General features: G+C 45.3%; 2 protein-coding genes and 1 long non-coding RNA gene across 9 annotated transcripts; 2 read left to right on the forward strand and 1 right to left on the reverse strand.

The window, feature by feature from the left end:
- Positions 1-1,784: 1,784 nt before the first annotated feature.
- Positions 1,785-2,258, reverse strand: LOC141631697 (uncharacterized). The gene has a single exon (XM_074444334.1). It carries the CDS (start codon positions 2,256-2,258, stop codon positions 1,785-1,787), a length of 474 nt encoding a protein of 157 aa, XP_074300435.1.
- A 15,516-nt stretch (positions 2,259-17,774) lies between these two features.
- On the forward strand, positions 17,775-21,452 carry LOC141627024 (uncharacterized). 7 transcript variants are annotated; one of them, XM_074440540.1, is made up of 7 exons: positions 17,775-18,040; positions 19,000-19,070; positions 19,580-19,623; positions 19,936-20,001; positions 20,175-20,239; positions 20,729-20,943; positions 21,137-21,452. In XM_074440540.1, exons 2-6 carry the CDS (start codon positions 19,018-19,020, stop codon positions 20,759-20,761), a joined length of 261 nt encoding a protein of 86 aa, XP_074296641.1. In that variant the 5' UTR covers positions 17,775-18,040; positions 19,000-19,017; the 3' UTR covers positions 20,762-20,943; positions 21,137-21,452. The 7 variants fall into 7 exon arrangements, 6 of the variants coding, with proteins under 6 accessions (XP_074296641.1, XP_074296640.1, XP_074296639.1 ...); XM_074440539.1 differs by having other exon boundaries at positions 17,781-18,040; positions 18,994-19,070; XM_074440542.1 differs by having other exon boundaries at positions 17,969-18,080.
- Positions 21,453-40,175: 18,723 nt separating this feature from the next.
- LOC141627026 (uncharacterized) lies at positions 40,176-43,489 on the forward strand. Its single transcript, XR_012536589.1, has 2 exons — positions 40,176-41,303; positions 42,996-43,489. It is a non-coding gene; the product is annotated as an uncharacterized LOC141627026 (long non-coding RNA).
- Positions 43,490-71,465: the final 27,976 nt, after the last annotated feature.

Raw genomic sequence — 71,465 nt, forward strand, 5'->3', positions numbered from 1 at the left:
CGGTCAAAGTGTCCCTTTACGGGTGTCTCCTCTTACTTCTTCGTTTTGGTCCGGGTGTCCCTGCGGCCTGCCTACTCCGGTATTTTGGTCAGAGTGTTCCTTTACGGCTATCTCTGCCTACTTCTTCGTTTCGGTTCGGGTGTCCCTTTACGGGCGTCCTTGCTTATTTCGTTATTTTGGTCAGAGTGTTCCTTTATGGACGTCTCCGCCTACTTCTTCGTTTCGGTCCGGGTGACTCTTTACGGGTGTCCCTGCCTACTCCGGTATCTTTGGGTCGTTTCGGTCTGAGTGTCCCTTCACGGATGTCCCTGCCTACTCCGATGTCTTCGGCTATTGTTTTATTTTACGGCAACCTCTTTGCCCCCTGCCTATTAGTTATAAATGTGTGTGGTACTGATAGGCATAACCGAACATTTCTTATTTTGATTACTTTAAGGGGTCTGGTTATAACTTTCCACGGAGCCGTAGACATGATTGATCGTCCTCCAACTTGCTCGCGTCAATAGCAGGGATTCTAGCTATGTTTGCCTTGTTTCGGGCTCGCCTTCCCTTTCCTAGAAGTAATATTTCTTGATAATGTCGGTGTTCCTGTGTGCCACCAATTCAACTTTGCCCATGTTTGCCAGGGTGTAGGTACCACGCCTTAGTATCTTGGTGCTTTGGTACGGGCCTTCTCAGTTGGCGGATAGCTTGCCATGTAAGTTACCCTGTCAGACCGCTGCGCTTTTCGTAAGGACATAATCTCCGGCCTGGAACTGTCGCTGCTGCACTCTTCGATTACACTATTTTCTCATCCGATTTTGGTACATTGCGACGTTCAACCGGGCTTCTACCCTGGTTTCTTCCACTAGGTCGAGGGCGTTCCTCATAAATTCTTCTTCATTGCTCTCGGGGTTGAAATACATGTTGCGTGCTGTGGGTATTTGTATTTCCACTGGCAGCATGGCTTCTGCTCCGTAGACTAGGTTAAAGAGAGTGTGGCTTGTTAACTCTTTTACTGTGGTTCTGAGTGACCATAATACGCTTTCGAGCTCATCTTCCCATCCTCCTTTCAAATCGTCCATGCATTTTCTTAGGCCGGCCAATATTTGCTTGTTAGCCAGCCTCTATCTGGCCATTGCTTTGTGGGTGGAAAACGGCGGAGTAAGCGTGTTTGAGGTCGTATGTCTCTAGCTATTCCCTTAACTTGTCATTGTCGAACTGTCTTCCGTGGTTGAAGACCATTACTTTGGGTATGTCGAATCTGGTGATGATATTCTGCCAGATAACTTTCCTAACTGCTGCTTCGGTGATTCTGGCTACAACCTCTGCCTCCACCCATTTTGAGAAGTAGTTGATGGCAACGACCAGGAACCTCCTTCCTCCACTCGCGGTGGTAAAGGTGCCTAGTATGTCCTTTCCCCCATTGGGCGAAGGGTATTGGGCTTAGCATTGGCTGCAGGTCCCTAGATGGTTCATGTATGACGGGTGTGTGGATTTGGCAATTCCTACATTTCCTCGTCAGTTCCTTGGCGTCTGCTTTCATGGTGACCAAAAGTATCCTGCTCTCACTGCCCTGTGGGCCATATTTCTACCTCCGATTTGATCCCCGCAAACGCCAGAATGAATATCGAAAAGTGCTTGCGCGGCCTCCCCCGGGTTCAAGCATCTAAGGAGTGGGCTCGAGAATCCTATCTTGTAAAGTGTTCCCTCAATGAGTATAAAGCGACTGCCGATTGTACGGATCTTTCTTTCCATCATCCCCTCTGGTATCTTGCCTTCGGCCTTGAAGTTGATTATGTCCTTCAGCCAAGTCGGACCTTCGGCTCGACAACTCCAATTGGTGTCGGGCCCGGCTCGATGCTTTTCGTGGTTAGTACATCAACCCACACCGACTGGCAGACGTCTTGTAAGCTAGAGCTGGCGAGTTTGGACAGGGCATCTGCCCTATTGTTCTTTGACCTGGGTATCTGCACTTTCTCGTAGGATCTCAGCTCGGCTAATATCTTCTTAACCTGTTCCAGATATTTGACCATCGAGGGCTCCCTGACTTCGTATTCCCCCTTGATTTGGTTAGTGATGAGTAGGGAGTCTGTGAATAGTCGTAATACTCTGGCTCTGTCGTCGGCGGCGGCGAGTTCGATACCAGCTATCATTGCTTCATATTCGGCTTCGTTATTTGATGCCTCGAAGGTGAATCTCTGGGCGTGTTCGAACTCCGCCCCCTCTAGGCTCATGATAACTACTCCTGCTACGGATCCGGCTGTTGTGGATGACATGTCGGTGTAGACTTCCTAGACCTCTTCGGGCTCCTCACTCTCGCTGGAGTGGGAACACTCGACCAGGAAATCCGCTATGGTTTGGGTTTTTGTGGCGGTTCGGGATTGATGTTTGATCCGTGTCCCGACAGCTCGACTACCTATTTTAGCAACCGACCGGACTTCTCAAACTTTTCCAGGGCCTTTTCGAGTGGTTGATCTGTCATTAACGTCACAAGATGTGCGTCAAAGTACGGGCGCAACTTTCTGGATGCAATCACTACGGCGAATGTGACTTTCTCGATTAGCGGGTAGTTTTTCTCAGCTAAGCCTAATGCGTGGCTGATGAAGTATATGGGATATTGGTTCTTGGTTTCTTCTCTTAATATCACGGTGCTGACGATGACGTTTGTAACGGTTACGTACTAAAGGAGCGTTTCGCCAGTTAGCGGATGTGTTAGGGTTGGAAGTTCTTTGAGGTGGTTACTAAGATCGTCAAAGGCTTGCTTTTGCTCCTCCTCCCACCAGAACTACTTATTACCCTTCAGGACGTTGAAGAAGGCTTATGACTTGTCAGCTGACCTTGATATGAATCGGGATAGCGCTGCCATCCGTCATGTAAGCCTCTGGATATCTCTGATCGTTCGTGGCTCAGGGAGGTCTATGACAACCTGCACCTTCTCAGGGTTGGCGTCTATTCCCCTTGCGCTGACTAGGAATTCAAGGAACTTTCTGGACCGCACCTTAAAAGTGCACTTCTTGGGATTTAGTTTCATCTGGTACTATCAAAGGGGCATGAAGGTTTCCTCGATGTCGTTCAGATGTTCCTCTTCGTTTTCACTTTTGATGAGGACATCGTAGACATATACTTCCACATTCCTTCCTTTTTGGTTGGAGAAAATTCGGTCAACGAGTCTCTAGTACGTGGCTCATGCGTTCTTTAGGCCAAAGGGAATCATTTTGTACATGAAGGTACCATGGCCAGTGATGAACGCGCACTTGACTTTGTCGGGCTCCCATAAGTTTACCTGATGTTATCCTGAGAAGGCATCTAGGAAGCTTAATATGGAATGGCCGCTTGTGGAGTCGACCAACTAGTCGATTCTCGGTAGCGGGTAACAATCTTTGGGGCATGCTTTATTGAGGTTGGTAAAGTCCACACACATCCTCCTTGCTCTGGAGGCTTTCTTTACCATGACAACGTTAGCAAGCCACTCTGGATAGTCACATTTCTCAATAAATCCCGCGGATAGTAGTTTGTCCACCTCCTCTTTTATGGCAACATCCTTTTCGGTCAACATGTTCCTTTTCTTTTGTTTGACCGGTTTACATGTGGGGTCTACGTTCAACTTGTGAAAGATTACTTCCTTACTCACTCCCGGCATCTCGTAAGCGGAGTATGCGAAGATGTCCTTGTTTCTCTCAAATACCTTGATCATTTGGCCTTTGGAGGTAGGCGTCATGTCTTCTCCTATGATCACTAAGCGTCCAGGGCGAAGCTTGACTGTGGTAGTCCCTGCCCCCGGTACTGGTCGTTTGTGATCATTATGCTTTCCTTTCTTCATACTTGCCTCTGCCTTTGATGTAACAACCCGGATTATAAAACAAAGGGAAAACGTATAATAAATGATTTATTAGAGTATAACTATGATAATAGGGTCAAGGTGGCGGAAACACCTGACCAAATCCGGATCGATACTAAAACCAAAACAAAAACTAAAATATTATTCAAGGGTTATCAAGCATAAAGCAAACTCCTAGTTAAATTATTCGTCTCGCCCCTCGATGCATCCCGAACAACAACATCCAAATAGCGACGAGCGTTCAACCTGAACAACCTGAGAATGTGGGGGTTGACAATCAATCGGGAATAACTAGATGCTCTCCTATTCATGTTTACAACAATTGAATATAACCAACAGTTAATAAAAATTGAAATGCAAAATCAATAAGCATGTGAAACCATCGATACTCATGAAAAACCAACACCAACTTACCATCCGACAATGACATAATAAGACAGCCATTTAAATGGTAATTCCAAGTTAAACAACATGAGACGACACATGTCAACAAACCATGTTACGACACCATGTAGAATCTTAGGACAATCAAACTCAATGCGAATGTGACCAAACCAAACTGTTCCGAGTGTAATTCCGAAGCAGAGTTGTGACCACGCAAGCTTGTTGGATGGTGTCTTTGACTTGTCACTTCCTTTCGCTCTTTCATGTTTAAGATGAACAAACTGAGGGCTCGGCTTGGTACCGAGCGTACTCACTCCGACGCTCAAGTCAGTAAACTTAAAGAGGTTAAGTTGTGTGTTACTTGGCAAAGTATATTGTAGAGAGATAAGGGAGTTTATACCAGATTAATAGTGAGTTTTAGGATGAATTGTGGATTATTGGATTGTTTTCTCAATGAGGATTGAGGAGTATTTATAGACTTTCACCTTTTGTCACGTAGTGGCCAAGTGGCAGAGCAGGTGGAAAGACTGTTCTACCCTCGGCCGAGGGACCCATGGCAGGCCGGCTGGCCTGGTTGACTCCATGCCGAGGGGACTTGGATGTGAGTACGTGGATATGCCTCTCGGCCAGCTAGTTGCCGAGCCGAGACCCAAGTGACAGGCCGACAGGCTTTGTCGGTTAGGCTGTCTAATACGTTGACTTGCTGCTGTGGATATCTTTGACCTTACTCAATATGTTGACTCGGTCAGCGGGTGCAGAATATGCCCCATCAATTTGCCCCCAGCGTAGTCTATGCCGTGGTATGGACCTTCGATGAGTGTTGAGCGTATTCTGCGCAAGTTGAACTTCTTCTTCCTCGGCTTGGTTCTGTTCAGGCCGTACCATATCCCCCCTCCACATGGATGTGTAATGGATATCCTATGTGGAAAAGAAAATGGCGCTGGCCGAGACCAAGGTTGAGAGTGCCGTTTGTGCTTTTGATTGCCCCCGGCCGGTGCTGTCTTTGCTTTGTTTATTAGCTGGCCATTAGCAAGTAATACCAAGGAGCGTGTTGAAGAAGATTTGTAACTGTATGTCGATTGACATTCCGTAGCTGCATGCTTGACACGTGGCTTGGCATTGATTGGTTGACGTTTCATGGGCTTTGCCCTGATTGGTCCGTTTCATGGGCTTTGCTCTATAAATAGAGCATTGTGCCCCGTTTTTTGGCCATCAAACTTCATTTTCTCAAAAAATTTTCCCTCTCTTAGTTTTTTTGAAGAAACTTCTCTCTAGTCTTCAAAGCGTTTACTCGGCGTAGCACTTTTTTCAAGGTAAACAAACAAATTTTTCCAACTTTTAATTTTTAAGTTTTTGTTGTCACTATGTCTTCTGGATGCTCGACCCGAGATCTACTGCGGCCGGGGCGAACCGTCGCATCCTGATGAAGAGGAGGCGCTGGTTGTCACCCCGATAGGGTTTGGGGGTCCCAAGTCTCCTTCTATTGATGAGAGATTTTTGGAGGGTATTGATGATGATGATGATGATGATGATGATGATGATGAGGCGACCCCTTCTGTCGTAAAGAGGCCGCTTATTTCGTGGCACGGTGATGCCTGCTCGATCAGTCCTGATCGTGCCTGGACGAACAAGTTCGCTAGTTGTTCCGGTTCTGAACTTTTTGAAGATCATTACTCCTTCGGCGAGGGGTATAAAATTGTTATCCCTGAGGAGGGTCAGGCCGTCTGTTGCCCTCCCGAGGGTTGTATCGGCGTATACATCAGACACCTGGAGTATGGGCTCCAGTTTCCTCTGAATGAATACGTCGTGGCCATAATTAAAGCCATGAATGTCGCCGTGGCTCAACTGCATCCGTTGGCCATCAGGACGATTATTGGCTTTGTATGGTTATGTCGCTTTAAAGGGGAGGCCCCAACGGTGAACCTCTTCCGCCGCTCCACCACCTTAAGCGACTACCCTAGGCGGCCCGGTGGTACAAAGATATAGACCGAGCCGGGCTTCGTCACCGTTTCAAGCCGACGTCTTGCAAGGACTGGAAGGGGCGGTGGGTATACGTTGAGGTTCCGGAGGACTACTCGTTGACCGGTCCTTTGAGAGCCGCGTCGATTTGCGGTGTGAGAACCAAGGGGAGCATGACAAATATGTCTCCGGGAGTAAGCTTAAGATGGACGCCAGGCAGGTCTATCTCTTAATGAGGACGAAAAGCGGGCAATGAGGCTATTTGAGGCTGAGAAGGATGGCACGCCAAAGGGATGGATGCCTCCGACGCAGATCGTTCTTCAGGATGAGCTGCTCTGCCACGTCGGCCTCATACCGGCCCTCGAACAGGGTGAGTGGGGTCAGTGTGAGGCCCACCCTTGCTTTTTATGCTTCGTGTTTGAACCTTGTTTTATTTCTTTTGCTTGACTCCCGCTTCGTTTCTTTTGCGGACCGATTTGGCCCGGAATCGCCGCCTCCGTCCTCCGCAGGTTGGGACTTGACGAGAACGGAGAGTTGTTGAGCCGCATCCTAAGGCCCCGCCACGTGATCGCAGAACACTGCTCCTCACGAACTTATGGAGCGGCAGATTGAAGGCACTGGATGTGACGGCGGCTCAGCAGATTGGATTAGCCGGTAACGTGCGCGCACGAAACCAAAGACAACGTCTACGGCGAACAGCGTCAACCCCACTCAACCTTCAATCCCCGTAACCCAAAAGGAGCGGTGGTCATCGTTGATGTTGAAGAGGAGGTCAGCATTTGCGGAGGGTCCTCCTTCTTCAAACAAGAGAAAAGAGGCAACGCCTTTCGCCGCCGCCTTTATTCGATGCCGGGGAAAGAAAAGGGGTCGGTAGGCCCTCCAACCAAGAAGGCCAAGGTCGGGTACGGATCTAACCTACGGCTCGGATTTAGCGGGCTCTTTAGGCATTCCCGATGACAGGCTCTCGACATGTCAATGAATGTTGACATGGATGCTTTGTCCGAATTTTTGTAGATCAACCGCTGCCGGCACGGCCCCACCGAACGGAATTGGAGAAGCGGCATGTGCGACGGCAATCAAAATGTAACCGTCGACTCCTCATCCTCAAGGTTTCCCCGCTCGGTTGCGGCGGAGGGTGCAAGGTTGTCCAAGAGGTCCGGCGAAGTGGACCGAAATAGCCGCGCTCACATTATGGAGCAAGAAAAGCTCATGGTGAGGCGCTCCTGCGCTCGAACGGCTTAGGCTTGAGTTTGCTGCTTCTAAGGAAGAGGCCGAGAAGGCGAAGAAGGACTTCGTCGCCACCATGGAGAACCTCCTCACTCGGCGAAAGCTTAAGGAGGAAGCCGAGAAGCGGGTCCCTGCCGAGAGAGCCAAGGTTGAGGCTGCGTTGGCCGACGCCGCTAAGGCTGCGGAGGAGAGAGAGCTTTGGGCGGTTATGATGCTATGGTTGAGCGGAGGGAAAATGGAAGTCCCCGCATCCGACCGAGGCGAAGGAGCACAGAACACAAAGGCCATCCTTGCTCAGAGGGAGAAGGACATTGAGACGCTCCAAACCGTCATCATCCCTAACAAGTGTGCCCGATCGGGACCAGTGAAGATGCTACCAGGGGATGTAATTAAAGAGTTCTTTCCCCAAGGCCCCTTCCCGTGGAAAGATTTTGACCGCTTCTTGATGAGAAGGCGGCTGCTATGAGGCAAAGGCGGCGGAGAAGGCAAAGGCGGCGAAGGCCGCCGAGGAGGCCGAGGCCAAGGCGGCCCATGCTTTGAAAAGGTGAAGGCGGCCAGGAGGAAGGCGAGAGGGCAAAGGCGGTGAAGCCGCCAAGTCGGCTCGGGTCGCCCACCGATGGTGATGTCCTGCGGATGCCGTGGTGAGCGAAATGAGCATAGGGAGACGGGCGGTCGTCACCAGATTCACCCGCCCTTCGACGCCTTCACTGCTCGGGGCCAACTATTGAGCCTTTCCTCCCTGCCATCCTTTTGGCACTTCAAGTCTTATGTCTGTAACCTTTTGTTGTACTTTTTGTTCTTGTTAAACTTTAGGTAGGTTGTGTTTAGGCTATCCCTATGGGGACGGCCGTCGACTTTGTTTTGCCTCATCCTGTAAACATTTTTAATAAAGTTCGTTTATTTTGCCTCCATTAAGTTGTCTTCTTACGTTTCAACATATTGAGTGCTTTTTCGTTTTACTTAGGCTTGGCGAGGCGGTTAGAAGGCGCATCTCAATTGTACTTAAACGTTTAAACATGTTGGCATGTCGGTCGCTTCCTCCACCACCCCCGGTCTTAGCCGGGGCGGTCAGATTTGCGCTTCCCAACCACCGTTGTGAACATGTTAGCGTATCGATCGTTGTGTCCCCGTCGCCCCCGGCTTTGGCCGAGGTAAAATGAGGTTACGGCTCGACAAATTCAGTATCAGAGACATATTGATCGCTTCCTCTGTCGGGCCTTCGGTTGGCCGAGGCGGCTAGATTTGCGTCTCAACTGTACTTATACGTTCCTATTAGCGTATCGGTCGTTGTGTCCCCGTTACTCCCGGTTTGGCCAAGGCAATCGAGGTTACGGCTCGACAGCGTTCGTATCTATAGACATATTGATCGCTTCCTCTGCCGGGCCTTCGGTTGGCCGAGGCGGCTAGAATTGCGTCTCAACTGTACTTATACGTTCCTAAGCATGTTGGTCGCTTTCGCGAGTATCAATCGCATTTGGCGTGATTTGCCGCTTTGGCCGTGGCGTCTATTCTGGCATGACTATGGAGGGGACAAGTATTTTGATGGAAAACTTGGATCATTCTTCATAAGGTGTAATCATGCGTTGGGGCGTCCACAACGGTCTCGGACACCTCCGCCGCTATACAAAATATTTCCTTAAGTTGTCCGTGTTCCAGTGGCTCATCAAAGGAACACCCTCCATGTCCGTCACCGCATGTCCCCGCCTCATTTCTTCAACCACCTTGTAGGGTCCTTCCCAGTTGGCCGTCATTTTTCCATGGACGTTTCCTTTGTTTGTGGCGGCCGACTTTCTTAGGACTAGATCTCCTACTCTTAAGTCCCTTTTGTGGACCCTACGGTTGTATGCTCTTCTTATCCGGTTTTGATACACTGCCAAGTTGAGCCGTGCCGTGTCTCGACTTTCTTCGACCAGGTCTAGGGAGGCTCTCAGGCCTTCCTCATTTTCGATTGGGTCAAAGGTTTGCGTTCGAATGTCGGCACCGCCGCTTTCAATTAGCGGACGGCCTCGGACCCATAGACTAGGTGGAATGGACTGTATCCCGTTGCTTCTTTCTCCGTGGTTCGAAGTGACCACAGGGCGCCGGTAGTTCATCACCCATCTTCCCTTTAGATCTTCGACCTTCTTTTTCACCCGTTCGGATTGTTTTATTAGTTGCTTCCGCCGCCCGTTGCTCGAGGGTGGCAGACGGAGGAGTATGCAAATTTGATTCCGAGCTCCTCCAACCAATTCATCACCATGTCGCTCCAAAACTCTCGGCCGTGGTCAAATACCATGACTTGGGGTAGCCCAAAACGAGTTATGACGTTCTCCCAAATCACTTTTCTTACGGCCATCGTGGTCTTGGCAGTACCGCCGATGCCTCGACCCATTTGGTGAAGTAATCAACGGCGACAATTAGGTACTTTCTTCCTCCGGAGGCCGTCGGAAATGGCCCTAGTAAATCCATCCCCCACTGTGAAAATGGAAGGGGATTAAGCATCGGTTGCAGGTCTCGGGAAGGAGCATGTATCACCGGAGCATGCATCTGACAATTCTTGCACTTCTTGGTCTTTGCTCTAGAATCCTCAAGCATGGTGGGCCGTATAGCCGGCTCGGAGAGCTTTGTGGGCTAGCGTTCTTGCCCCCATGTGATGTCCACAGATGCCTTCGTGAATCTCTGTCAGTATTAGCTCCGCGTCGGCTGGGCCGACACATTTCAAGAGTGGCCTTATTACAGACCTTCTGTATAACTCTCCTTCAAACACTGAGTATCTTGCGGCCATCCTTCTTGTCTTCTGCGAGAGACTGCGGTCCTCCGGCAACTCATTTGTCAGTTTGTATTTCATTATCGGAGTCATCCACGTCGTCTCGGCTTTGATGTCGCCCACCATGCCGACGGTCTCAGTGATGCTTTTAGCATTCCTGATATCCACCAAAGACGTTCGATGACATTCTTGATGCTTGAACCGGCAAGTTTTGAGAGAGCGTCGGCTCGGTTGTTCTCGGACACAGGGACACATTGTATTTGGAAAGATTTCAATTTTGCAGTGTCAGCTTTGACCCTTTCCAGGTATCTCACCATCCCGTCGTCTCGAGCCTCATACTCTCCTCTGATTTGATTGGTCACTAGGAGTGAATCTGTCTTCAACACAATATGCTCCGCCCCGGCAGCTCTAGCTAACTCGACTCCAGTTATCACCGCCTCATACTCGGATTCGTTGTTTGAGGCCGAGAAGGTAAACTTTAAGGCGTACTCAAACTCGTCCCCGTTAGGGGTCCGGTGATAAGGATGCCGGCTCCTGAGCTGTTTGCCGTGGAGGACCCGTCGGTGTATACTTCCCACACACCGGGATGTGATTCTTCTTGGTATGTGCACTCGGCTAGGAAGTCTGCAAGCGCTTGCCCTTTTATCGAGGGCCTCGGTTTTGTATTGAATGCCGGGCCGGATAGCTCCACCGCCCATTTGATAAGTCTCGCTGATTTTTCGAATTTTTCTAAGGCTTTCTCCAATGGCTGGTCGGTTAAGACCGTCACGGGATGTGCGTCAAAGTAGGGTTTTAACTTCCTTGCGGCAACGACGACGGCGAAGGCCGCTTTTTCAATCGATGGGTAATTCCTTTCGGGGGCAACAACATGTATGGTGATAAAGTAGATTGGGTGTTGCTTTGCTTGTTTTCTTCTCTCGACGATTACGACCGACGACGTGGCCGAGGTAATCGCTAAGTATAGGTATAGCGTCTCCCCAGCGTCGGCTGGGGACGGGGTCGGGAGAGTTAGTAGGTGGGCTTTCGCTGTTTGAAAGCCGCACTCTGCTCCTCCCCAAAGAAAAGTCTTTATTCCCCTTCAACACTTTGAAGAATGGGGTGCTCTTGTCGGCCGACCGAGAGATGAAGCGGGCGAGAGCCGCCATCCTCCCGTCGAAGATCATAACCTCTTTTCGATTCCTCGGCTCCTGGCAGTCTAGTATTGCTTGGACTTTCTCTCGGATTGGCATCAATTCCCCCGGCGCCGACAAGCACGCCGAGGAACTTGCCGGCCCGACACCGTTGCATTTCATTGGGTTAAGCTTCATCTTATATTTCCTTAGTGAACAAAATGTTTCGCTCAAGTCGGCCAAGTGCTCGCCGTCGGACTTGCTTTTTACAATAGCATCGTCGACGTAAGCCTCGATGTTTCGCCCTTTTTATCTTGAAACACTTTGTCCACCAGCCTAGTGTAAGTTGCGCCAGTGTTTTTCAAACCGAACGGCATCATTTTATACATGTATGTGCCGTGTATGGTGATGAATGCGCACTTAGGCATGTCTTCCTCGGCCATGAATACCGATGGTATCCCGAGAAGGCGTCTAGCGAGCTCGGATAGTGTAGCCTGCCGTTGCGTCAATTAAACTATCTATTCGAGGCAAGGGATAGCAATCTTTGGGGCATGCTTTATTAAGATTTGTAAAATCAACACACATCCTCCACCCCCCCGATGACTTCTTTACCATTACAACATTTGCTAGCCACTCGGGGTAAGTACAAGGCATGATAAAGCCCGCCTCTAATAGTTTGTCTACCTCGGCCTTGATGGCCTCGTCCTTTTCGGCCGAGGAGTTCCTCATCTTACGCTTGACGGGCGGCGGTGGAGAATACGTTCGACTTGTGAACGATCACCTCTCGGCTCACGCCTGGCATCTCGGCGGCCGAGTACGCGAAGACGTCTTTGTTCTTCCTCGGCAGTCTAGGAGATCGGCTCGAATTTTGCTCCAGTGCCGACACCGATAGTTACGGTGCGCCCGGGTCAATTTCCACTTCCTCGGTCTCGGCTCCTTCGACCATGCCGACGTTGGTGTGCATTGGATCACCCTCCCGCCGTAAGGATGGGCTCTTCCCCTTCTCGATTTCTTCGCCACTTTGAGGGATTGCATGTTGCACCCTCCTCCGGCGGATACTTGATATTGACAATTTCGTCTCTCTCGTCCTTTGAGACGAGCTTTTGTGCTTCCCCCCGGTCCGAGACGTACATCAATGTCAGGGCCCGGATGGACATCACAGCATCGGCCTCGCTCAAAGTGACCCGGCCTATGAGGACATTGTAGGCGGACGAACCATCAATAACCACGAACTCTGACCAAACATTTTTGGCCGCGTCTGCTTGGCCGAACATCACCTATCGATTGATTGACCCCAGTGGTACCAGGCCGGCCCCGGAGAAGCTGTACAAAGGGTTGGTGCAGGGGCTGAGGTCTTCAATCTTCAGACCGAGATTGAGAAAGCACTCCCTGAACATGATGTTCGTGTAGGCGCCTGTGTCAATCAGGCACCTCTTCACCAAGTGGTTGGCTATGTCTAGGTGGACTACGAGCGGGTCGCTGTGCGGGGCGATGACTCCTTCGTAATCCTTCTTTCCGATGGTTATATCGGGGACGGTGGAAGCGGGGGTCGCTATTTTGGGCACAAAGTTGATGGCTTGGTATAGCTCATTCAGGTGTCGTTTGTGCCCATTAGCTGACCCACCGTTCTCGTTTCCTCCGATGACAACCTGGATCACTCCCATGCGCTGGAATACTGATTTTCTATTCGCCCCGTCGGAGCTTGTTTCCTAGCCTCCAGCTACATACTTGCTGAGGGCCCCTTTTCGGATCGGCTCCTCGATGGCGTTCCTCGATGCCGACGATTGTCGGTCTTATGGCCGGTTGGCCGTGGTAGTTGCGAATCCGCTAAGGTCGCCGTCCCCTCGCCTTGGGGGGCCTTGCCCATTTCGCCCTTCGTTCTTGCTTAGGGCAAAGACTTGGCCGGTGATTTAACCAGGGGGTGAGACCGCCGTACCGCTTCGGGTGTATGGTCCCGAACTCCCCGCGCCCGCCGAGTTCTCGTTTCCTATTAAATCTCTCGGCCGTGACCTATTCATGTCACGGCGTCCTTCGTCTACGTTGTCCCGCGGCTCCTCCTTTCTCGGGTGCCCACTTCACCGTGGCCTACCCAGGTCTTGTGATAGTCCTCCACCTTTATGGCTCGGTCGGCCATCTTTCGGCGTGAGTCTAGGTTGAGGTCCTCGCACTTGATGAGCTCATTTTTTAACTCGCCTTTCGGCGAGCCTTTCATCGGTCGAAGGCGCCGGTTCGGTGTTCGGCTCACGAATCTGCTGAACCTTAGCGTCGAATCTCTTGACGTAGCTCCGGAGGGACTCGTCCTCCCCGTGTCGGATAGTCGGGAGATCTGATGTCTCCACGGCCCTTCGCTTATTGCAAGCGTATTAGGCTATGAAATTGTCCCTTAGATCGGCATAACAGTACACCGAGCCATTAGGTAGCCCCTTGTACCAACTCTGAGACATGCCATGGAGGGTCGTTGGGAAGACTCGGCACCACACCTCATCAGGCTGCTCCCATACCGACATGTACGACTCGAAAGCCTCGGCGTGGTCGGTTGGGTCGCTATCCCCATTGTATGATAGGGGCGCGACTTCGGTTTGGTCGGCACCGGGACTTCGAGGACAAAGGCATTGAGGGGTCGTCGACCACGTCTTGAATGACACGCGGCGATCGGCTCCTCGCAATCCTAGTCCAAACTTCTCTCCCCGTGGCGGGAAGGGCTTCTTGTTGTCCGACTTTGGAGAGTCGGACTTCTTTCTTCGTTTCTTCGGGGTGGCCTCGTTGTTGCCGCGCGACACCGTCCTCCCGCGAGTGGGGAAGGACTTTGGTGCGCCACCGCGCACGGCTCCGCCGCGTCCTAGTATGCATGGCTCCTTGTACGCCCCCGACAAGTTGTTCGGGGTCACTTTATGGGCCCTGGTCACTGTGGGTGCGCTGCCGTCACCGTCGTTGCGGCGGGGTGATCGGCGTACTTCCCATCGGGTCCGGAATAAGCTTCGTTTGGCGCATCGACCACATGTCCCATGACGGTGACTTGGCCGGTGGGCGCGGTGTTTCGCTCTCTTGGCATCCCGTACTTCACCGCTCGGTGACTCGGCCGGTGGGGGGATCGCCCGATCTCAGAATTAGGGAACGTGTCGTCCTGGTAGAATTCAGTTTCTACACTCACAAGTTCTGGCTGTTTTGACATCTTCTTAGCTTGCTGAGTGGGTTTTGTTTTGTTTTTTTTTTTTTTTTTTTGCAAGGGAGGTGACTAGCTTTTAGTATCTCTCCCCACGGACGGCGCCAATTGTTCCGGGTGTAATTCCGAAGCAGAGTTGTGACCACGCAAGCTTGTTGGATGGTGTCTTTGACTTGTCTCTTCCTTTCGCTCTTTCCTGTTTAAGATGAACAAACTGAGGGCTCGGCTTGGTACCGAGCGTACTCACTCCGACGCTCAAGTCAGTAAACTTAAAGAGGTTAAGTTGTGTGTTACTTAGCAAAGTATATTGTAGAGAGATAAGGGAGTTTATACCAGATTAATAGTGAGTTTTAGGATGAATTATGGATTATTGGATTGTTTTCTCAATGAGGATTGAGGAGTATTTATAGACTTTCACTTTTTGTCACGTAGTGGCCAAGTTGCCGAGGGACCCATGGCAGGCCGGCTGGCCTGGTTGACTCCATGTCGAGGGGACTTGGATGTGAGTACGCGGATATGCCTCTCGGCCGGCTAGTTGCCGAGCCGAGACCCAAGTGACAGGCCGACAGGCTTTGTCGGTTAGGCTGTCTAATACGTTGACTTGCTGTGGATATCTTTGACCTTGCTCAATATGTTGACTCGGTCAGCGGGTGCAGAATATGCCCCATCACAAACAACCCTCATAGCGTATAACGAACTGCCTTTGACTAACGGAGCGTATAACGAACGTCCTCCAACTACTAGAGCGTATAACGAACTGCCTCTAGCTACAAGCACAGTGTATAGAATGAACGTCGTTAGAGTGTATAACCAACTGCCTCTAACCGCTAGAGTGTATAACGAACTGCCTCTAGCTAATGGAGCGTATAACGAACTGCCTCCATTATCAGTATGGACCGTATAACGAACTGCATCCACTGACCGTATAACGAACTGCAACCACACTATGTATAGCGTATAAGCACTGCCTATATGCCTAAGACCTGGCCAGACCTCTTGGTACAAAAACTGTACACCAAACCACACTCGGGGAACAGAGCATATAACAAACTACTTCTGCTGCCCCCCGGACCATAGACCATATGAATCCCCGAAGGGTAGAGTTTGTTCATTCCAATAGTATATAACTGATATTACTGTCATCTATACAACCAGTCAACCAGCCAACCACAAGTGCACAGTATAACCGACTGTACCAACAATGCACGAACAACATCACGACTCAACTCATAGAACACTGTAACCAACTCTGGTACTTATCATATGAATAGAGTAACCAAATGACATAAGCAAACATCGTGCTATACTATAACTGAATACAACACAACATATGAAACAAATATAAACAACCAAGGTTGTAGTAACTTTGGTCATAACATAAACTCTGGGTGCGAGGTTACATTTACCTCGACTATAACTTTAACATATATACTGAGGTTATACTAACTTCAACCACAACCTTGACATGAAAGCTCAAGATTATACTAGCTCCAACCATAACCTTGAGTCATAATCTCAGAGTTACGTTAGTTTTAGCTATAACCTTAACTCGTACTCCAAAGTTATACTAGTTCCAGCTATAACCTTGATCCATATTTTCAAGGTTATACCTCATTCAGCTATAACTTGAGTCATAGCTCAAGGTTGTACTAGCTTCATTCATAACCTTGAATCATATTTTCAAAGTTATACATACTTCAGCTATAACCTTGAGAAACGCTCATGGCCGTGAATCACGCCGCCTCTAAGGTTTCACTCGTGAACCTTAGTTGCGCACACGACACCATAACGACGCATAAACAACATACGCTTCACAATTAGGTCAATAAACCATGTACAAACATAAGAAACATATTATTCATGAAAATAAATCGCCAAACATGTACTAATCGTACAAAGCAATCATTAAATCATATTGATCACATCAATTGGCATAAACACAATTAAAAGAGAAACACCTAGTTACCTTTTTAGCGAAAAACTCCTAAAGATCGTCCTCAATGATGTAGATGTCTTCTCCATGTGAAACCTCAACGCCTTTATTGAATAATCATATGAGCCACAATAGAACCACTAGTAGAAAAAAAACCTATATTGCGTCAACTGAATTACGTCGGTTCTAAAAAACCCGACGCAAAAAGTAGTCACTTTTGGCGGGAATGCAATTTCGCCCTATAGGTCAGCTTAATGCGTCGGTTCCTGGAAGAAACTAACGTAAATAATGCGTCGGTTCTAGGACAAACTGATGTATTTGATCAAATACATCAGTTATATTACTAATCCGATTTATTTGGTATTATGTTTTGCATCAATTATACGTGAAACTGATGCAAATAATGTTTAATTTAAAAAAAACCGATTAAACACTCATATACACTCCTACATCCTTTCATCACCAAATCCATATCACAACTCTTCAACAAAATTAAACCCACCCCAATAGGAAAGGTCTCTAGAAACCAAATCCCCCCCCCCCCCCCCCCCAAATTATATCCTACTTCCAAGAGTAGGGAGTAGGATACTCCTCTTAGGTAGTTATTGAAGAAAAAAATAATAAAAATAAATAAATAAAGAATAACAAAAATAACTACCCACTATATTAGTATGTTACCAACTTACCACTTCAATTAAACTTCAACCCCTTTAAAATACATAAGAAAAACTCTGTCGTTAGTTTATTACTACACAAATTCATAAATTGCATATTTTTTTGGCAAAATTAAATTGGATTATGTACTTTGTTATGGTCTCAATTGATTTGAGCAAGTCTGCAAATGGAGATACCGACATTCACAAAGTATAAATAAGATAATCAAATGTTATATATTTTGAATATGGGGTTTATATTTTATGTATATGTAATTTATAAGTACCGTATACGTAAATAATATTTGTGAATATACATAATTTATTAGTGTGAATATATAGTTATACTTTGTGAATAGTAGTTATGTTCTATTTGGGTATTGATGATCAACTCTGTGAATATATTTGTTATTGTTATGTATGTGTATCTGTGAATATGTTCATTATATTGCGTGAATATCGTTATTAATTCGGTGAAGTGAGTTTTATTTTGACAACATGATGTTTAATTTACATGACTTTGTCAATTATATGATATGAATATCTACGTGAATATGTCGACTATGTAATATGAATATCTCATTGTTATGAATACGCCAATTATATGATGTGAATATGCGAGTAAAATTAAAATAAATGCCAAAATATATCAAATGCGGTCTCTAATTATAGAGGAATAAAAATTATGAATAATGATGCAAATTTTATTATTTTTCAATTTATCAAATTTAAGTTATAGAGTTTTTAAAAATTAAAATAAAAGAGGAGTATGATGTACCATACACGTGGGTGTATGGTATAAGAATTGAAAAAAAAACACCGCATCCTTACCTTTCTCGTCGGCGGCCTCTCAGCTCTCCTATAGGTGGCCTGCGAGAACCTCCTTCTCCCATATCCTCTTCGATTGGAGTCCTTTTCATCTCCTGTCGAATTTTTGCTCTTCTCAGGAGGCCGTCTCTTTGGATGTGGTTTGGATGATGCGATGGGTTGTTCTTCGTTTCTGAAATCAATTGCTAACTCCTAAATGGCAACTTTCCTGTTTCCCAGTAGGGTCATGTTCTTCATTTCAGTCTTGTTTCGTTTGAGGTTTATTAGATTGAAGTTTTTTTCTACTTTATTTTCTTTGTTTGCTTCTCCGTGATCTATTATCTCCATTATTTGGCTTGTTGTTTGCTGAGTCTACCCTTATTGTCAATGTTCGGGGAAAAGGAAAACCTAACTTTTGGTATCTTCTTATTTTTCTTTTGCATCCCTTATTTCAGTCTATTGAATGTATAATAGCGCTTCGGTTCAAGTTTTCGATTTTTTTTGGGTTAATTGAGTGTTTGGACAATTGTTTTGTGAAATAAAATTGTAGATTAAATCAACTGGTTGTCCTTGTTCGTCTTACTGATAAGTTGCTTACTTAACACTTTATCAGCTTGAGTTGTGATTGGGCCACTTATGCATTTCTTAATGACGATTAAGGGGATTTGGCTGTGTTGTTTAGTTGTTACCTGTGTTAAATACTCGAAAACGCTGACTGAAATGTTAAAGGCAAGGGGACTCATGAGAGGAATCAATGTTTATTTTGGTTTTCATAGTGAATAAGTTTTTCTTTTTCCACCAATAATTTCTATTCTTTGTCGTGGGTATAATCCAGGATTCCAGACCCTTATCTCTATAATTGATGGCCATTTACTTTGTCTTTCGTCGTTTTCATGTCAATTTTCTTCTACTTCGTTCTAATATGTTTAACATCTAGAATGGTTATCTATAACTGTTTTTTAGCTCACTTTGGTGACCTATCAAATGTCTTAATCAGACAATTTTTCGATGGTTATATTGTGAATATGGTTAAAGTTGCCCAGTAGCTCATATAACATTGTACATTTTCTTCCAGCTGTCACAGTTTAACGTTTGTGAAAAGATGAAATATTTTTCATCAAGTAAATTCGGTGTTATGTCCTTGGCTCTGTCATTAGGATTGTTCATTTATTTTTCTATACTCATTCTAAAGTTGCAGATTGTGGAGAAAGGACTAATGACTAAAGCTGATTATGATGAAGTTAGCAGTAAAGCCTTGAGTCTGTTTGAGTATGGACAGTTTCATCTACTTTCATACTTTTCTTGACAACCTGGTTGCTGATAGTTATCTAACTACTAGACTCAACAAAAACTAATCCTCTCAAATGATCTAGACCAAACCCAGCCTAGAAAGAGCATCCCAGAGTAGACATGTTAATTGTGTCTTAGTGGTGACCAGTAGAGTGTAAAGTCTGTAAACCAATTTGTCTATTTATGCAAGTTTAACATGTTAACTGTGTTGATTACTAACTAATTGGTATTAATGAATTAAGATGGATTTGTGAGTTTTCATTTTACTTATCCCGTGTCTATGACCAGTAGGTTTCACCAATTTGTCGATTTATCCCGTGTATGTTATTCTCATTTTACTTCAGTGTGTTAAACCAGGTTATGTCAGACATATCTGTAATAGCCTATTTCTAAAGTTGTGTAGACATTCAGTACTCAATATGCCAACAAAGTGATGAACTTGTTGCTGAGAAGTTTTTCATAACCAATTGGTCTGCTATTTTTTGTAGGTTTGGTTTTCTCCAAAGCTTGCTATTAAGATTTGGACTTTTAGGTAATCCTTCCTTCCCTGACCTTTTACTATGCTTTTTATTATGATTTATCATAAACTTAATGATCTAAAACATTCTGAACTTTTCCCGTGATAGAATTTTGCTGTAATGAACCTCTGTGAAGACAAGAATCAATATTTTTGTTTACGTTTGGGACAGGTTCTAACAGCCTCACAAGAATCCTTTCTTTAACTGACTTTAATCCGGAAAACTCCCGAAGCCGGGAGTGTCAAGTAATACCAGCAGTGTTTTGTTATTTCCTTTGGTATATTTGATGATTCTGTTTGCATTTTTCGTCTTTATGTCATATGCAGGAAAGTTGCTTCACCAAAAACCACCACTCAGAAGAAATATTAGTTCGTTGTTGGCCTTTAAACCAAGTACTCTCTCACTCAGCTTTGTATGATGATGTACTTTATTAAAAATCTTTGGTTATAAAAAATTATGTTGCTCATTTGTATGTTGGATAGTATGAGGATGGTGGAATTGGTGAGTTGTTACTCATATATTTCTGCTTAGTTGAGAAACTTGTATACTTGTATTGCAATGGCAGCTACAGATTGTTCAATAACTCATTCATTAAGGAACATCTCTACAAGGGACAAGCTAGTGGCTATAGTGAGTACTTTAGATGCTTTGAAATTATGTTATACTCCATGTTTTTTTGGTGACTGTAAGCCTTCAAATATATTTATTTTGGATATTCTTTGAAATGAATTATCAAACTTAGACTGCTACGAAATCTTTGTTTTAGTGAGTTTTGTGATAGTATTAGAAGCATCATAAGGGTTATATCTTTCGTAAACCCATCCTTGAATAAAATTTAATGTCTTGATTTTCGTTTTACTCAAAAACGTGTTTGTGAGGGTCTTATTTGTACGACAGAATTGTTGAAGGCATAAAATTGCCAGAAATGTGCGGTTCTATGCCTTGAATAACTGTCTACTCCATGTGCAAATTCTTCTGTCCCGCTATTTCTTTACAAGCACAATCGTCATTTCTTTACAAGCACAATCGTCGCATACAAGATATTGATTTTTATAGCTCATTTTAAAAACTTTTGGCTATAACTTTGAACTCATTTAATCTTATGTCCATATGGTGTAGCACCACTCGGACCATACACTTGTCCTACCTTGAAACTTTCCCGGATGGTCTGATGATGAGAGGAAAACGCTAAGTTTGGGAAACTCTATCACCAAGCTCAATCTAAAAAAAAGCCGAGTAATAACAATGGTTTTAGCTCAAGTGATCTTAACTCCAACGATTATAGTTCCGATGAAGGTAGCTTTAATGAAGATTCTGATAATGCCAATAATGAGGTACTTATATTTAATCCTTCACAGTTTTTTACCCTCTCCCAGTAGTGTCTCTAATCATTAATTTGCAAGTTTTCTGTTGGGGGTTAACTTCATTCATCTATTTGATAATATTCTATAATTGTGGATTGTAACTTTTTTTTGTAATTATATAATTATTTGATTTTTTTACAAGGGTTTTGGATTTTTTCGACAGGGGAAGTAATAAGAAAGATGTTAAAGAGGCAGAATTTGAAGGTTCAGCAGCTTATTGTTCTAAGCAGCTTATTGGCGTATTGTTTTAAACTGTGGGATTATTTATACAATTGATTGTATTTGTAACGTAATGAAATGTAATCTTGTTTTACATGTGATGTAGTAGTGGTTGGTTGGATTTCTTCTTCCAGTTGGTAATCGGATTGTCAATTTTATGGGGAGGTGATGACGAAATTTCAGTAGAAAATTTTTTGTATATAAAAAAAAGCATTGATTAATTGCGTTGGTTCTTGAATGATGATAAGTGCATAATTTACCTATATTTTATATACTTATTCCCCGTAATAATTTTTGCACTTTTAGTATATTTCGTATATATTTCCTTCCTCTGCAATTTACTACAATTTTGTTGATTATTTACAGGAAGGAGACATTTTTATACTAATATAAGTGTCGACGAGTTAACTAGCCAAGGAACAGAAGGACGGGAAGACATTTAAGCAAGTTCAAATCATCCAAAATCATACAAGAGTTCACTCTACAAACAAACAATTGGGCTTATGCTGTATAAGCTGTTGGGCTTTTGATGGAAAATATTAACTTGGACAGCTCGCGTAAGGAAGGGAGAGTATATATACGTAAATTAGCTTTATTACTCAAGACGTGTTTTGCAACGTGGATATTTTTAGTTCCACATCATTAAAAATTTATAAATTTGTATTTATAAAATATTTACGATGATAAATCAAACAAAATTCCACATGATTATATTTTCTCTTATATAAATATTTAATCATAAATTTTGAGATATATTGAAAACAGTATTGAGTGTCTCGAAACGTGAAAAGTCCTAAACAAAAGGAGTATTATCTCTTCAAGCTTTTTGTTGATTTATTTATTTGCTTACTTATTTCGGTTTGTTTTTACTTGGGTAACACTATATTTGGTGTTTGCATCTTGATAAGTATTAGAAAAATAAATCGATGATGATTCAAACTATCATCTATTCATTGAAGTTTGTTTTTTCTTCCATTTTGCAACTTTCGTGAACCTTAATTAAAAACTTGTATAAGTGTAGCTTTTCAAGATAATTTTATTAAGAATATAATTTTATTAAGAATATAGGCCAATAGGAAATTCCAATTAGTTACCCCTCCAGACCCTCCACAAGTGCAACTATATTAAATCACACAGATGGACTAATATCTATTTGTTAAAGAAAGTTGTTTTAAATTTAAATGATACAATGCCTATAAAAAATAAAATTGAAATCTATGGACTTGTTTGGTTGACATAAGGGAATTAAAGTTCTCGGGAACTTCAAGTTCACATGAATTTCCAATTCATGTGAATTCCCAAAAAGTGTTTAGTTTGCATGTGGAAAGTTAATTCATGTGAGAAGTTCCAATGACCAAGGGGGGGCTTGGTGAGTGACTTCCCACATAATGGAGGAAGTAGATTAATGTGGGTTGTTCTACTTCCCATGATTTTGGCAACCAAACAAGCCCTATATGTCTTTACTCTTCATTAGAAGTATTAATTAGGTAGGTTATTAATATGAGTACTTAACTACTACTCCATAATAAAAAAATGGGAAATGATATTAGTTTAGAAATTAGAGAGTAAATTACACATAAATCAATGCAATTAATGCATATATCTAAAAAATTGTCAAATTTCATGTGTTGCCCTAATAAGAAAAGTGTTAAATTTTTACCTCTAGAGAAGAAAAAGTAAAGAAAGTGTTCAATTATACTCCTATTATTTCAGTTAATAGTTTACACTTATATAAAAGAGGGAGTTGTTCCAGTAAATTGTTTACACTTGCATGAGGGAGTAGAAGAAAAGTGGTTGTGCATTCTCTATTTCCGGGTTACAAGACAATTTGCATTATGAGTGTCATGACGTTGTGATGATTTAGTTTTTTCATCCTTGCTACAATTTTTAAGTACAAGAAAATTGTTGTTGCAAGGTATCCAACTATCCTAGCCTCAAGCAGCGCGAGGAGAGAGAAAGACAAAAAAACCCCTAAAAACAAAAAAAATCCCCAAATCGATTTTTCCTCGCTGGCGACTTCTCCAGTCTCCTCTTTAGGTCGCCGGCGAGGCTGCTTCAACCCCTTCTATTCCTGATCCGTTTTCGCATTCTTTTTTCGTGCTGACCATCTACTTCATGTGGTTTTCTCGATTTTGATCAAGTTCTCAAAATCGATTCAGGTATTGATTGACTTGTCCTTGTTTATTTTCGTTCAACTTCTGCTCCGATCATTGTCTTTTCGTTTTTGCCATGAATCGATTGGTATCCTGATTGCTCTTCGAGTAAACTACGGTGGTGGGTGGGTGTTAGTTTGGAGTTTTTGTCTGGGTGTTTAGTTTGGAGTTGCTGGGTTTTATTCTATTGTTGCTTCTATTGTCTGGGTAAAATCGATTGGTGTTGCTTCTATTGTCTGGCTGTTTTAGTTTGGAGTTGCTGGGTTTTGTTCTCCGTCGAGGGGTTTATTCCTTTTTCGGGTTTTCTGAGTCGTTTCAGTGTTGTGGTGTGTTGTGTTGTATCCTTCTTAGGAATTGTGTATCTATGTCTTCCGCTAACGTCTATCAAAAGTTTCTTGAAGCTTTTGCTAGTGCCCATGTCAGCGATGGGTTTATGGAAAATAATGGGGATATGATGTTAGGCTACTTTATGAAATTGCAGGGGTCAGCTCCGTTAATTTTGGCTGAGGTGAAGGAGCTTAAAGATAAGGGGAACGGTCTTTTTAGGCAAAATGAGTTTGACAGTGCCGCGGAGTGTTACGATGAAGCTTGTAAATTACTTAGTCTGAGCTTGGGAGATATTGGAGGTGAAGATATTCAGTCGATATCTGACCTTGCAGTTTCTCTTATGTCTAATATGGCTGCATGTGCCCTGAAATTTGAGGAATACAGAGCTGCCTCGGGTTTATGCTCCATGATTTTTGTTCCGGGTGTAATTCCAGAGCAGTTATTTGTCACCACCAGTGCTTGTAGAATGACGTCTTTTGTTAACTCCTCCTTGCGGTCTCCTGAAACAATGAGCAAACTGAGGGCTCGGCTTTGGGCCGAGCGAACTCACTCCGACGCTCAAGTCAGTAAACTTAGAAAGATAAGTTGTTGTTACTTGGTGAAATAAATATTGTAGAGAGATAAGGAAGATATTACCAGATGAATAGTGATTCTTAGGTTAAATTGTGGATCCTTTACTCAATGAGAGTAGAGGAGTATTTATAGACTTTCACCTTTTGTCACGTAGTGGCCAAGTGGCCAAGTGGCTAGCAGGTGGAAAGACTGATCTACCCTCGACCGAGGGACCCATGGCAGCCGACGGGCCTGTTGACTCACCGCCGAGGGGTCTTGGATATGAGTTCGCGGATGTGTGCCCCGGCTGGCCGGTTGCCCCGGCCGGACCCATCCGACAGGCCGACAGGCCTCGTCGGTTAGGTTGTCTAAGCCGTTGAATTGCTGTGGATATCTTTGACCTTGCTCAATATGTTGACTGGTCAGCGGGTGCAGAATATGCCCCATCAATTTGCCCCCAGCGTAGTCTATGCCGTGGTATGGGCTCCGATGTACGTTGAGCGTATATTCTGCGTAAGACGAAATTTTCTGCCCCGGCTTCTTCTACCTCGGCGTGGCTCTGCTTAGGCCGTACCATATCCCCCCTCCACATGGTTGTGTAATGGACATCCGATGTGGAAAAGGCAATGACGCTGGCTGAGACCAGGGTTGAGAGTGCCGGTTGTTTCTGATTGCCCCCTGGCCGGTGCTTTCTGGCTTGGTTGATCATGTGGCCGGCGGAGAAACGGATACTTAGGAATTTGTTGAGGAAGATGAACAGGCAGAGAGATATGAAGGGGCGTGTTGAAGACGCTTGGTCACTGTTTCATTGATTGACATTCAACTGTTGCAACGATTGACATTCCGTGGTTGCATGTTCGACACGTGTCTGTTTGTTGATTGGCTGACGTTTCATGGGTTGTGCCCTGATTGGTCCCTCTTCATGGGCTTTCCTCTATAAATAGGGTACTTAGTCCCTGAAATTGGCCACCAATTTCATTGTCTCAAAATTTTTCTTCTTTCTAGCCCTTGTGACGAAACCTCTCTCTAGCTTTCAGAATCATTACTCCGGCGTGGCATTTTTCTTCAAGGTAAACAAATAAATTCTCTTTTTAACTCGTAAGTTTTGTTGTAACATGTCTTCTGCTGGTCTTGGACCTAGTAAGCTGCGCCGGGGTTCCCGTCGCGTCTTGATGAGGAGGAGATACTAAACGCCATCCCGATAAGGTTTGGGGGCCCTAGGTCTTCGTCTCTTGAAGTCGATCCAAAAGCTCCGGAGGGTGGGGAGGATGATGATGTTGATGATGACTGTGAGGAAGGGATCCCTTCTGGTGAAGAGAGGCCGCATATCCTGGACCACGGCGAGGCGTGCATGACTGGTCCTGACCGTGCCTGGACCAATAAATTTGCCAGTTGTTCCGGTGGAACTCTTTTCGAGGGTCATTTCTACTTCGGTGAGGGGTACAAAATTGTTATCCCTGGGAAGGGTCGGGCGGTCTGTTGCCCTCCTCCGGGTCATATCGGCGTATATATCAGGCATCTGGAGTATGGCCTCCGGTTTCCTTTGAATAAATACGTCACGGCCATCATCAAAGCTATGAACGTTGCCGTGGCTCAACTGCATCCGTTGGCCATTAGGACGATAGTTGGCTTCGTGTGGCTCTGTCTTTTCAAGGGGGAGGTACCTACAGTTAACTTATTCCGCCGGCTTCATCATCTTCGGGCATCGACCCCCGGTAAGGTGGGGTGGTACATCGTGTAGATGGAGCCGGGCGTCCTCTCTGTTGATAAGCTTTCTTCCTGCAAGGACTGGAAGGGGCGGTGGGTGTATGTCGAAGTGCTTGGATGACTATCCGCTGCCCCGTCCTTCCAAAGACCAAGTCAACTTACGGTGCGAGAGTAAGAGGAAGCGTGAAAAATGGGTCTCCCGAGTAAGCACAAGATGGATGCCGGCGGGCTCCTCTTGGTGCCGACGAGGAGCGAGCGATCGTTGTTTGATGCTGAGAAGGGATGGGTGCCCCCGACTCAGATTATTCTTCAGGATGAGCTGCTTTGCCGCGTCGGCCTCATACCGGCCCTCAACCAGGGTGAGTAGGGTCGGTGTGAGGCCCATCTTTGCCTATTACGCTCCTGTTTTTAGAGCTTTGTTTTACTTCTTTTATGTAACTCTTGTCTGGTTTCTTGCAGACCGGTTTGGCCAGGATCTGTCTGAGGAGACCTTGAAGAGGTTAGGGCTTGATAAGGACGGGAACGTCGTTGAGCGGCACCCTCAGGCTGACGCGCGTGATCGTAGATTGGCTCCCAACGAACTTATGGACAAGCAGCTGAAGGCGCTGGATCAGGCGGCGGCTCAAGCACGGGTTCTCGGGGGCGTGCCGAAGAGAACATCAAAGGCAAGGTCCAGGTCGACGACGTTGTCGATCCCAACTCCCTCTTCAACCCCAACGGTCCAGAAGGAGCATGTGGAGGTCGTCGATGTCTCCGAGGAGATGGTGACCGTTGCGAAGGGCCCTCCTCCTCCAAAAAAGAGAAAAGAGTCACTGCCGGCTTCTGCCGCTGCCTCGGAAAAGAGTGATTCACCCGGTCCTCCAACTAAGAAGGTCCAGACTGGTACGGACCTAACCTGTGGTTCAGACTTAGCTGGTTCATTATGCATTCCCGATGACAGACTCTCTGATGTGTCAATGAATGTTGACATGGATGCGCTGTGTAAATTTTTTGTAGATCCGCCGTCGGCAGCCGCCGTTCTTACTGATCGACAATTAGACAAGCAGCCTGAGAAGGCGGGTGATAGGAATGTCACCGTTGACTCCGCACTCCAGAAGGTTCCCCCCGCCGAGCTTGTGGCAGAGGGTGCAAAAATATCCAAGAGGCTGGCGAAGTGGACTCAATCGCGGCGCTCCTACATTATGGAGCAAGAACAGGCCATGGCCCAGGCTGGGCCACTGATCCAACGGCTTAAGCTTGATCTCTCCGCGGCGAAGGGGGAAGCCGGGAAGGCTAAGCTTGACCTCCTAGCTGCTCGGAAGCATGCGGAGGAAGCTGAGAAGCAGCTACTGGCCGAGAGGGCCAAAGTCGAGGCTGCTGATGCCACCTCCGCCCCATTCTTTGGAGGAGCGGGACAGGTATAAGGGTGGCTACGACGCCGTTGTTGCCAAAAGGGAAGAATGGAGGGGGATGTATGAGGCTCAGTCGGAGGCACTTGCGGACACTAGGGCTGTTCTTGCCCAAAGGGAGAAAGATATTGAGGTGCTTCAAGATAAGGTCCTCCCTGACTTGTGCGCTCAATTCCGGGATCAGGCCGAGGAAGCGACCAGGGAGGCAATCAAGAGGCTCATTCCTGAAGACTCCTTCCAGTGGGAGAAATTTGAACAGCTTCTGGATGAGATGGCCGATGCCGCGGAAAAGGCGGTTGCGGAAAAAGAGGAGGCGGCGAAGGCGGCTCAGATAGCCGAGGCCAAGGCGGCTTATGATGCAAAGGTGAAGGAGGCCGAAGAGGAGGCTGAAAGGCTGAAGGCATGTGGAGATGACAAGCTTTCCTCTGGGCCGGCCACCGAAGTTGACGCTGCTGCTGTCGATGGTGGGCAGCATCAAGCGTAGGGAGACGGGCGGTCGTCACCAGACTCACCCGGCGTCTCGGATAGCTTTAGCGTTCGGGGCCAACTACTGAGCCTTTCCTCCCTGCCATCTTTTGGCGCTTCAAATATCATGTCTGTAATCTTTTGCTTTTCTTTTCCTTGTTTATGTAAGACTTTGGTAGGTTGCGTTTTGGCTTATCCCTATGGGGACGGCCGTCGTCTGCATTCTTCTCGCTTGTAATCTGTTGTCATTAATGAAAGTTTGCTTGTTTTGCCTCTGGCTTGGCCGAGGTCTTTTCTTGTCTTCTTGCGTTATTAATTGAGCGCTTTTTATTTTTACCTTCAGCTTAGCCGAGGCAGCTAGAACGCGTATCTCAACTGCGTTTAACGTCTTTTTCTTGAACATGTTAGCGTGTTGGTCGCTTCCTCTTTCACTCTCGGTCTGACCGAGGCGTCGGATTTGCGCTTCCCAACCGCCGTTGTGAACATGTTAGCGTATCGATCGTTGTGTCCCCTGCCAGGCCTTCGGCGGGCCGAGGCGACTAGGGGTTACGACGCGACAGCGTAAGTTGGCTTATCGATCGTTGTGTCCCCTGCCTGGCCTTCGGTGGACCGAGGCGACTAGGGGTTACGACGCGACAGAGTAAGTTGGCGTGTCGACCGTTGTGTCCCCTGCCAGGCCTTCGGCGGGCCGAGGCGACTAGGGGTTACGACGCGACAGCGTAAGTTGGCGTGTCGACCGTTGTGTCCCCTGCCAGGCCTTCGGCGGGCCGAGGCGACTAGGGGTTACTGGCGCAACAAAGATTCTTGGGGTGATTGCCGGCTTGGGCCAGGGCGTCTACCACGATATGACCGCGGAGGGGATAAACACTTTGATGGAAAAATTGGGTGATTCTTCATTAGATGTAAACATGCGTTGGGGTGCCAACAATTGTTTTGGACACCTCCGCCGCTACACAAAGTATTTCCTGAGATTGTCAGTGTTCCAATGGCTCATCAGAGGCATACCCTCCATGTCGGTCAGCCGGTATGTACCCGGCCTCATTTCTTCAACCACTTTGTAGGGACCCTCCCAGTTGGCCGTTAGTTTACCATGAATGTTTCCCTTGTTGGTGGCGGCCGACTTTCTTAGGACTAGATCCCCTACTTTCAAGTCCCTTTTGTGGACTCTTCGGTTGTAAGCTCTTCTCATTCGGTTTTGGTACACCGCCAAGTTGAGGCGTGCTGTATTTCGGCTTTCTTCAACTAGGTCTAGGGAGGTTCTTAAGCCTTCCTCATTTTCAACCGGGTTAAAGGTGGCCGTTCTGAATGTCGGCACCGTTGCTTCAATTGGCGGGGCGCCGGACCGTAGACTAAGTGGAACGGGCTGTACCCCGTTGCTTCTTTCTCCGTGGTTCGCAGGGACCATAGGACGCCGGGTAGTTCATCGGCCCATCTTCCCTTTAGGTCTTCAACTGTCTTCTTCAAACCATTGAGGATTGTTTTATTGGCCGCCTCACTTTGTCCGTTGCTTTGTGGGTGACAGACGGAGGAGTATGCAAATTTGATACCGAGCTCTTCCAGCCAGCTCATTATTGTGTCACTCCAAAACTCTCGGCCGTGGTCGAATACCATGACTTGGGGTAACCCAAAACGAGTTATGACATTTTCCCAGATTACCTTTCTTACGGCTGCCGTTGTCTTTGCAGGTACTGCTACAGCTTCAACCCATTTGGTGAAGTAGTCAACGGCGACAATCAAGAACTTTCTTCCGCCGGATGCCGTTGGAAATGGCCCTAGTAGATCCATCCCCCACTGTGCGAAAGGAAGGGGATTAAGCACCGGCTGCAGGTCTCGGGATGGCGCATGTATCACCGGAGCATGCATTTGACAGTTGTTGCATTTTTTGGTCTTGGCTCTGGAATCCGCAAGCATGGTGGGCCAGAAATAGCCGGCTCGGAGAGCTTTGTGGGCTAGTGTTCTTGCCCCCATGTGATGGCCGCAGATGCCTTCGTGGATCTCTGTCAGTATTAGCTCCGCGTCGGCTGGACCGACGCACTTTAAGAGTGGCCTCGTCACGGACCTCCTGTACAATTCCCCTTCAAACACCAAGTACCTTGCTGCGATCCTCTTTATTTGTCAACTTGTATTTCATTATCGGAGTCATCCACGTTGTCTCGGTCTCTATGTTACCCACCATGCCGACGGCCTCAGTAATGCTCTTGGCATTCCTGATGTCCACCAGCACGGTTCGACTGACATTCTTGATGGTTGAGCTGGCGAGTTTTGAGAGAGCGTCGGCTCGGTTGTTCTCGGACACAGGAATGCATTGTATCGAAAAGATTTCAACTTTGAGGTGTCGCTTTTACCCTTTCCAGGTATCTTACCATTCCGTCGTCTCGAGTCTCGTACTCTCCTCTGATTTGATTAGCCACCAAAAGTGAATCTGTTTTCAAAATGATGTGCTCCGCCCCTGCGGCCCTAGCTAGCTCGACTCCGGTTATCACCGCCTCGTATTCGGATTCGTTGTTTGAGGCCGAGAAGGTAAATTTCAAGGCGTACTCGAACTCGTCCCCGTTTGGGCTGATGATAAGTATCGGCTCTGAGTGTTCGTCGTGGAGGACCCGTCGGTGTATACCTCCCATACTCCGGGGTTTTGCTCTTCTTGGTATGTGCATTCGGCCGGAAATCTGCCGGTGCTGTCCCTTTATTGAGGGCCTCGGCTTGTCTGAATGCCGAAGCGGATAGCTCTCTTGCCCATTTGATGAGTCTGCCGGATTGCTCAAATTTTTCCAATGCTTTTTCCAACGGCTGGTCGGTTAGGACCGTCACGGGATGTGCGTCGAAGTAGGGTTTCGGTTTCCTTGCGGCGACGACGGCAAAGAAAGGCTGCTTTTTCAATCAGCGGGTAATTTCTCTCGGCGGGCAACAATGTATGGTGACAAAGTAGATTGGGTCTTTGTTGCTTGTCCTCTTCTCGACGATCACGACCGACCGTGGCCGAGGTAATTCTTGCTATGTCTGAGATATAGTGTTTCCCCCGACATCGGCACAGGACGGGGTTGGGAGAGTCGAAGATGAGCTTTCGGTTGTTTGAAAGCGTGCTCGCTCCTCCCCCAGCCCGAAGTCTCTATTCCCCTTCAACACCTTGAAGAATGGGGTGCTCTTGTCGGCTGACCGAGAGATGAAACGGGCTAGAGCCGCCATCCTCCCACAGACGGCGCCAATTGTTCCGGGTGTAATTCCAGAGCAGTTATTTGTCACCACCCGTGCTTGTAGAATGACGTCTTTTGTTAACTCCTCCTTGCGGTCTCCTGAAACAATGAGCAAACTGAGGGCTCGGCTTTGGGCCGAGCGAACTCACTCCGACGCTCAAGTCAGTAAACTTAGAAAGATAAGTTGTTGTTACTTGGTGAAATAAATATTGTAGAGAGATAAGGAAGATATTACCAGATGAATAATGATTCTTAGGTTAAATTGTGGATCCTTTACTCAATGAGAGTAGAGGAGTATTTATAGACTTTCACCTTTTGTCACGTAGTGGCCAAGTGGCCAAGTGGCTAGCGGGTGGAAAGACTGATCTACCCTCGACCGAGGGACCCATGGCAGGCCGACGGGCCCTGTTGACTCACCGCCGAGGGGTCTTGGATATGAGTTCGCGGATGTGTGCCCCGGCTGGCCGGTTGCCCCGGCCGGGACCCATCTGACAGGCCGACAGGCCTCGTCGGTTAGGCTGTCTAAGCCGTTGAATTGCTGTGGATATCTTTGACCTTGCTCAATATGTTGACTGGTCAGCGGGTGCAGAATATGCCCCATCAATTTTGAACACATTCCCTCGTAATGTTAAGACACTTTTTCGTAGGGCGGTTGCTTATATGAAGTTGAAAAGGTTTTCGAAAGCTGAATTGGATTTGGTTCAGGCCTTAATGGTGGAACCAAGTAATAAGGATGTGTTAAGGGAATTAGAGGTGGTAAAAGGTCACCTTCTCATAAAGGAAAATGGGAAAAGAGTGCTGGAGGTTGCTAATGAAGATTGCGTGGAGAAGAACAACAAGAAGTCTGTTCATGTTTCGGCGTCTGATGTGGGTATAAATGATAGTGGTGAGAGCGTGGTTACGGAGGTGATGGAAGAACAAAGTGATGTGAGTATAAGGGATAATGAGAGTGTGAGTATGGAAGAGACGGAGGTTCAAAGTATTTGTGCTAATAAATCAGTTCTTCAGTTCTCCAAAAAGGGAGGTGGTAGCTCCACTTTAAGGATCCCAGCAAATTCTTATCAAAAGTTGCTGGAAGGGAAAACGGTGAGTTTTTACCGTAAACGTGATTTGTCAACTTTAACAATTCGAATCCTTAAGGATGAGACTCCTAAGGAGTTAGACTCTATAAAGGAACAATGTTACCAGAAGAAGAAGAAGAAGAGGAAGAAGAAAAAAAGGAGAGGTTCTAAAAAGGGAAATTCTAAGATGATGGGGGCAATGAAGGAAGACATTACCCCCTCCGATGTTATCAAGGTAGAACCTGATATTCCTAGCGTAAGTTTCAGCTCGTCCACTACTGGGGTCGTGACGTCTTGCGCATCTTCAGTTTGTGACAATTCCCCTCCTCTCGATACTCTTGTCCCCCAAGCTGAGGATGATTTTAATGACCATCAGCCTTTCGTCTTTGCTGCTCTCCCTAAGAAGTGTAAGATTCTCTCAGTTGAGAAGCCATCAGGCGCCCCTTTTACTCCTCTGTTTTGCAGGTACCTCTCTACTCATCATGTGCACGAGAGACAGAGAATCACCACGTCCAAGAGGAATCAAAGTAAAGGGGAGGAAACCCCAAGACACAATTTATCTAATTTCTCAAAAAGTAGATCTCTCTCCCATAAATTTCTACGTCCTCGTGGCGTAAGTGTGTCTTGGTACTCCTCTGAACCTCAGTTGTTAAAGAAGAGAAAAGAATTATTCGCTCAATTGGCCAGCTCTGATCGTCCCGCTAAGAAGCCTTTATTGGTTGTCAATCCGATCTGTAATTTATTTGCTTTTACTAATAATGTAGTAATAAATCCGACTCCGAAAGTCGGGTAGGTACTTTGTAAGAACATTTTCTTTACTACTGTCAAAAAAAAAAAAAAAAATATCCATGTATACACGCACTAGAAAGAGCCAAAGAGGCATCTTGATTCTTCGTACTTTTCGATAAATTAATGTAAGTAGGTTTTTTTTTTAAAGAATATACTCCCTCTATTCCGGTTATTTGTTATTCTTTTCCATATTGAAGTGTCCCGGTAATTATTGTCCTTTCTATTTTAAGAATGAATTTGATGAACAATTTAATCATTCACACTCAATTTGTTGCACCTGACATTTAGTAATTGACTCATTCTTCTTTCTTTGGTCTTTGTGCCAAAACCAAAGGACAACAATTGATCGGGACGGAGGGAATACAATAAATACAATTAAAGTAGTTAGCCAATCAATATACGCAACAAATACAATTACGGTAATTAGAGGCTTAGAGCAAGAATTTACAATAAAATACTGAGTCAAAAGACTATAAAAACTGCATATTTCTCTCATTCCTTTGACATCATTGCCGTATTTCTCTTACCGTCTCATGTGTTTAATGAGAGCGAATTCTATATCCCCTCCGATTATGCTTTTAGTTTGTTCGTTTGTTATTAAAGGTTTGTTAATTTTATTTAGGCAAATTTAACAAAAATAACCCAACGTTTGTTAAGTATTCCGAAAATAACCCAACCTTTTGATTTTAACAAGAATAATCCAACGTTTGCTTTTGTGTTACAGAAATATCCCAACATTTTACTTATATATCGAAAAATAATAATTTAATCATATATTAATCTATTCATTAACTTATTGACAATATATTTGCATAAGTAATTATATAAAATTATGAAAAATTTATTTAAGAACAATTTTAAGCATGGAAAAAAAATTGAAAAAATTTTATACTACTGTTCGAAATCCCAAAAAGCATAAATGATATGTTTAAAAAATTGTTTGTTTCCTCAAATCCTCGGTTTAAAAAATCAAAAGTATTTCTCTCATAACTATTTCCACTAATTTAAAATCTATCTTATTTCTTTTCAAAAAATTATATATTTGTTTTATAATTAATTTTCCATTGACAAACTAAGGAAATTATAATTTTTCCAGTTTTTTGGTTATGAGTTTTTTTTATATATGATATCATAAAATAATTTTAAAGATTTATGAAACTATTTTACAAATATCATTTATCAATATTTGGTAGAAATTAGTTTAATTGGGATTTCGGGATATTTATGTGACAAAAATACAAAGGTTGTATTATTATTGTTTAAGTTAAAAGGTCGGGTTATTTTTGGAAGACTTATCAAAGGTTGGGTTATTTTTGTTAAATTCGCCTTTTATTTATGATACGGATTAAGAATAAATTAAGCTAGGAAAAATATATTGGAGAGTATATACAAACAAGATAAGGTGGAATATTTTCTGGGTACGACATTATACACGACAATAGCGTATAAATAGGCTCGTGCATCGCACGGGCATTAAATCTAGTATCTATCTATATTATTAAAGGAAGCTTTTTTCGAGCGATATCAGAGTCTCCAACATTCGTGAATTACCTACAACTATTTAAAATTAATGTATAATTAAGTACGTAATCCATGCAACTCCGTATTATGCTCAATAGTTATCTCCCATTACATTACGTATTCTACAATTACTATCTTAATCAAACACTCAGATTAAGGATTAGGGACTCCTTATTTATGATCAGTTTAAGTTATAATAGGATTCATACTATTATTAGTATATATATACTGATTTTTAGCAGGCAAAACTCCAAATTTGAGATTCTTTTTTCGGTTTTCCTTTCTTAGAGACTTTTTTTTTTCCCTTTGTTTATTTACTGTGAACACAATTTTATATTAGTGTAATTCTATGTGTTAATTATTCCATATATTGTTTATGTATAATTAAGTTCTCATAATCTTATCATCTAACGTTATAATTTTGTTGTTAGGGTGTGGAGATTACTTGAGGAGATGAATGCGGGGCGGAGAATGAGAAGATGCGGTTACATCATTGTCACTTTGTAATTTATTCCAGCCCAATAAGTTATAGTGTGGTGATATCTTTAATTTTGGCAATCGCTAAAGTTTGTAATGTATGACAAAATTTGTCATGTATTCTTTTTAAGGGATGTGTATATATACAATTTGAATTTTGTTACTATACTAAAATTCTCTTATCCCTTATCATCGAGCTTTGCAAGGTTACCATATATTGGCATGCACGGAGATTGATCGCGACGAACAAACATTAAAATTTCCATTGCTACAAGCCTATGAGTGCCTACGAGCAACGAACCAACCCTCTTAACTTTTACTCCCTCCTATTCATTCATTTTGTCCCCCTTCTATTTTGCACAACAATTAAGAAAATGATTTTGGACCACACAAAACACTCTATTCCACTCTATCCCACATGTAATTAAATTTGGATCACACAAAAGTTACTAAAGAAGGAAAGAGGGACAAAAATCCGACTAAAATGAATGAATAGGAGGGAGTATATTATATACGTAGAGTAAGCCTATTTGATCGTATTAAGTTACGTTTATATTTATTGTTTTATAGTTTGATGTTTTTATAGGCATTATTTTTGTCTATGGTATTAGTAGGGTGCTTATATGAAGATTAACGTAGGTTTTAGTTTTAGTTTTTTTTTTTTTTCATGCGTATTGCATGATAATCATGCCCACTATTCTAAACACAGTGTTATATTCTTTGGGATTTTGACATTTATTTGCCTTAATATATTAAAGGTATGGAGCTTAGGGGAGTTAGAGAATTAGGCGACAAATATGAAGTTTATTCAAAGCTATTCTTCTTTGTATATAAATACAGCTTGTGTGAATGGATTAATTTTTCCTTATTAGTACACAAAAACTTTGGAGAGACGGTCTCTTACTAAGTTATTGAGAGACCATTTTATCATATCATTTTAGTATATTTTGTACCTCAATAAATTTAATAAGAGACCGTCTCTCAGAAAACCTACTGTTATTAATATGTTATCAGTCATAAAACTTGGAAACAAGCTAAGCATCTACACCAAAATAATACGATCTCCTTGGACAATAAACACTATCTTTAAACCTATTTCATGGATCACTTTTGGACATTGAGAGTACATTAATCAAACAATTGATTCTTAATCTAATACATCTATAAGTTAAACTACTTAATTAAGAACCAAAGCATCTTCAAATTTCCAATAATAATGTACCAAAAGATTGTACCTTTATGCTTTAGAAAAATATTTGGTATCATAAATGTTAAATTGTCGTGTTGTGCATCGACCATAATATAGGTATTAGAACTTGCTAAGAAATGGACGACGAATTACAAAATTTTGACAATTTGGTTATTGAAGCAGGTGTAGTAGTTTAATTCAAATGATTCGAGTGTACGATATTAACTAATGAAGTTCATAAACGAGTTAATACATCAATAATGTTCACTTTTTTTGGTAGAAATTAATGCTTACATATTTTATGTTTTTTTTTCAAAGATGAAAATAACATGTTTATGATTAATGAAATACTCTTACTTGAGACTTAGAGTATTAAACACAATCAAGCTATGTGTTTCACTCTTGAGAGATCAACAATAATTTGTTCGTCAATGTATACTCCGTATTATTTAATCCCTTTGTGAGGAGTAAATTAATCGAATTTAAACAAATGAATAGTATGGAAGGAGTATGTCTCGCTCAAGTCGAATAGAACACGTGTCGAGCAGATCAATACAGATTACGATTAGGTCGGGGTTAAAATACGATTGCATCTTAGAACAACTTTTCGTACAAAAGACATGATCCACCTCCATGTACCCCATTAAAAAATATATATAACTTTATTGGACACTAAATTCGAATTTGACTACGAGTAGAAGTCAATCATCTACAATGGAATATTTTCTCATACAAGTTTAGATTTTTTTATTCCTCTTGGGTTGTTTAACAAATCATAATAATCACGCAACTACTCCGTATTTCTTACAATGACGAAATCAACCTGAAATTTTCTTGATAAATAAGACAATACGATAATAAAAGATCTAACTATTTTATTATAGGCACAAGAGTGAAAAATAATAGTATGTTGTATCATACATTCATACGAGTATAAAATATATAAACATGATATAAACATGAAAGATTTTCCTAACAAAATAATCCAACCAAGCCATGGTATCACTAATCGTCTAATCCTAAGTTTCTTGACTGACAGCCATGACTCATCTCATTTCTTCACAGATTAACTCTTATTTCAGTTTGACTCCTTTTTTCACAAATTAATTCTTACTTTGTTTCAATTCAGCTCATCTCCATTAATTACAGTTTAGTTCTTTTTTCAGCCAAAAAAAACCGGGACTAAAAATTAATCATTAACTACAATAATATACGAGTATAACCTATTGTCGTTGCGAGTATCAAACTTTATAATATAATAATGGTTAAGAGCCTTCTATTGTAAAGTTAATTATTCCATTATTGTTTGTGGAATATAGAGAAAGTTAGTTAGAGTTAATTAGACAAAATATATTGATGTGTCAAAATGTGTATGGGGTGGGACACAAGATCCTTACTGCTCTTCCTCTTACAACAATCTTTCTTACATCATTGATGAGAACTTTAAGCAAGTTTAGAAAATTTTGTTTTAGTTATTGTGTACTTATTCCTTTATTATGAAAACTCTACCAAGAGGCTCGTGCATCGCATGGGCATTAAATCTAGTATATATATAAAAGAGGCTTTTTTCAGGCATTAGGGAGACTCCAACTTTTTTAAAACACTAGAAAATTAAAAATTTTAAAAAAAATAAATATTAAAGTCTGAAGTTGATAAGATAGAAAATTGAAGTTGATAAGATAGAAAATTGGTTACGTAAGTCTATATTATCAATAGATAAAAATTAATGAATAATAAATGATTAAGATAAATTTTTAGATTTGTTTCGATGATTAACTATTAAAATGTCAAAGTCTGAACTAACCAAGACTCTGTTCACTTTTCAATGGCAATTAGAACACTATGTTCACAGTATATAAAATTCTTTCCTCTTCCAAACAAAACATATATGTAAACAACACCATTTTTAATTTCCTCTAATGTCTTCATTATTCTCATGCGACTTTTGCTTAGAATTCCTAATTCTTATAAATCATATATTCAGATATAGTGATTAGAAGCCATGATCAATCAACTCCCCTCTTTCAAACGAATAAAACAATTAAACGATAGTATTGTTTATGTTTTATTAGTTTTTTTCATGATGATTTGATTTCTATTTGCTTTTCTAATTTTTAATTTTGCTATGCAATTTACATTAGATTTTTACTAATGAGCATTCATTGTCTTGGCAGGTACTCTTATGGAACCATCTTAAGAGGTTACTCAACTTCGTCATGGAGAATAATAATATTAGCAGCAAGCCAGCAACTATGACGATATTGTTTTGCGGTGACTTATTTGTTGGTTTTACTTGAGCTTAATCTTTAACTCCTCGGTTGTGTTATTTACCATTGATTTGCGGATATTGGAATATCATTGCACCATAAGTTGTACTTTGATCCTATGAATAATATGTGCACACTAACATTTATGTTATACTTGTCATATTATAATAAAAAAGGATGAGGATAAGTGATAAGTAACACATTCATAATTAATACACACTAGAAAGGATAGAATGCTACTACTCAGCCACAAATACTACTATACAACCAGTTGTATAATAAGCATTGTACAACCATATACATTAATCCGAGCTTGTGTGTAATTTTTCTGAGTTTTATAAGAGTTTATTTTTTTATGTTTAAGTGTGTGAGTTCAGAAACTTTACAGCCGCATAGCTCAGATTCTTTTAAACAAAACTCGAAAACTTTATTACACAGCTCGGATTCTACACCGTACAACTGCATACAACTGGTTGTATAATCTACTAATTGCTACTCAGGGGGTGTTTGGTTGGAACTTTTGGAATGGATTGGAATGGATTCAAGCCATTCCAATGTTTGGTTGGAGCATTTTGGAATGAAGTTAGATACCAGATGTATTCTAACTCCATTCCAACCCCTTGGAATCCCATACCCATCTTTCTTCTCAAGGTTCCAACTCCATTCCACCCAACACATTATTATTCCCATTCCCGAATTGAACCAAACAACTTTAAACATGTATGGGGTTCTAACTCCATACCTCCTTGGAGTTAGAAACTCTATTTTCATTAGAAGTCTAACACAATAATAACTCCTGACACTATTATAAAAGCCAAAATTTGTGTAAATATCATAACGTCATACCTCCGTCCCCCCTAATTCAGTAATTCATATGGTATTTTATTATTTATTTGATGATTATTAAGTTTCTTTAAATAGATTATTTCCTTATTCATGCACGTATGATTTATATAATGGTGTTTAATAAGGCAAAATATGATTATGATATTCATGTTAGCTTTGAAAATAAGTGTAGTATCCTGCATTGGCCGCATATACATACATATAGGGGTCGTATTCATGTTAATTCTCCGCTTGCTGACAACACTATCAATGAAGAGAGATTCACTTTTAAACTTATATATGGATCAATTTAAATATTTAATAGGTGAGAAAAAGAAGGGATATTATAGAGTTGGAACAAAATATAACAATGACATCTCTTTTGCGGCACTTACGAGTAATGAAAACAAGAAATATTATCTCGAGTGCGATTTCTATCATTTTTTCTTGTCGTTAATATATATAAAAAAAATATAACACTCTTCTATGTAACAAAAACATGAAACGAAACAAGTGGATGGTAAATTGCAGCTTTAGCTCTATCTTAATCATACATTGAAATCGATGTGGTGTTATTGTAAGTGAGTGTCTAGAATTCAAAATATGTTTACACTAATGTAAGATACAAAATCACGCATATTGGTCTTGATAGCTATGTATTCAATCACTATTTGATATCACAAGTTAGTTGCTTGACAATTTATGAACTATACAAACAGTTGTATATGTTGTACGGTATAAAATCTGAGTTTTTGTGATAAAGTATAAGAGTTTTATGTTAAAGAATATGACTACTGAATGTAGGTATGTCGTTTGGCACAAATTTTTATTTAAAACGGATAATAAAATAAAAACAACTCAATTATTTTTTATTTATATTGAAGTTTTTTTAACCGTATCACATGATTGAGAGGGGGATTAAAACATGGAATGAGTGTTCGCCCAGAAAATTCCTTAGCAACTAGAGATGAACCAATTTTTGTAACCCGTGCAACGCACGAGCACAAAATCTAGTTCAATAAGGAAACGAGGGGTTTTGTACTTTTGTGTATCTCAAATAACCATCATTCACCCACTTAGCTCAATCACCCTTCCTTCTCCCTCAAATTCATTTAGCTCTTCGCGAGACCTCACATCACCTCAGCCTCGTTCCATCCTCCACCAAGAGACTGCGCCGTTTGCACCAGCCATCGTGTCTTCATGACGCCGGTCGTTTAGCCGCCTTTCTCTCGCGCTCAGTGTGAACTCCCATCGTGGACCTATTGATTCGACGCCGCTCTGCTTCCTATCTCTCGCCACCTAGCCATCTCCGACCACCATCTCAGCTACCATCTCGCCACCACGGCCCTCGTCGCTCACTGATGTGACCATCCTCACCCAACCACCATCTAATCCCCAATTTCGAAACCCTAACCCCATATCGATTTCATTGTTGCAACTGAATCGGTTTTCTGGGCTTGAATCAAATCGGAATAGGGTATGAGTTAATGACGATTTGGGCGTCAATTTCTTATTCTAAATTGGGTCCATTTTGATGCTAATCGGAGGATATATATCCGATTGCTTGATTTCGCTTTTACCGCTGATGGAGGTATGAATTTTTAGCGAATTTAATGTATGCAATGAGGCTCGAATTACTCTGCCCTTGCTAATTGAGTTAGAGTTTGATTTCTGCTTATACTGGAGGGCTTATTTCCTGAGAGTACGAGTTCATTGTGTTTTAATTCCGGGTTTGTTAGACTCGACTCCTGCTATGTCGAGTTCTTGTGGTTTTAATTTTTGCTGATGTTGAAGAACACTGATTTCTGGCGATTGTGGGTTAGCTTTGAGCTTCCCCTCGAGGAGTGTTGTGTTTTCTTTTGACTCAATTGCTGCTACTTCAAGTATTTGATTTAGTCATATTCGTGGTCGTGGAATCTCCAAGGTCCGTTGGAATTATCTGGGCATATCGTGTCTGTGTGGCACAAGGTTTCTAAGGTGCTGCTATTTGTTGGACACGAATTAGGCTCTCTCTATGCAGTGATGGATACACCAATTTAAGTTTCCTGTTTATTTAGCTGGGTGATGGACAATCAGAGGGTGTATTGCTGCAGCCCACAGGGGTACCGTGCTGGGTTTTGAGCTCCCTTTACTCTGCGAGGATGAATCCGCGAGGGTTCTCATCGCTGCTCATTCACTTCTGTCCGATTATGTCATTTGGTGAGCTCGTTTCCTTCCCTTCTTTTGTTGTCCTCTCATTCGTTTAATTTTTTGCATACAATGAGGACATTGCATAATTCAAGCATGGGGGAGGGATAATTATTGCGGTTGATTGTGAAACTTGATATTTGGTGAAAATGCTGGAATTTAAAAATTTTGTTCACCATTATATGCGACTTCTGGCGAATTCTTGTTGGATAATGAGCATAATCCGATTGAGCCTCTATTTTTGAAATGAATTGTTTACAATGAATTTCTTATTTTGATCACATGATGCCTCTTAGACGTTTTCACCCTTGATAGTCCAACGGAATAATTGTTTTGTGCTTATCTTGTGACATTGTTTGTGGTAAGACGGTATGACAAGACATGTGATATACGACCGTGTGACCAAAAAGCCATGAGATCATATAAGCCAAACAAGATTGGGACATCCATGCCAATCTGATTCTTTCATGAGTGGTTATAGGATTAGTACTTGCCTTTAGGATTGCATGAATGATACAGGCATTCATTTGTTTATAAGCTACATTAGCCAAAAAGCCGTCCCGAACTGAATATTTTCTATTTGCAACCCCTTTGAGCCTTAGCCTTGTTTCTTTGTTACCCGATATTTTAACCTATTTTCCCACATTATCCTACAACGGCTAGTGAAGTGTTTGTTTTTCTCTGTTTAAATAGAGGTAGAGGTACGGTACAAGTGAAGCATGGGGGAGTATTGAGGGCGATTTGGTGAAGATTTGACGAATTAGAAGGGTTGTTTGAAAAGGATAAAAAACAGAAGGATATCAAATAAGAGGGAAAAAAAAAAAACACCAAAGAAAATAAGAAAAAAAAAAACAAAAGAATATATGAAAAAAAAAGAAAAAAGAAGTGAAAAAGTAGAAGTTCGAAGTTGTGGTACCATTCCATAATAAGTGGGTTTGAGTTTGATTTAATAAAGGTGTATGTCCTATATGATGTAGTTTGACAATAAAATGGTGTTTGTGCTACATTTCATTTGAGGAGTATTTGTTTGGAGGTTTTTGCGTTTATTTCTTAGGCCGAGATTTGACATGTTCTTCTCTAGCTCTTACTCTTCAGCACCACATTCCCAAAAATTATCCACTTCTTCCCTTTAACCCTAGCCTCGTTACAACCCGTAAAAGTCCTCTTGACATGAAGTAGTCGGCAAGATTAGGCTTAGTTTATATGTGTGACCCGTGTCCTCATCACTTGGACACATGAGAGTGAGTGATTCTTCCGCGTTTACATTCCCGAAAGTGAGGGTCCGTCGGTTTGTGATAAAATGAATGGTCACTTGTGCACATTACTTGATATTTTGATGTATTTGTTAGGGTGATTGTTCTTACTTGCTAATTTGTGATCTTAACTCTATTTCGAAATTAAAATGATTTTGAACTTGTGTTTAATTTCTTTTCGAAAACCTTGGTTGGATTATTGCTCGGTTCCATTGTATTTTGTCGCTAGTTAAACCTTGTTTTGTATTGTCTTGTTTTGCCTCTTGAGTTTACTCGAGGACGAGTAAAGGACTAGCATGAGGGAGTTTGATAAGTGCATAATTTACCTATATTTTATATACTTATTCCCCATAATTTTATAATACTTTTATAATAATTTTCGCACTTTTAGTATATTTCGTATATATTTCCTTCCTCTTCAATTTACTACGATTTTGTTAATTATTTACAGGAAAGAGACATTTATACTAATATAAGTGTCGACGAGTTAACTGGCCAAGGAACGGAAGGACGGGAAGACATATAAGCAAGTTCAAATCATCCAAAATCATACAAGAGTTCACTCTACAAACAAACAATTGGGCTTATGCTGTATAAGCTACTGGGCTTTTGATGGAAAATATTAACTTGGACAGCTCACGTAAGGAAGGGAGAATATATACGTACATTGATTTATTTACTAGTTTTTTAAGTTTTAGTTTGGGGTACGTTGCTTTTGGTCCTCGACGGCCCTCAACTTTCATTAGGCGTACTCATGTTCTTCCATTCCCTTTAATTCGATACTAAGTTTTCTCTTTTCGCCCTTCTCTTTATTTTAATTATACATTCAATTATTATTTTGTATTTGTTTATTTCGATTCATGAGTAGCTAATTTATTAATTTAGGGTGAATGGGGATCTAGGTTGTTAGAAGGGGATTAATTAATGAATTGATAGTTAAATTGCTTATTCGTTGTTGTTCAGTTTATTGTTCTTCACTGCTCCGCCGCAACTCCCAATCACACACTTCCCCTCCATTTCCCCCTTCCCTTTCGCTGGAGATGGGGCCTTCCCTTGCCCTATCTCCGGTGAACGCTCACGCCTTCGATCTGTTTCTGGTATCTATGGCTTGTTCTCACCTCCTTTTGGCTTGACGGTGCTTGATTCCATCTCGTTGTCCGGCTGGCTGCGTTGAAGGTTGGCGTCATGCTCTGAGGTCGTTCCGTTCCTCTGATTCCCCTGTCCTGTCATCGAAAGTCTCGCCTGCTTCTCGGGGGTGTTCCCCTCTCCCTCGCCCCCTTCCCCACCCCTGGTATGTTCCTGTTCCCTTGTGTTAGACGGTCTAGTCGATGAGTCTAGCTCATCTTGGTGCCTTGTTTTTTTGGTTATGGTGGTGGTTTTGGGTCGTTTTGGTGGTCTCCCCTTCCCCTCGCCCCCTCCCCCTACTGTTTCGGTCCCATTACCTGGTTTTCTTGTGTCGGGCTTTGTTGTCGTCTTTGTTGGTGTTTGTTGCAGGAGGACCATGGTCCTCGGGGGGTTCAGTTTGGAATTTGGAGTCTCGGGGTCTTTTATCGGGTTTTGGTGTGTGCTGGTTTTTTGTTTTTTCTTGTCGACCGTGGATGATTTGTTGAGTCCGTCTCGTCCTGAGGTTGGGATGCGGTCATGGCTGTCGTGTTTCTTTTCGGTGAGTCGTGCTGGGTTTGGCGGACTTGGGGTTTTAGGCAGTGTCGTCGATTGGGTCGGATGTGGTGGCTCCATCTCTAATTAATGCGTATTTCCGGTTTATTATGTTTTTTATTAATTCAAATAATAAACTCCCGGTGGGTTGGGGTGTCCTGTCCTCTTCTCCATGGGTCAAGTAGGACGAGTGGTACTTTGCATTGGGTCTGTGTTGAGCCTATCTCTTTGCAGTGTGCAGAGATGGTTTTGATTAGGGGGAATTTCAAGTGGTTTCCTCCTATTGTTCCCACCTATTTACTCGCTTTTCTTGGCTATGGGGTTCTGGTCAGCGGGGTTTGTGTTACAAAGTGTAGGAGTTTACTCTCCTCTGAAGTCAGATTTTTGTGGTCTGCTTTCCGTCTTTTCTTTCTACGTCCTTGGGGCGTAAGTGCACTTTGTTTTCTCTCGTTGGGTCAAGGGGCTCGTTGGTTTCCAGATAAGGTGTATCACAGCCAAAGAGATGAATCTCCGAGACACTTTCTTGGGTCTTGTTGTAGGTATTTCTCTGAAGCTGTTTTGATCAAGACGAGTAAAATTGAGTTTGTGGAGAATCGTTGGTTTTCTGAGGAAGATTTTCACAGCCAAGGAGATGAATCTCCGAGACCTTTTCTTGGGTCTTGTTGTAGGTATTTCTCTGAAGCTACATCTATCAAGACAAGCAAAGATGAGTCTTTTCCTTTGGCCAACGTTGCTCATCCATTAGAGATTGGGGTGGAGTTTGAGTTTGAAGAGCGTGTTTCGACTTCCGTCGTACGCCATCAACACGACGTTGTTTACCGATGCAATTGTTACCATGCTCTAGTTTATATTATTAGTAGCTCTATGGTGTTTTATGTTGTAGTTTATAGGTATGGTTTAGTGAGTCGTACCACTATGATGTAAAACTCTTTCTTCACAGCTGTCAAAAAAAAAAAAGTTTATTGTTCTTCATCTAGTTAGTTAATTACCGGCCAGGGTTAATTGACTATTATAGCTTATTGAGATTTTCACCGAGTGGGTTAGAATCAATATAGGCTGCGATAACTAAATAGAGATAATTTAATGATAGCGATAGCATGTTAAATTATACCTAAAGGAATATTGAATCGACCGATCATAGAACCTTAAACAACGTAATTAGCTATGTTAATGAATTAAATATGACCCCCGGATGATTACCTAGTTTACTCGATCCCTAGACTCTTTATTATTATTGAATTTGTCTTTATTTACATCGCAATTAGTTATTAGAAATCAAACAATCAACCCCATAAAACTGTTACCTTTAAAACAAACTTAAATATAAACAAACTAGATTAATTAACTCGCCTCGATCGAGCCTGGGTCTAGTTGATTGAGGCATCACTCTCTTCAGCTCGTTTCTTCGTGTTTTATTCTTAACGTCTCTTACTTTATTCTTATGGATTCCCGTGCCATACTTCGTGTATTCCTCCATGCCTACTCCGCGATGCCCATTTCATTCCTTTGCTCCTCAAATGCATCATTCCTGCATTAAACATCAAAAAACGGAAGTATCGACATTCTAACATAAAAGGCATGCAAATGATATAATCTAGCACGAAAACCGTATCAAAAGCAATTAAGGGGAGGCATAAATATGTATATAATTATGACTCATCAAATGAATGACGCAGATGAGGGAAATAAATTGGAGCGAAAATGAAATGTCTAATGCATCAGTTATAACTTCAAATGACGCGATAAGGTAGAGAAAATGCATCAGTTATGGAAAGAAATGACGCAAATAGTTAAATTAATTGCCGCTAAAACAAAACATCAATTGCATCAGTTTTTGACAAAACGGACGCAAAAAAAATAAAGCAAATGCATCGGTTATGTGTAGAACTGACGCAAATAAACTATTTGTGTCAGTTGTAACAACTTTTTGCGTTTATTGTACTGTAGGAACTGACGCAAATACTACCTATTTGCGTCGGTTTTTAAAACACAACTGACGCAAATGTTGAACTTTTTGTGGCAGTTCCACAACTGACGCATATCAAATACAAACCCTCGTTATACGTCAGTCCAAATACGACGCAAAAGGCCCTCTATACGTCAGTGCACAAAACGATGATAGTAACCAGCAAGACCAAGGAAACTCCGAAACTCGTTCACATTCTTCGGACTCTCCCAATCGACCACAGCTCGAATCTTCGACGGATCAACCATAACTCCATTACCAGATATCCCATGACCCAAGAAGGTCCCTTCCTTAAATCAAAACTCGCACTTCGAGAACTTCACATACTATTTCTACTTACGCAGAGTCTCCAAAATAACACGAAGGTGACCCTCGTGCTCAGCCTCATCTCTCGAGTAAATTAGTATGTCGACTATGAACACCACGGCACACTTATCCAAATACTCGCTGAAAGTGCGGTTCATCTGATCCATGAAAACTTCAGGTGCATTCGTCAACCTAAACGTCATCACCACAAACTCATAGTGGCCATACCTCGAACGAAACGCAGTCTTAGGAATATCCTCTTTCCTAACTGGAATCTGATGGTAACCAGACCTCAGATCGATCTTAGAAAACACACTGGCGCCATGGAGTTGATCAAACAAATCCTCGATCCTCGACAAAGGATACTTATTCTTGATAGTAACCTTGTTCAGCTCACAGTAGTCGATGCACAACCGCATACTTCCATCCTTCTTCTTGACGAACAAAATCGAAGCACCCCACGGCGAAGCACTCGGTTGAATAAAACCCTTTTCGATTATCTCCCCAACTTGCTTCTTAAGTTCCTATAACTCAATTGGTGTCATACAATAAGAAGCTTTCAAAATGGGACCAGTACCAGGCAACAGATCAATCGAGAACTCTACATCTCGCTCAGGAGGAATACCAGGTAGATCATCAAGAAAGACATCTTGAAACTCCTTAACCACAGGGATATCCTCCAACTTCAACTATGCTGAAACATCATGAACACTGCAAATATATATCTGATGACCCTTTCTACCCATGCTAACCATCTTCAAAGCAGAAACCCACTTGACCGTAGGTGTAGCTCTAACACCCTGATAAGAAATCCTCAAACCTGTAGGATTCTTAAACACGATCTTCTGATGACGAAACTGAAACCTAGCGTCATAACGAGCTAGCTAATCCATACCCAAAATCGCATCAAACTCCCTTAATTTGAATTGGATAAGATCGGCGGGAAGGATCGCCCCTGCAAAACTGATAGGTATGTCCTTGCACAAAACGGAGAAAGAAACAATCTCACTCGTAGGAAGGGAATGAACCCTTTTTTGGGGGGCCGGGTATCTTAAAACGGAACGGGAAAGGGTGTAGGGTTTGATTAGGCGGACTGCTACTGCAGATCCCCCTAATAAAACCCTAAACCCTTTCCCTTGCTTCTGATTTGAAGGCGGCAAGACAAAAAGACACCCTAGAGGGGCCGAATGAACCCTTTTTTGGGGGGTCGAGTATCTTAAAACGGAACGGGAAAGGGTATAGGTTTTGATTTGGTAGACTACTACTGTAGATCAACCTAATAAAACCCTTAACCCTTTCCCTTGCTTCTCATTTGAAGGCGGCAACAAAATAAGACACCCTAGAGGGGCCGAATGAACCCTTTTTTGGGGGGCCGGGTACCCTAAAATGGGACGGGAAAGGGTATAGGGTTTGATTAGGCGGATCAATAATGTAGATCCCCCTAATAAAACCCTTAACCCTTTCCCTTGCTTCTCATTTGAAGGCGGCAACAAAATAAGACACCCTAGAGGGGCCGAATGAACCCTTTTTTGGGGGGCCGGGTATCTTAAAACGGAACGGGAAAGGGTGTAGGGTTTGATTAGGCGGACTGCTACTACAGATCCCCCTAATAAAACCGTAAACCCTTTCCCTTGCTTCTGATTTGAAGGCGGCAAGACAAAAAGACACCCTAGAGGGGCCGAATGAACCCTTTTTTGGGGGGTCGAGTATCTTAAAACGGAACGGGAAAGGGTATAGGTTTTGATTTGGTGGACTACTACTGTAGATCAACCTAATAAAACCCTTAACCCTTTCCCTTGCTTCTCATTTGAAGGCGGCAACAAAATAAGACACCCTAGAGGGGCCGAATGAACCCTTTTTTGGGGGGCCGGGTACCCTAAAATGGGACGGGAAAGGGTATAGGGTTTGATTAGGCGGACTGCTAATGTAGATCCCCCTAATAAAACCCTTAACCCTTTCCCTTGCTTCTCATTTGAAGGCGGCAACAAAATAAGACACCCTAGAGGGGCCGAATGAACCCTTTTTTGGGGGGCCGGGTATCTTAAAACGGAACGGGAAAGGGTGTAGGGTTTGATTAGGCGGACTGCTACTGCAGATCCCCCTAATAAAACCCTAAACCCTTTCCCTTGCTTCTGATTTGAAGGCGGCAAGACAAAAAGACACCCTAGAGGAGCCGAGTGAACCCTTTTTAGGGGACCGGGTATCCTAAAACGGGACGGGAAAGGGTTTAGGGTTTGATTGGGCGGAACGCTACCGCGGATCCCCTTAATCAAACCCTAAATCCTTTCCCTTGCTTCTCATTCGAAGGCGGCAAGACAAAAAGACACCCAAGAGGGGCCGAGTGAACCCTATTTTTGGGGGCCGGGTATCCTAAAACGGGACGAGAAAGGGAATAGGGTTTGATTAGGCGGACTGCTACTGTATATGTCCCTAATCAAACCCTAAACCCTTTCCCTTGCTTCTGATTTGAAGGTTACATGACAAAAAGACACCCTAGAGGGCCGAGTGAACCCTTTTTTGGGGGGCCGGGTAACCTAAAACGGGACGGGAAAGGGTTTAGGGTTTTATTCGGCGGACTGCTATTGCAGATCCCCCTAATCAAACCCTAAACCCTTTCCCTTGCTTCTCATATAAAGGCGGCAAGACAAAAAGACACCATAGAGGGGCCGAGTGAACCTTTTTTAGGGGACCGGGTATCCTAAAACGGGACGGGAAAGGGTTTAAGGTTTGATTAGGCGGAACGCTACCGCGGATCCCCTTAATCAAACCCTAAACCCTTTCCCTTGCTTCTCATTCGAAGGCGGCAAGACAAAAAGACACCCTAGAGGGGCCGAGTGAACCCTTTTTTAAAGGGCCGGGTATCCTAAAACGGGACGGGAAAGGGTTTAGGGTTTGATTAGGCGGACCGCTACTGCCAATCCCCCTAATCAAACCCTAAACCCTTTCCCTTGCTTCTCATTCGAAGGCGGTAAGACAAAAAGACACCCTAGAGGGGCCGAATGAACCCTTTTTTGAGGGGTCGAGTATCTTAAAACGGAACGGGAAAGGGTATAGGTTTTGATTTGGTGGACTACTACTGTAGATCAACCTAATAAAACCCTTAACCCTTTCCCTTGCTTCTCATTTGAAGGCGGCAACAAAATAAGACACCCTATAGGGGCCGAATGAACCCTTTTTTGGGGGCCGGTATCTTAAAGCGGAACGGGAAAGGGTGTAGGGTTTGATTAGGCGGACTGCTCATGCAGATCCCCTAATAAAACCCTAAACCCTTTCCCTTGCTTCTGATTTGAAGGCGGCAAGACAAAAAGACACCCTAGAGGGCCGAGTGAACCTTTTTTTAGGGGCCAGGTACCCTAAAATGGGACGGGAAAGGGTATAGGGTTTGATTAGGCGGATCACTCTGTAGATCCCCCTAATAAAACCCTAAACCCTTTCCCTTGCTTCCGATTTGAAGGCGGCAAGACAAAAAGACACCCTAGAGGGGCCGAGTGAACCCTTTTTGGAGGGCCGGGTATCCTAAAAACGGGACGGGAAAGGGTTTAGGGTCCGATTAGGCGGACCGCTCCGTGGATCCCCTAATCAAACCCTAAACCCTTTCCCTTGCTTCTCATTCGAAGGCGGCAAGACAAAAAGACACCCTAGAGGGGCCGAGTGAACCCTTTTTTTGGGGGCCGGGTACCCTAAAATGGCACGGGAAAGGGTATAGGGTTTGATTAGGCGGACTGCTAATGTAGATCCCCCTAATAAAACCCTTAACCCTTTCCCTTGCTTCTCATTTGAAGGCGGCAACAAAATAAGACACCCTAGAGGGGCCGAATGAACCCTTTTTTGGGGGGCCGGTATCTTAAAACGGAACGGAAAGGGTGTAGGGTTTGATTAGGCGGACTCTCTCGCAGATCCCCTAATAAAACCCTAAACCCTTTCCTTGCTTCTCATTCAAGGCGGCAAGACAAAAAGACACCCTAGAGGGGCCGAGTGAACCCTTTTTAGGGGACCGGGTATCCTAAAACGGGACGGGAAAGGGTTTAGGGTTTGATTGGGCGGAACGCTACCGCGGATCCCCTTAATCAAACCCTAAACCCTTTCCCTTGCTTCTCATTCGAAGGCGGCAAGACAAAAAGACACCCAAGAGGGGCCGAGTGAACCCTATTTTTGGGGGCCGGGTATCCTAAAACGGACGAGAAGGGAATAGGGTTTGATTAGGCGGATCTCATCGTATATGTCCCTAATCAAACCCTAAACCCTTTCCCTTGCTTCTGATTTGAAGGTTACAAGACAAAAAGACACCCTAGAGGGCCGAGTGAACCCTTTTTTGGGGGGCCGGGTTACTTAAAACGGGACGGGAAAGGGTTTAGGGTTTTATTCGGCGGACTGCTACGGCAGATCCCCCTAATCAAACCCTAAACCATTTCCCTTGCTTCTCATATAAAGGCGGCAAGACAAAAAGACACCATAGAGGGGCCGAGTGAACCTTTTTTAGGGGACCGGGTATCCTAAAACGGGACGGGAAAGGGTTTAGGGTTTGATTAGGCGGAACGCTACCGCGGATCCCCTTAATCAAACCCTAAACCCTTTCCCTTGCTTCTCATTCGAAGGCGGCAAGACAAAAAGACACCCTAGAGGGGCCGAATGAACCCTTTTTTGGGGGGTCGAGTATCTTAAAACGGAACGGGAAAGGGTATAGGTTTTGATTTGGTGGACTACTACTGTAGATCAACCTAATAAAACCCTTAACCCTTTCCCTTGCTTCTCATTTGAAGGCGGCAACAAAATAAGACACCCTAGAGGGGCCGAATGAACCCTTTTTTGGGGGGCCGGGTATCTTAAAACGGAACGGGAAAGGGTGTAGGGTTTGATTAGGCGGACTGCTACTACAGATCCCCCTAATAAAACCGTAAACCCTTTCCCTTGCTTCTGATTTGAAGGCGGCAAGACAAAAAGACACCCTAGAGGGCCGAGTGAACCTTTTTTTTAGGGGCCAGGTACCCTAAAATGGGACGGGAAAGGGTATAGGGTTTGATTAGGCGGACTGCTACTGTAGATCCCCCTAATAAAACCCTAAACCCTTTCCCTTGTTTCTGATTTGAAGGCGGCAAGACAATAAGACACCCTAGAGGGGCCGAGTGAACCCTTTTTTGGAGGGCCGGGTATCCTAAAACGGGAACGGGAAAGGGTTTAGGGTTTGATTAGGCGGACCGCTACTGTGGATCCCCTAATCAAACCCTAAAACCTTTCCCTTGCTTCTCATTCGAAGGCGGCAAGACAAAAAGACACCCTAGAGGGGCCGAGTGAACCCTTTTTTTGGGGGCCGGGTACCCTAAAATGGGACGGGAAAGGGTATAGGGTTTGATTAGGCGGACTGCTAATGTAGATCCCCCTAATAAAACCCTTAACCCTTTCCCTTGCTTCTCATTTGAAGGCGGCAACAAAATAAGACACCCTAGAGGGGCCGAATGAACCCTTTTTGGGGGGGTATCTTAAAGCGGAACGGGAAAGGGTGTAGGGTTTGATTAGGCGGATCGCTACTCTGCAGATCCCCCTAATAAAACCCTAAACCCTTTCCCTTGCTTCTGATTTGAAGGCGGCAAGACAAAAAGACACCCTAGAGGGCCGAGTGAACCTTTTTTTTAGGGGCCAGGTACCCTAAAATGGGACGGGAAAGGGTATAGGGTTTGATTAGGCGGACTGCTACTGTAGATCCCCCTAATAAAACCCTAAACCCTTTCCCTTGCTTCTGATTTGAAGGCGGCAAGACAAAAAGACACCCAAGAGGGGCCGAGTGAACCCTATTTTTGGGGCCCGGGTATCCTAAAACGGGACGAGAAAGGGAATAGGGTTTGATTAGGCGGACTGCTACTGTATATGTCCCTAATCAAACCCTAAACCCTTTCCCTTGCTTCTGATTTGAAGGTTACATGACAAAAAGACACCCTAGAGGGCCGAGTGAACCCTTTTTTGGGGGGCCGGGTAACCTAAAACGGGACGGGAAAGGGTTTAGGGTTTTATTCGGCGGACTGCTACTGCAGATCCCCCTAATCAAACCCTAAACCCTTTCCCTTGCTTCTCATATAAAGGCGGCAAGACAAAAAGACACCATAGAGGGGCCGAGTGAACCTTTTTTAGGGGACCGGGTATCCTAAAACGGGACGGGAAAGGGTTTAGGGTTTGATTAGGCGGAACGCTACCGCGGATCCCCTTAATCAAACCCTAAACCCTTTCCCTTGCTTCTCATTCGAAGGCGGCAAGACATAAAGACACCCTAGAGGGGCCGAGTGAACTCTTTTTTGGAGGGCCGGGTATCCTAAAACGGGACGGGAAAGGGTTTAGGGTTTGATTAGGTGGACCGCTACTGCCAATCCCCCTAATCAAACCCTAAACCCTTTCCCTTGCTTCTCATTCGAAGGCGGCAAGACAAAAAGACACCCTAGAGGGGCCGAATGAACCCTTTTTTGGGGGGTCGAGTATCTTAAAACGGAACGGGAAAGGGTATAGGTTTTGATTTGGTGGACTACTACTGTAGATCAACCTAATAAAACTCTTAACCCTTTCCCTTGCTTCTCATTTGAAGGCGGCAACAAAATAAGACACCCTAGAGGGGCCGAATGAACCCTTTTTTGGGGGGCGGGTATCTTAAAAACGGAGGGGGTGTAGGGTTTGATTAGGCGGACTGCTACTGCAGATCCCCCTAATAAAACCCTAAACCCTTTCCCTTGCTTCTGATTTGAAGGCGGCAAGACAAAAAGACACCCTAGAGGGCCGAGTGAACCTTTTTTTAGGGGCCAGGTACCCTAAAATGGGACGGGAAAGGGTATAGGGTTTGATTAGGCAGACTGCTACTGTAGATCCCCCTAATAAAACCCTAAACCCTTTCCCTTGCTTCTGATTTGAAGGCGGCAAGACAATAAGACACCCTAGAGGGGCCGAGTGAACCCTTTTTTGGAGGGCCGGGTATCCTAAAACGGGACGGGAAAGGGTTTAGGGTTTGATTAGGCGGACCGCTACTGCCAATCCCCCTAATCAAACCCTAAACCCTTTCCCTTGCTTCTCATTCGAAGGCGGCAAGACAAAAAGACACCCTAGAGGGGCCGAGTGAACCATTTTTTTGGGGGCCGGGTACCCTAAAATGGGACGGGAAAGGGTATAGGGTTTGATTAGGCGGACTACTAATGTAGATCCCCCTAATAAAACCCTTAACACTTTCCCTTGCTTCTCATTTGAAGGCGGCAACAAAATAAGACACCCTAGAGGGGCCGAATGAACCCTTTTTTGGGGGGCCGGGTATCTTAAAACGGAACGGGAAAGGGTGTAGGGTTTGATTAGGCGGACTGCTACTGCAGATCCCCCTAATAAAACCCTAAACCCTTTCCCTTGCTTCTGATTTGAAGGCGGCAACACAAAAAGACACCCTAGAGGGGCCGAGTGAACCCTATTTTTGGGGGCCGGGTATCCTAAAACGGGACGAGAAAGGGAATAGGGTTTGATTAGGCGGACTGCTACTGTATATGTCCCTAATCAAACCCTAAACCCTTTCCCTTGCTTCTGATTTGAAGGTTACAAGACAAAAAGACACCCTAGAGGGCCGAGTGAACCCTTTTTTGGGGGGCCGGGTAACCTAAAACGGGACGGGAAAGGGTTTAGGGTTTTATTCGGCGGACTCACATCTGCAGATCCCCTAATCAAACCCTAAACCCTTTCCCTTGCTTCTCATATAAAGGCGGCAAGACAAAAAGACACCATAGAGGGGCCGAGTGAACCTTTTTTAGGGGACCGGGTATCCTAAAACGGGACGGGAAAGGGTTTAGGGTTTGATTAGGCGGAACGCTACCGCGGATCCCCTTAATCAAACCCTAAACCCTTTCCCTTGCTTCTCATTCGAAGGCGGCAAGACAAAAAGACACCCTAGAGGGGCCGAATGAACCCTTTTTTGGGGGGTCGAGTATCTTAAAACGGAACGGGAAAGGGTATAGGTTTTGATTTGGTGGACTACTACTGTAGATCAACCTAATAAAACCCTTAACCCTTTCACTTGCTTCTCATTTGAAGGCGGCAACAAAATAAGACACCCTAGAGGGGCCGAATGAACCCTTTTTTGGGGGCCGGGTATCTTAAAACGGAACGGGAAAGGGTGTAGGGTTTGATTAGGCGGATCGCTCTGCAGATCCCCTAATAAAACCCTAAACCCTTTCCTCGCTTCGATTTGAAGGCGGCAAGACAAAAAGACACCCTAGAGGGGCCGAGTGAACCCTTTTTGGGGGGCCGGGTATCCTAAAACGGACGGGAAAGGGTTTAGGGTTTGATTAGGCGGACCGCTACTGTGGATCCCCCTAATCAAACCCTAAAACCTTTCCCTTGCTTCTCATTCGAAGGCGGCAAGACAAAAAGCCACCCTAGAGGGGCCGAGTGAACCCTTTTTTTGGGGGCCGGGTATCCTTAAACGGGACGGGAAAGGGTGTAGGGTTTGATTAGGCGGACTGCTCACCAGATCCCCCTAATCAAACCCTAAACCCTTTCCCTTGCTTCTGATTTGAAGGCGGCAAGACAAAAAGACACCCTAGAGTGGCCGAGTGAACCATTTTTGGGGGCCATTATCCTAAAACGGGACGGGAGAGGGTTTAGGGTTTGATTAAGCGAACTGCTCACCGCAGATCTCCCTAATCAAACCCTAAACCCTTTCCCTTGCTTCTCATTTAAAGGCGGCAAGACAAAAAGACACCCTAGATGGGCCGAGTGAACCCTTTTTAGGGGACCGGGTATCCTAAAACGGGACGGGAAAGGGTTTAGGGTTTGATTAGGCGGAATGCTACCGCGGATCCCCTTAATCAAACCCTAAACCCTTTCCCTTGCTTCTCATTCAATGGCGGCAAGACAAAAAGACACTCTAGAGGGGCCGAGTGAACCCTTTTTTGGAGGGCCGGGTATCCTAAAACGGGACGGGAAAGGGTTAGGGTTTGCTTAGGCGGACCGCTACTGTAGATCCCTCTAATAAAACCCAAATCCCTTTCCCTTGCTTCTCATTCGAAGGCGGCAAGACAAAAAGACACCCTAGAGGGGCCGAATGAACCCTTTTTTGGGGGGTCGGGTATCTTAAAACGGAACGGGAAAGGGTGTAAGGTTTGATTAGGCGGATCACACACGCAGATCCCCCTAATCAAACCCTAAACCCTTTCCCTTGCTTCTGATTTGAAGGCGGCAAGACAATAAGACACCCTAGAGGGGCCGAGTGAACCCTTTTTTGGAGGGCCGGGTATCCTAAAACGGGACGGGAAAGGGTATAAGGTTTGATTAGGCGGACCGCTACTGTGGATCCCCCTAATCAAACCCTAAACCCTTTCCCTTGCTTCTCATTCGAAGGCGGCAAGACAAAAAGACACCCTAGAGGGGCCGAGTGAACCCTTTTTTTGGGGGCCGGGTATCTTAAAACGGGACGGGAAAGGGTGTAGGGTTTGATTAGGCATAAATGCTACTGCAGATCCCCCTAATCAAACCCTAAACCCTTTCCCTTGCTTCTGATTTGAAGGCGGCAAGACAAAAAGACACCCTAAAATGGCCGAGTGAACCCTTTTTTGGGGGGCCGGCTATCCTAAAACGGGACGGGAGAGGGTTTAGGGTTTGATTAAGCGAACTGCTACTGCAGATCTCCCTAATCAAACCCTAAACCCTTTCCCTTGCTTCTCATTTAAAGGCGGCAAGACAAAAAGACACCCTAGATGGGCCGAGTGAACCCTTTTTAGGGGACCGGGTATCCTAAAACGGGACGGGAAAGGGTTTAGGGTTTGATTAGGCGGAATGCTACCGCGGATCCCCTTAATCAAACCCTAAACCCTTTCCCTTGCTTCTTATTCAATGGCGGCAAGACAAAAAGACACTCTAGAGGGGCCGAGTGAACCCTTTTTTGGAGGGCCGGGTATCCTAAAACGGGACGGGAAAGGGTTTAGGGTTTGTTTAGGCGGACCGCTACTGTAGATCCCTCTAATAAAACCCTAATCCCTTTCCCTTGCTTCTCATTCGAAGGCGGCAAGACAAAAAGACACCCTAGAGGGGCCGAATGAACCCTTTTTTGGGGGGTCGGGTATCTTAAAACGGAACGGGAAAGGGTGTAAGGTTTGATTAGGCGGACTGCTACTGCAGATCCCCCTAATCAAACCCTAAACCCTTTCCCTTGCTTCTGATTTGAAGGCGGCAAGACAATAAGACACCCTAGAGGGGCCGAGTGAACCCTTTTTAGGGGACCGGGTATCCTAAAACGGGACGGGAAAGGGTTTAGGGTTTGATTAGGCGGAAGGCTACCGCGGATCCCCTTAATCAAACCCTAAACCCTTTCCCTTGCTTCACATTCGAAGGCGGCAAGACAAAAAGACACTCTAGAGGGGCCGAGTGAACCCTTTTTTGGAGGGCCGGGTATCCTAAAACGGGACGGGAAAGGGTTTAGGGTTTGATTAGGCGGACCGCTACTGCCAATCCCCCTAATCAAACCCTAATCCCTGTCCCTTGCTTCTCATTCGAAGGCGGAAAGACAAAAAGACACCCTAGAGGGGCCGAATGAACCCTTTTTTGGGGGGTCGGGTATCTTAAAACAGGACGGGAAAGGGTGTAGGGTTTGAGTAGGCGGACTGCTACTGCAGATCCCCTTAATCAAACCCTAAACCCTTTCCCTTGCTTCTGATTTGAAGGCGGCAAGACAAAAAGACACCCTAGAGGGCCGAGTGAACCTTTTTTTTAGGGGCCGGGTATCCTAAAACAAAACGGGAAAGGGTATAGGTTTTGATTTGGTGGACTACTACTGTAGATCCCCCTAATAAAACCCTAAACCCTTTCCCTTGCTTCTCATTTGAAGGCGGCAAGACAATAAGACACCCTAGAGGGCCGAGTGAACCTTTTTTTTAGGGGCCGGGTATCCTAAAACGGAACGGGAAAGGGTATAGGTTTTGATTTGGTGAACTACTACTGTAGATCCCCCTAATCAAACCCTAAACCCTTTCCCTTGCTTCTGATTTGAAGGCGGCAAGACAATAAGACACCCTAGAGGGGCCGAATGAACCCTTTTTTTGGGGGCCGGGTATCTTAAAACGGGACGGGAAAGGGTGTAGGGTTTGATTAGGCGGAATGCTACTGCAGATCCCCCTAATCAAACCCTAAACCCTTTCCCTTGCTTCTGATTTGAAGGCGGCAAGACAAAAAGACACCCTAGAATGGCCGAGTGAACCCTTTTTTGGGGGGCCGGCTATCCTAAAACGGGACGGGAGAGGGTTTAGGGTTTGATTAAGCGGACTGCTACTGCAGATCCCCCTAATCAAACCCTAAACCCTTTCCCTTGCTTCTCATTTAAAGGCGGCAAGACAAAAAGACACCCTAGAGGGGCCGAGTGAACCCTTTTTAGGGGACCGGGTATCCTAAAACGGGACGGGAAAGGGTTTAGGGTTTGATTAGGCGGAAGGCTACCGCGGATCCCCTTAATCAAACCCTAAACCCTTTCCCTTGCTTCACATTCGAAGGCGGCAAGACAAAAAGACACTCTAGAGGGGCCGAGTGAACCCTTTTTGGAGGGCCGGTATCCTAAAAACGGGACGGGAAAGGGTTTAGGGTTTGATTAGGCGGACCGCTACTGCCAATCCCCCTAATCAAACCCTAATCCCTGTCCCTTGCTTCTCTTTCGAAGGCGGCAAGACAAAAAGACACCCTAGAGGGGCCGAATGAACCCTTTTTTGGGGGGTCGGGTATCTTAAAACAGGACGGGAAAGGGTGTAGGGTTTGAGTAGGCGGACTGCTACTGCAGATCCCCTTAATCAAACCCTAAACCCTTTCCCTTGCTTCTGATTTGAAGGCGGCAAGACAAAAAGACACCCTAGAGGGCCGAGTGAACCTTTTTTTTAGGGGCCGGGTATCCTAAAACGGAACGGGAAAGGGTATTGGTTTTGATTTGGTGGACTACTACTATAGATCCCCCTAATAAAACCCTAAACCCTTTCCCTTGCTTCTCATTTGAAGGCGGCAAGACAATAAGACACCCTAGAGGGGCCGAATGAACCCTTTTTTGGGGGCCGGGTATCTTAAAACGAAACGGGAAAGGGTGTAGGGATTGATTAGGCGGACTGCTACTGCAGATCCCCCTAATCAAACCCTAAACCCTTTCCCTTGCTTCTGATTTGAAGGCGGCAAGACAAAAAGACACCCTAGAGGGCCGAGTGAACCTTTTTTTTAGAGGCCAGGTATCCTAAAATGGGACGGGAAAGGGTATAGGGTTTGATTAGGCGGACTGCTACTGTAGATCCCGCTAGTAAAACCCTAAACCCTCTCCCTTGCTTCTCATTTGAAGGCGGCAAGACAATAAGACACCCTAGAGGGGCCGAGTGAACCCTTTTTTGGAAGGCCGGGTATCCTAAAACCGGACGGGAAAGGGTTTAGGGTTTGATTAGGCGGACCGCTTCTGTGGATCCTCCTAATCAAACCCTAAACCCTTTCCCTTGCTTCTCATTCGAAGGCGGCAAGACAAAAAGACACCCTAGAGGGGCCGAGTGAACCCTTTTTTGGGGGGCCGGGTATCTTAAAACGGGACGGGAAAAGGTGTAGGGTTTGATTAGGCGGACTCCTACTACAGATCCCCCTAATCAAACCCTAAACCCTTTCCCTTGCTTCTGATTTGAAGGCGGCAAGACAAAAAGACACCCTAGAGTGGCCGAGTGAACCCTTTTTTAGGGGGCCGGCTATCCTAAAACGGGACGGGAGAGGGTTTAGGGTTTGATTAAGCGGATCGCTCTGCACCCCCTAATCAAACCCTAAACCCTTTCCCTTGCTTCTCATTTGAAGGCGGCAAGACAAAAAGACACCCTAGAGGGGCCGAGTGAACCCTTTTTTGGGGGGCCGGGCATCCTAAAACGGGACGGGAAAGGGTTTAGGGTTTGATTAGGCGGACCGCTTCCGCGGATCCCCCTAATCAAACCCTAAACCCTTTCCCTTGCTTCTCATTCGAAAGAGGCAAGACAAAAAGACACCCTAGAGGGCCGAGTGAACCTTTTTTTTAGTGGCCAGGTACCCTAAAATGTGACGGGAAAGGGTATAGGGTTTGTTGAGGCGGACTGCTAATGTAGATCCCCCTAATAAAACCCTAAACCCTTTCCCTTGCTTCTCATTTGAAGGCGGCTAGACAATAAGACACCCTAGAGGGGCCGAGTGAACCCTTTTTGAGGGTCGGGTATCCTAAAACGGGACGGGAAAGGGTTTAGGGTTTGATTAGGCGGACCGCTACTGTGGATCCCCCTAATCAAACTCTAAACCCTTTCTCTTGCTTCTCATTCGAAGGCGGCAAGACAAAAAGACACCCTAGAGGGGCCGAGTGAACCCTTTTTTGGGGGGCCGGGTATCTTAAAACGGGACGGGAAAGGGTGTAGGGTTTGATTAGGCGGACTACTACTGCAGACCCCCCTAATCAAACCCTAAACCCTTTCCCTTGCTTCTGATTTGAAGGCGGCAAGACAAAAAGACACCCTAGAGTGGCCGAGTGTACCCTTTTTTGGGGGGCCGTTTATCCTAAAACGGGACGGGAGAGGGTTTAGGGTTTGATTAAGCAGACTGCTACTGCAGATCCCCCTAATCAAACCCTAAACCCTTTCCCTTGCTTCTGATTTGAAGGCGGCAAGACAAAAAGACACCCTAGAGTGGCCGAGTGAACCCTTTTTGGGGCCGACTATCCTAAAACGGGACGGGAGAGGTTTAGGGTTTGATTAAGCGATCGCTACCGGCAGATCCCCCTAATCAAACCCTAAACCCTTTCCCTTGCTTTCCGATTTGAAGGCGGCAAGACAAAAAGACACCCTAGAGGGCCGAGTGAACCCTTTTTTTGGGGGCCGGGTACCCTAAAATGGGACGGGAAAGGGTATAGGGTTTGATTAGGCGGACTGCCATCTGTAGATCCCGCTAGTAAAACCCTAAACACTTTCCCTTGCTTCTCATTCGAAGACGGCAAGACAAAAAGACACCCTAGAGGGGCCGAGTGAACCTTTTTTTGGGGGGCCGGGTATCTTAAAACGGGACGGGAAAGGGTGTAGGGTTTGATTAGGCGGACTCCTACTACAAATCCCGCTAATCAAACCCTAAACCCTTTCCCTTGCTTCTGATTTGAAGGCGGAAAGACAAAAAGACACCCTAGAGTGGCCGAGTGAACTCTTTTTTAGGGGGCCGGCTATCCTAAAACGGGTTGGGAGAGGGTTTAGGGTTTGATTAAGCGGACTGCTACTGCAGACCCCCCTAATCAAACCTTAAACCCTTGCCCTTGCTTCTCATTTGAAGGCGGCAAGACAAAAAGACACCCTAGAGGGGCCGAGTGAACCCTTTTTTGGGGGGCCGGGCATCCTAAAACGGGACGGGAAAGGGTTTAGGGTTTGATTAGGCGGACCGCTTCCGCAGATCCCCCTAATCAAATTCTAAACCCTTTCCCTTGCTTCTCATTCGAAAGCGGCAAGACAAAAAGACACCCTAGAGGGCCGAGTGAACCTTTTTTTTAGTGGCCAGGTACCCTAAAATGCGACGGGAAAGGGTATAGGGTTTGTTTAGGCAGACTGCTAATGTAGATCACCCTAATAAAACCCTAAACCCTTTCCCTTGCTTCTCATTTGAAGGCGGCTAGACAATAAGACACCCTAGAGGGGCCGAGTGAACCCTTTTTTGGAGGGTCGGGTATCCTAAAACGGGACGGGAAAGGGTTTAGGATTTGATTAGGCGGAACGCTACAGTGGATCCCCCTAATCAAACTCTAAACCCTTTCCCTTGCTTCTCATTCGAAGGCGGCAAGACAAAAAGACACCCTAGAGGGGCCGAGTGAACCCTTTTTTGGGGGGCCGGGTATCTTAAAACGGGACGGGAAAGGGAGTAGGGTTTGATTAGGCGGACTACTACTGCAGACCCCCCTAATCAAACCCTAAACCCTTTCCCTTGCTTCTGATTTGAAGGCGGCAAGACAAAAAGACACCCTAGAGTGGCCGAGTGAACCCTTTTTTGGGGGGTCGGCTATCCTAAAACGGGACGGGAGAGGGTTTAGGGTTTGATTAAGCTGCACTGCACCGCATCCCCCTAATCAAACCCTAAACCCTTTCCCTTGCTTCTGATTTGAAGGCGGCAAGACAAAAAGACACCCTAGAGGGCCGAGTGAACCTTTTTTAGGGGCCGGAGTACCCTAAAATGGGACGGGAAAGGGTATAGGGTTTGATTAGGCGGACTGCTACTGTAGATCCCGCTAGTAAAACCCTAAACCCTTTCCCTTGCTTCTCATTCGAAGGCGGTAAGACAAAAAGACACCCTAGAGGGGCCGAGTGAACCCTTTTTTGGAGGGTCGGGTATCCTAAAACCGGACGGGAAAGGGTTTAGGGGTGATTAGGCGGACCGCTTCTGTGGATCCCCCTAATCAAACGCTAAACCCTTTCCCTTGCTTCTCATTCGAAGGCGGCAAGACAAAAAGACACCCTAGAGGGGCCGAGTGAACCTTTTTTTGGGGGGCCGGGTATCTTAAAACGGGACGGGAAAGGGTGTAGGGTTTGATTAGGCGGACTCCTACTATAGATCCCCCTAATCAAACCCTAAACCCTTTCCTTTGCTTCTGATTTGAAGGCGGAAAGACAAAAAGACACCCTAGAGTGGCCGAGTGAACTCTTTTTTAGGGGGCCGGCTATCCTAAAACGGGTTGGGAGAGGGTTTAGGGTTTGATTAAGCGGACAGCTACTGCAGACCCCCCTAATCAAACCCTAAACCCTTTCCCTTGCTTCTCATTTGAAGGCGGCAAGACAAAAAGACACCCTAGAGGGGCCGAGTGAAACCTTTTTTGGGGGGCCGGGCATCCTAAAACGGACGGGAAAGGGTTTAGAGTTTGATTAGGCGGACCGCTACCGCGGATCCCCTAATCAAACCCTAAACCCTTTCCCTTGCTTCTCATTCGAAAGCGGCAAGACAAAAAGACACCCTAGAGGGCCGAGTGAACCTTTTTTTAGTGGCCAGGTACCCTAAAATGTAACGGGAAAGGGTATAGAGTTTGTTTAGGCGGACTGCTACTGTAGATCCACCTAATACAACCCTAAACGCTTTCCCTTGATTCTCATTTGAAGGCGGCTAGACAATAAGACACCCTAGAGGGGCCGAGTGAACCCTTTTTTGGAGGGCCGGGTATCCTAAAACGGGACGGGAAAGGGTTTAGGGTTTGATTAGGCGGACCGCTATGTGGATCCCCTAATCAAACCCTAAACCCTTTCCCTTGCTTCTCATTCGAAGGCGGCAAGACAAAAAGACACTCTAGAGGGGCCGAGTGAACCCTTTTTTGGGGGGCCGGGTATCTTAAAACGGGACGGGAAAGGGTATAGGGTTTGTTTAGGCGGACTGCTACTGCAGATCCCCCTAATCAAACCCTAAACCCTTTCCCTTGCTTCTGATTTGAAGGCGGCAAGACAAAAAGACACCCTAGAGGGCCGAGTGAACCTTTTTTTAGGGGCCAGGTACCCTAAAATGGGACGGGAAAGGGTATAGGGTTTGTTTAGGCGGACTGCTACTGTAGATCCACCTAATACAACCCTAAACGCTTTCCCTTGATTCTCATTTGAAGGCGGCTAGACAATAAGACACCCTAGAGGGGCCGAGTGAACCCTTTTTTGGAGGGCCGGGTATCCTAAAACGGGACGGGAAAGGGTTTAGGGTTTGATTAGGCGGACCGCTACTGTGGATCCCCCTAATCAAACTCTAAACCCTTTCCCTTGCTTCTCATTCGAAGGCGGCAAGACAAAAAGACACCCTAGAGGGGCCGAGTGAACCCTTTTTTGGGGGGCCGGGTATCTTAAAACGGGACGGGAAAGGGTGTAGGGTTTGATTAGGCGGACTGCTACTGCAGATCCCCCTAATCAAACCCTAAACCCTTTCCCTTGCTTCTGATTTGAAGGCGGCAAGACAAAAAGACACCCTAGAGTGGCCGAGTGAACCCTTTTTTGGGGGGTCGGCTATCCTAAAATGGGACGGGAGAGGTTTAGGGTTTGATTAAGCGGACTGCTCTGCAGATCCTCCTAATCAAACCCTAAACCCTTTCCTTGCTTCGATTTGAAGGCGGCAAGACAAAAAGACACCCTAGAGTGGCCGAGTGAACCCTTTTTTGGGGGGCCGACTATCCTAAAACGGGACGGGAGAGGGTTTAGGGTTTGATTAAGCGATCACTCTGCAGATCCCCCTAATCAAACCCTAAACCCTTTCCCTTGCTTCTGATTTGAAGGCGGCAAGACAAAAAGACACCCTAGAGGGCCGAGTGAACCTTTTTTTAGGGGCCAGGTACCCTAAAATGGGACGGGAAAGGGTATAGGGTTTGATTAAGCGGACTCCATCAGAGATCCCGCTAGTAAAACCCTAAACCCTTTCCCTTGCTTCTCATTCGAAGGCGGCAAGACAAAAAGACACCCTAGAGGGGCCGAGTGAACCCTTTTTTGGAGGGTCGGGTATCCTAAAACCGGACGGGAAAGGGTTTAGGGGTGATTAGGCGGACCGCTTCTGTGGATCCCCCTAATCAAACCCTAAACCCTTTCCCTTGCTTCTCATTCGAAGGCGGCAAGACAAAAAGACACCCTAGAGGGGCCGAGTGAACCTTTTTTTGGGGGGCCGGGTATCTTAAAACTGGACGGGAAAGGGTTTAGGGTTTGATTAGGCGGACTCCTACTACAGATCCCCCTAATCAAACCCTAAACCCTTTCCCTTGCTTCTGATTTGAAGGCGGAAAGACAAAAAGACACCCTAGAGTGGCCGAGTGAACCTTTTTTTTAGTGGCCAGGTACCCTAAAATGCGACGGGAAAGGTTATAGGGTTTGTTTAGGCGGTCTGCTAATGTAGATCCCCCTAATAAAACCCTAAACCCTTTCCCTTGCTTCTCATTCGAAGGCGGCAAGACAAAAAGACACCCTAGAGGGGCCGAGTGAACCCTTTTTTGGGGGGCCGGGTATCTTAAAACGGGACGGGAAAGGGTTTAGGGTTTGATTAGGCGGACTGCTACTGCAGATCCCCCTAATCAAACCCTAAACCCTTTCCCTTGCTTCTCATTTGAAGGCGGCAAGACAAAAAGACACCCTAGAGGGCCGAGTGAACCTTTTTTTAGTGGCCAGGTACCCTAAAATGCGACGGGAAAGGTTATAGGGTTTGTTTAGGCGGTCTGCTAATGTAGATCCCCCTAATAAAACCCTAAACCCTTTCCCTTGCTTCTCATTTGAAGGCGGCTAGACAATAAGACACCCTAGAGGGGCCGAGTGAAACCTTTTTTGGGGGGCCGGGTATCTAAAAACGGGACGGGAAAGGGTTTAGGGTTTGATTAGGCGGATCTGCTCGCAGATCCCCTAATCAAACCCTAAACCCTTTCCCTTGCTTCTCATTTGAAGGCGGCAAGACAAAAAGACACCCTAGAGGGCCGAGTGAACCTTTTTTTTAGTGGCCAGGTACCCTAAAATGCGACGGGAAAGGGTATAGGGTTTTTTTAGGCGGACTGCTAATGTAGATCCCCCTAATAAAACCCTAAACCCTTTCCCTTGCTTCTCATTTGAAGGCGGCTAGAAAATAAGACACCCTAGAGGGGCCGAGTGAACCCTTTTTGAGGGTCGGGTATCCTAAAACGGGATTTTGGGTTTAGGGTTTGATTAGGCGGACCGCCACTCGTGGATCCCCTAATCAAACTCTAAACCCTTTCCCTTGCTTCTCATTCGAAGGCGGCAAGACAAAAAGACACCCTAGAGGGGCCGAGTGAACCCTTTTTTGGGGGGCCGGGTATCTTAAAACGGGACGGGAAAGGGTGTAGGGTTTGATTAGGCGGACTACTACTGCAGACCCCCCTAATCAAACCCTAAACCCTTTCCCTTGCTTCTGATTTGAAGGCGGCAAGACAAAAAGACACCCTAGAGTGGCCGAGTGAACCCTTTTTTGGGGGGCCGGCTATCCTAAAACGGGACGGGAGAGGGTTTAGGGTTTGATTAAGCGGACTGCTACTGCAGATCCCGATAATCAAACCCTAAACCCTTTCCCTTGCTTCTGATTTGAAGGCGGCAAGACAAAAAGACACCCTAGAGTGGCCGAGTGAACCCTTTTTTGGGGGGCCGACTATCCTAAAACGGGACGGGAGAGGGTTTAGGGTTTGATTAAGCAGACTGCTACTGCAGATCCCCCTAATCAAACCCTAAACCCTTTCCCTTGCTTCTGATTTGAAGGCGGCAAGACAAAAAGACACCCTAGAGGGCCGAGTGAACCTTTTTTTAGGGGCCAGGTACCCTAAAATGGGACGGGAAAGGGTATAGGGTTTGATTAGGCGGACTGCTACTGTAGATCCCGCTAGTAAAACCCTAAACACTTTCCCTTGCTTCTCATTCGAAGACGGCAAGACAAAAAGACACCCTAGAGGGGCCGAGTGAACCTTTTTTTGGGGGGCCGGGTATCTTAAAACGGGACGGGAAAGGGTGTAGGGTTTGATTAGGCAGACTCCTACTACAGATCCCGCTAATCAAACCCTAAACCCTTTCCCTTGCTTCTGATTTGAAGGCGGAAAGACAAAAAGACACCCTAGAGTGGCCGAGTGAACTCTTTTTTAGGGGGCCGGCTATCCTAAAACGGGTTGGGAGAGGGTTTAGGGTTTGATTAAGCGGACTGCTACTGCAGACCCCCCTAATCAAACCCTAAACCCTTTCCCTTGCTTCTCATTTGAAGGCGGCAAGACAAAAAGACACCCTAGAGGGGCCGAGTGAACCCTTTTTTGGGGGGCCGGGCATCCTAAAACGGGACGGGAAAGGGTTTAGGGTTTGATTAGGCGGACCGCTTCCACAGATCCCCCTAATCAAACCCTAAACCCTTTCCCTTGCTTCTCATTCGAAAGCAGCAAGACAAAAAGACACCCTAGAGGGCCGAGTGAACCTTTTTTTTAGTGGCCAGGTACCCTAAAATGCGACGGGAAAGGGTATAGGGTTTGTTTAGGCGGACTGCTAATGTAGATCCCCCTAATAAAACCCTAAACCCTTTCCCTTGCTTCTCATTTGAAGGCGGCAAGACAAAAAGACACCCTAGAGGGGCCGAGTGAAACCTTTTTTGGGGGGCCGGGCATCCTAAAACGGGACGGAAAAGGGTTTAGAGTTTGATTAGGCGAACCGCTTCCGCGGATCCCCCTAATCAAACCCTAAACCCTTTCCCTTGCTTCTCATTCGAAAGCGGCAAGACAAAAAGACACCCTGGAGGGCCGAGTGAACCTTTTTTTAGTGGCCAGGTACCCTAAAATGTGACGGGAAAGGGTATAGGGTTTGTTTAGGCGGACTGCTACTGTAGATCCCCCTAATAAAACCCTAAACCCTTTCCCTTGCTTCTCATTTGAAGGCGGCTAGACAATAAGACACCCTAGAGGGGCCGAGTGAACCCTTTTTTGGAGGGCCGGGTATCCTAAAACGGGACGGGAAAGGGTTTAGGGTTTGATTAGGCGGACCGCTACTGTGGATCCCCCTAATCAAACTCTAAACCCTTTCCCTTGCTTCTCATTCGAAGGCGGCAAGACAAAAAGACACCCTAGAGGGGCCGAGTGAACCCTTTTTTGGGGGGCCGGGTATCTTAAAACGGGAAGGGAAAGGGTTTAGGGTTTTATTAGGCGGACTGCTACTGCAGATCCCCCTAATCAAACCCTAAACCCTTTCCCTTGCTTCTCATTTGAAGGCGGCAAGACAAAAAGACACCCTAGAGGGCCGAGTGAACCTTTTTTTAGTGGCCAGGTACCCTAAAATGCGACGGGAAAGGGTATAGGGTTTGTTTAGGCGGACTGCTAATGTAGATCCCCCTAATAAAACCCTAAACCCTTTCCCTTGCTTCTCATTTGAAGGCGGCTAGACAATAAGACACCCTAGAGGGGCCGAGTGAACCCTTTTTTGGAGGGTCGGGTATCCTAAAACGGGACGGGAAAGGGTTTAGGGTTTGATTAGGCGGACCGCTACAGTGGATCCCCCTAATCAAACTCTAAACCCTTTCCCTTGCTTCTCATTCGAAGGCGGCAAGACAAAAAGACACCCTAGAGGGGCCGAGTGAACCTTTTTTTGGGGGCCGGGTATCTTAAAACGGGACGGGAAAGGGTGTACGGTTTGATTAGGCGGACTCCTACTACAGATCCCCCTAATCAAACCCTAAACCCTTTCCCTTGCTTCTGATTTGAAGGCGGAAAGACAAAAAGACACCCTAGAGTGGCCGAGTGAACTCTTTTTTAGGGGGCCGGCTATCCTAAAACGGGTTGGGAGAGGGTTTAGGGTTTGATTAAGCGGACTGCTACTGCAGACCCCCCTAATCAAACCCTAAACCCTTTCCCTTGCTTCTCATTTGAAGGCGGCAAGACAAAAAGACACCCTAGAGGGGCCGAGTGAAACCTTTTTTGGGGGGCCGGGCATCCTAAAACGGGACGGGAAAGGGTTTAGAGTTTGATTAGGCGGACCGCTTCCGCGGATCCCCCTAATCAAACCCTAAACCCTTTCCCTTGCTTCTCATTCGAAAGCGGCAAGACAAAAAGACACCCTAGAGGGCCGAGTGAACCTTTTTTTAGTGGCCAGGTACCCTAAAATGTGACGGGAAAGGGTATAGGGTTTGTTTAGGCGGACTGCTACTCGTAGATCCCTAATAAAACCCTAAACCCTTTCCCTTGCTTCTCATTTGAAGGCGGCTAGACAATAAGACACCCTAGAGGGGCCGAGTGAACCCTTTTTTGGGGGTCGGGTATCCTAAAACGGGACGGGAAAGGGTTTAGGGTTTGATTAGGCGGACCGCTACTGTGGATCCCCCTAATCAAACTCTAAACCCTTTCCCTTGCTTCTCATTCGAAGGCGGCAAGACAAAAAGACACCCTAGAGGGGCCGAGTGAACCCTTTTTTGGGGGGCCGGGTATCTTAAAACGGGACGGGAAAGGTTTTAGGGTTTGATTAGGCGGACTGCAGATCCCCCTAATCAAACCCTAAACCCTTTCCCTTGCTTCTCATTTGAAGGCGGCAAGACAAAAAGACACCCTAGAGTGGCCGAGTGAACCCTTTTTTGGGGGGTCGGCTATCCTAAAACGGGACGGGAGAGGGTTTAGGGTTTGATTAAGCGGACTACTACTGCAGATCCTCCTAATCAAACCCTAAACCCTTTCCTTGCTTCGATTTGAAGGCGGCAAGAAAAAAAGACACCCTAGAGTGGCCGAGTGAACCCTTTTTTGGGGGGCCGACTATCCTAAAACGGGACGGGAGAGGGTTTAGAGTTTGATTAAGCGATCTGCTACTGCAGATCCCCTAATCAAACCCTAAACCCTTTCCCTTGCTTCTGATTTGAAGGCGGCAAGACAAAAAGACACCCTAGAGGGCCGAGTGAACCTTTTTTTAGGGGCCAGGTACCCTAAAATGGGACGGGAAAGGGTATAGGGTTTGATTAGGCGGACTGCTATCGTAGATCCTGCTAGTAAAACCCTAGACCCTTTCCCTTGCTTCTCATTCGAAGGCGGCAAGACAAAAGACACCCTAGAGGGGCCGAGTGAACCCTTTTTTGGAGGGTCGGGTATCCTAAAACCGGACGGGAAAGGGTTTAGGGGTGATTAGGCGGACCGCTTCTGTGGATCCCCTAATCAAACCCTAAACCCTTTCCCTTGCTTCTCATTCGAAGGCGGCAAGACAAAAGACACCCTAGAGGGGCCGAGTGAACCTTTTTTTGGGGGGCCGGGTATCTTAAAACGGGACGGGAAAGGGTGTAGGGTTTGATTAGGCGGACTCCTACTACAGATCCCCCTAATCAAACCCTAAACCCTTTCCCTTGCTTCTGATTTGAAGGCGGAAAGACAAAAAGACACCCTAGAGTGGCCGAGTGAACTCTTTTTTAGGGGGCCGGCTATCCTAAAACGGGTTGGGAGAGGGTTTAGGGTTTGATTAAGCGGACTGCTACTGCAGACCCCCCTAATCAAACCCTAAACCCTTTCCCTTGCTTCTCATTTGAAGGCGGCAAGACAAAAAGACACCCTAGAGGGCCGAGTGAACCCTTTTTTGGGGGGCCGGGTATCCTAAAACGGGACGTGAAAGGGTTTAGAGTTTGATTAGGCGGACCGCTACCGCGGATCCCCTAATCAAACCCTAAACCCTTTCCCTTGCTTCTCATTCGAAAGCGGCAAGACAAAAAGACACCCTAGAGGGCCGAGTGAACCTTTTTTTAGTGGCCAGGTACCCTAAAATGTGACGGGAAAGGGTATAGGGTTTGTTTAGGCGGACTGCTACTGTAGATCCCCCTAATAAAACCCTAAACCCTTTCCCTTGCTTCTCATTTGAAGGCGGCTAGACAATAAGACACCCTAGAGGGGCCGAGTGAACCCTTTTTGGAGGGCCGGGTATCCTAAAACGGGACGGGAAAGGGTTTAGGGTTTGATTAGGCGGACCGCTACTGGTGGATCCCCTAATCAAACTCTAAACCCTTTCCCTTGCTTCTCATTCGAAGGCGGCAAGACAAAAAGACACCCTAGAGGGGCCGAGTGAACCCTTTTTTGGGGGGCCGGGTATCTTAAAACGGGACGGGAAAGGGTGTAGGGTTTGATTAGGCGGATCTGCTCTGCAGATCCCCTAATCAAACCCTAAACCCTTTCCCTTGCTTCTCATTTGAAGGCGGCAAGACAAAAAGACACCCTAGAGTGGCCGAGTGAACCCTTTTTTGAGGGGTCGGCTATCCTAAAACGGGACGGGAGAGGGTTTAGGGTTTGATTAAGCGGACTGCTACTGCAGATCCTCCTAATCAAACCCTAAACCCTTTCCCTTGCTTCTGATTTGAAGGCGGCAAGAAAAAAAGACACCCTAGAGTGGCCGAGTGAACCCTTTTTTGGGGGGCCGACTATCCTAAAACGGGACGGGAGAGGGTTTAGAGTTTGATTAAGCAGACTGCTACTGCAGATCCCCCTAATCAAACCCTAAACCCTTTCCCTTGCTTCTGATTTGAAGGCGGCAAGACAAAAAGACACCCTAGAGGGCCGAGTGAACCTTTTTTTTAGGGGCCAGGTACCCTAAAATGGGACGGGAAAGGGTATAGGGTTTGATTAGGCGGACTGCTACTGTAGATCCTGCTAGTAAAACCCTAGACCCTTTCCCTTGCTTCTCATTCGAAGGCGGCAAGACAAAAGACACCCTAGAGGGGCCGAGTGAACCCTTTTTTGGAGGGTCGGGTATCCTAAAACCGGACGGGAAAGGGTTTAGGGGTGATTAGGCGGACCGCTTCTGTGGATCCCCCTAATCAAACCCTAAACCCTTTCCCTTGCTTCTCATTCGAAGGCGGCAAGACAAAAAGACACCCTACGAAAGTGAACCTTTTTTGGGGGCCGGGTATCTTAAAACGGGACGGGAAAGGGTGTAGGGTTTGATTAGGCGGACTCCTACTACAGATCCCCCTAATCAAACCCTAAACCCTTTCCCTTGCTTCTGATTTGAAGGCGGAAAGACAAAAAGACACCCTAGAGTGGCCGAGTGAACTCTTTTTTAGGGGGCCGGCTATCCTAAAACGGGTTGGGAGAGGGTTTAGGGTTTGATTAAGCGGACTGCTACTGCAGACCCCCCTAATCAAACCCTAAACCCTTTCCCTTGCTTCTCATTTGAAGGCGGCAAGACAAAAAGACACCCTAGAGGGGCCGAGTGAAACCTTTTTTGGGGGGCCGGGCATCCTAAAACGGGACGGGAAAGGGTTTAGAGTTTGATTAGGCGGACCGCTTCCGCGGATCCCCCTAATCAAACCCTAAACCCTTTCCCTTGCTTCTCATTCGAAAGCGGCAAGACAAAAAGACACCCTAGAGGGCCGAGTGAACCTTTTTTTAGTGGCCAGGTACCCTAAAATGTGACGGGAAAGGGTATAGGGTTTGTTTAGGCGGACTGCTACTGTAGATCCCCCTAATAAAACCCTAAACCCTTTCCCTTGCTTCTCATTTGAAGGCGGCAAGACAATAAGACACCCTAGAGGGGCCGAGTGAACCCTTTTTTGGAGGGCCGGGTATCC

This window comes from Silene latifolia, chromosome Y, assembly GCF_048544455.1.
Source record: "Silene latifolia isolate original U9 population chromosome Y, ASM4854445v1, whole genome shotgun sequence".
NCBI classification, from domain to species: Eukaryota; Viridiplantae; Streptophyta; class Magnoliopsida; order Caryophyllales; family Caryophyllaceae; genus Silene; species Silene latifolia.

Bases quoted from the DNA above. Each gene is read 5' to 3' on its own strand.
- LOC141631697 (XM_074444334.1), bottom strand. From the start codon at position 2,258: ATGTCATCCACAACAGCCGGATCCGTAGCAGGAGTAGTTATCATGAGC.
- LOC141627024 (XM_074440537.1), top strand. From the start codon at position 18,904: ATGAAATATTTTTCATCAAGTAAATTCGGTGTTATGTCCTTGGCTCTG. The intron at 19,071-19,579 runs GTATGGACAGTT...TATTTTTTGTAG, and splicing joins AAAGCCTTGAGTCTGTTTGA to GTTTGGTTTTCTCCAAAGCT. The intron at 19,624-19,935 runs GTAATCCTTCCT...TGTCATATGCAG, and splicing joins ATTAAGATTTGGACTTTTAG to GAAAGTTGCTTCACCAAAAA.